Source organism: Lepidochelys olivacea (genome assembly GCF_965140295.1).
Source record: "Lepidochelys olivacea isolate rLepOli2 genome assembly, chromosome: 27".
Lineage (NCBI taxonomy): Eukaryota > Metazoa > Chordata > Testudines > Cheloniidae > Lepidochelys > Lepidochelys olivacea.
Window position 1 is genome coordinate 15,755,185 of NC_140437.1, and position 60,948 is coordinate 15,816,132.

General features: G+C 54.2%; 1 protein-coding gene across 1 annotated transcript; it reads left to right on the plus strand.

The window, feature by feature from the left end:
* Window positions 1-35,342: 35,342 nt before the first annotated feature.
* PPP1R1B (protein phosphatase 1 regulatory inhibitor subunit 1B) lies at window positions 35,343-60,382 on the plus strand. Its single transcript, XM_084615943.1, has 9 exons — window positions 35,343-35,724; window positions 39,396-39,456; window positions 40,267-40,289; window positions 42,853-42,928; window positions 50,176-50,352; window positions 53,544-53,627; window positions 56,217-56,288; window positions 57,151-57,300; window positions 58,583-60,382. Exons 1-9 carry the CDS (start codon window positions 35,644-35,646, stop codon window positions 58,684-58,686), a joined length of 828 nt encoding a protein of 275 aa, XP_084472069.1. The 5' UTR covers window positions 35,343-35,643; the 3' UTR covers window positions 58,687-60,382.
* Window positions 60,383-60,948: the final 566 nt, after the last annotated feature.

Below are 60,948 nucleotides of genomic sequence, written 5' to 3' on the forward strand. Positions count from 1 at the left end.
GGGTAGACACATCCCCCGCTTCGCCCCCACATTGCTTCCCCTTGGAGCTGATTTCAAGGGCGTTTCCCAGCCAGCCCCAGGGCTTCCCCCCCCCGCAGCCGCAAAGCCAGTACGCTCCTCCCGGAGTCGGCCGCCAGCCGGACGGGATGGAAACGATCCAGGTTGAAGCCCAAATGCGCCGTTGGCTCCCGCACACCCACAGTATGTCATGGATTAACGAGAGCGCTTCTGGCACCAGGCACAGCTGGTCTGCGGGGAGCCGGAAGAAGTGCGAAGGCCCACTCCCCTCCCCGCTCTGTCCCGCAGATGGTGCCAGCTTAGTCCCATTTCCGAGAATGGCGTGTGAGCGATCATGGGCCCAGCGCTGCCAGGGTGGCAGAACCACGGGGCAGGAGTTGGGACCCGCTCTCCATGCCCGCATGCGGGACCCCGGCCGGCGCCTCGTCCCTGGGAAAGTGCCCCCCACCTGCCTTTCCCCTCCCCACGTGCCGCTTCATAGTGGGACACACAAATTCTATCCCTCGCCTCCCGGTCGCTGCCGGGGTCGCTCCGAACCCATGGGGCGGCGCATGGAATATTACAGAACTGGCCGGCTGCCATGGCATTTGGAGCAGACAGGAAACGCTCCTGCTATCTCTGAAGCCTATGGAAATGTACTGCATCACAGCACGCCTTAATTCAGACTTTGGGGTGGGGGGCAGAATGCCAACCCCCCCTTCGGCCCCCAGGGGATCCCAATTCAGAGGCCAGGGAGAAGGGAGGAGCCGGGATGTGGCACGCATGCTACAGACCGTTGTTTGTGGATCCAGACCAGGACCAGCACTCCCAAATTTCAGGGGCAGCGGAATGAGGGGGTCTGGCCCCAATTTTGCCAGTATTTATACCCTGCCGCAGGCATGCTGCGCAGAAGGGCCCCCACCATCACCCCCCTTCCCACCCTGTGTGACAAATGCATGGGGAAGATGTTGCTTTATCCCCTATATGGTCTCATGCACTAAATTTCTAGGCCCGGCCCTCCATCCATCCCCCTGGCAGCCTGTGTTTCCCCCCCGAGCCTGAGTCCACCACCCCATATACACCCCGCACACCAGCAGCACAGCTGGAAGGAGTTTGGGGGATCACCATGGCTGCTTTGTTGCTGGGACCCCAGGCACCCCTGGGCCATTGCCCCATAGGACGGTGCGTGTACTGTGCAATCCCAGCAGCCGAAAGGCTGGTGCCCAACAGCGAGACGCCCAGGCCACCAGCTTCTGATCTGGCTTTTCAAAACCCCACCGTTTGAGGGGGGCGTGGCGAGAACCGTCACCATGGCGACAGTGCTGGTGAGGACAGTTGCCATGGCAAGGGTGTGTGGCACGGCCAGTTACCATGGTGATGGTGCATGGTGAGGGGAGTTGCCGTGGAGATGGCCCATGGTTAGAACAGTCACCACGGTGAGGTTGCCTGGCAAGAGCCTGGGGATGTGGCTCGGGCCATGGCAAAGACAAGGGGACATTTGCAAAGGGGGAGGTGGGAGCTTGGCTTTGGGAATCCGCCCAATAGGGCGATGGGGGGGGTGGCATCCAGAGCGGGGGCTAGGGCTGCTGGTGAAAGGGAGGGAATGGAAACCAGTGAGAAACCAGCACCCCACGGCTTCTCGAGGTCCCTTCCAGTGCTACCATTCTCCAAGTCTTATCTCGCGCTCCCCTCCCCACGAAGGCCCCCGGCGTCCCGGTCACCCCTGCCGCCGGCAAGACAGGCGGGTTAAAAACTGGCAGCGCTGGTAACGCCAAGACGGGCGAGTCTGGCTCGAAATTAACCCCCCCCCCCCCGGCTTCACAGGCTTTCATCGGGAATGGCTGCAGAACGGTGCGGGGGTGTTGGGGGTTCAGCCCCCCTCCCGATCCCGGCAGTGCAAGGAAAAGGGTTGCTACACCTTTAAGGTGGCCCTGCTCTTAATGCAAGGCCTTGGTTAGGAAGCAGCTTGTACCATCCCATTACACACAGCTTAGCTACAAAAGGGAAACATAATGCATAACAATAAGCTTTGATTCCAGCAAACTTGGACGGGTGCCATCGGAAGAAATAGATGAATAAAAGGGATGTTTGGGGGGGGAGCGGTGAGGGAAGGGGGGGGCTCTGTTACACAGGAGGCTTTGATCTCGTGCACGCGGCATGAGTGTGCAGCAAGTTGTGTTTGCACCCCAAGCCTGGTGTAAACCCCCCAGCACCCCCCCCAGTGATTGTGCGCTCGCACACCCACCCGCCTGGCTTCCTAGCCGGGATTGTAATGCTGCTAAAGTTCATCGGCATGAGGCTTTCCAGTCCAGTTCACACTAACATCTGACAAGCCCAACTTCTCATTTTCAGAGTAATCACTCCACTGCACTAATTGCACATGCAAATATGCAAATTCGTATTAATTAATTACTATACTAATTAGTTCTGTGGTATTTGCGAGTAATAAATCATTCGATGGGAGCGAGGAAGCTGGAGACCTGGCCCATTTACACTTCGCATAAAATTTTAATAGGCGCTCCGGCTGATCCGGGACAGCCGCGCTCTTTGGTAGCATCTTAAAGGGACAGCAACGCCGTTTGGGGTTTTTTTGTTTGTTTATTTGTTTGGCGCTGGGTTTCAAGGGGGGAGGGATAGGTGAAAAGTCCAGGGTGCTGGGATGGAACAATCCCGCCTTCCTCTCAGCTAACTCCAGGCCTGTTTCATGTCCCCTCCGCCCCAGACAATCGAGTGTGGGCCCAACTTTGTCTAAAGAGAAACTTACTGGGGCAGGTCTTATACCAACCCAGGCGGGGGGGTGGGAAGAGAGTGGGATGGAGGTTAAGAGAGCAGAGGTGTCTGGGCTGGGGAGAAAGAGTCAAGGAGATGGGTCGATATGGCGCAAGAGAGCCGGTGGAAAGGAAGGAAAAGGCAAAGGGACAGAGATGGAGGGACAGAGGCGGGAGGGTAGGTGACCTATCCCTGTAAAAGGGGGGGCTTTGAGGGCCTCCATGGCTGTGAGAAGCCCAGATCTCAAGGCTGGTGGGAGCTGGCAGCTCTCCCTTGGCTGGGGGGAGGGGGCGGGGGGGGGGGCTGCTCCAGTTCCCTGGCCCTTCCCCTGCGCAATCCCAACCCGGCGTAGCTTGGCTGGCCGAGTTCGGTGGTGTGGCAGGGAGGGAGAGGCCACAGCGGCACTGGCATTCCTGCCCTTTGCCCTCATGTGCTGGCAAAGCGCCGGGCGTCGCTGGTGTGGGCAGAGACCCAGTAACCAAGGGGGCAACGTGGCAGAGAGTCTGGCGCTTTTGGCTCCTGACCCCCACTGCTTGCGCTAACAGCTGGTTTTTAAGCAGGCCTCTCGCAAATTCATCCCAGGGTCTTGATGAGATTTTCAGGTGTTAATTAATGGAGCCTTTCAGACCCGTCGGGGGAGTTGGGGGGGGGGGGGGCTTGGTATCATCACCCCCCATTCTGTAGATGGGGAAACTGAGGCACAGAGCTGCAGTCACACAGGGAGGCTGTGGCAGAGCGCGGAAGGACCCAGGAGCCCTGTTTTCTCTGACCACTAGATACCACTGCTTCACAGAGCCAAGAATAGGACCCAGGAGCCCTGACACCCAGGTCCTTGCTCTAACCGATAGATCACACTTCCTCAGGAGGTAGAAAGAGAAGAAGAATGTGGCCCAGTGGAGGGAGTCCTGGACTGAGCCATGGGATATCTGGTTTCCATTCCTTGCTATGTGACCTTGGGCAAATCTCAGGGCCTCTGGCTCCCCTCTCTATTTAGACTGCAAGCTCTCCAGGGCAGGGCTGTCTCTGAGTGTGTGTTTATACAGCACCAAGCACAGTGGGGCTCAAGGAGCTATTAATATAAGAGCAGGGCAACCTGCTGAACTGTGGCCATGGGCAAACCCCTCCCTCCCAAGCAGCTGACTCCACTGAGCCAATCCTCTCAGAGGCTGCTGGGAGTGGGAGGAGCCTGAGGTCTATATAAGTCAGACCCCGTAGGGAAGTTGAACTGAGGGGTGGGAGGCAGGGTGATTGTGGTGGGAAAGACATGCTGAGTTTGGAGATAGTTTGGCACTGCTGGGGGCTCCTTCCCTTTGGACTGGCCTGAGAGGTAAGTGAGCTTATGGTGAAATGGGGCTAATGATGCTGGGTGTAGATGATGAACTAAATACAAATACACCCTAAATTCTCTCTGGCTTCCTGCCCCCTCCCCTTCTTTCCAGCATGATCCACTCTTTCTGGTCCACTTGGTAACTGCTGTGCTTACCTACAAAGGCCACAAGATCTACCCCCTCCTGCAGCTAAGCAGACTTTACTTCTCTGGGCACTTCCCTCTTTCCCTGTTGGGTGTTTCTTGATTCATCAGCTTTGCTTTCCTAGGGGATGATTTCAGGGGCCTAAAACTGCCCTTTGGCTCTGTTCAGTCTGAGACTGATTCCAGGATTGTGTCCGACTGTGATCATCACTGTGGTCTCTGAGCTGCCTCACAGTTCTGATCAATTCTTGCCTCTTAGAGGGGATGTATCCACATCCCTGCTTTGTGGCTGGAGGAACTGAGGCACACAGCAAACATGTGAGTCGGTCAGTAGCACAGCTGGGGATTGAACCCAGGTCTTTGCAGTCCGCTAGGCCACCCAGCGACCTCCATAACCTGTTGACACCCAGGGTGGGCTGCTAGTCTCTGTATATGACCCCAACATCCTGTTTGGTTTTGTACCTCAGTGATGGGTCACACTCAACTGGGACTGTATGTTGCTCCTGACCTGAGGGTTTCAGTCTCCTTAAGTTCTCTCTGGCCTGCGGATGGCTCTGTTTCTGTTTCACTTGGACGTCTGGTTCTATTTCATAGGTCACATGTTGTCCATTACTATCCTTTATATTCCTGCAGTTGCTAGAGACCCCTGCTACTCTAGGCTGGGTGCTGTGCAAAAACCCAGCAAGAGATGGTCCCTTCAAGATCTTACCGTCAAAGGAAGGATTATTTGCTGCTTGACAGGTGTGATGCTGACCCTGAGAGCTGTACGCAGATCTCCTGGACATGTAGCACAGGAAAGGGACCTCACGAAGTCCTCAAGTCCAGCCCCCAGTCTCCTGACTCCCAGCCCAGTGCTTTAATAGTATGACCATTTCCCCCTCCCATTGTGCAACTCCCTGAGCTGTTCTGTAGCAGTTTCTTTCTTTGGTGCGTTTACAAACCGTTTGTTCCCTTGGGGGATCCTCACAGTCTAGGTTGAGTCCAGGTGGTTTGGCTTGTCTTGTTTTCCTGCTTTGGCTGGAAGGTCTGGCGAAGAGCTTGGATTCATGGCAGCGCTCTCCAGAGTGGGACTTGCCCTGTACGCGTGAGCTACCCCTTCACTGTCAGCCCCCTTGTTTGGTGTGTGTGACGCCCTCATCTCTTTATCGCCTACAAGCAAGTAGGGAAGAGTTTAGCTCTGGGCCTGGCAGCCCTGGGCTTTTGGCCTCTGCCGAGGGCCTCTTACTAGCTCGTCCTGCTGCTTGGCCTTGCAATGGCTTGTTCATGTTGCGGGTCTCTGGGTCAGCTTTGAAGCACTGTTTTCATGTTGATCCACCTGGACAAGGTGGAGCTGACTGAAAAATTGGGGGGAGGGGAGGGGTTGTGAATGTCTTCCCCAGATTTGCAATTTCATCAGAATTTTGAAATCCAGAATATTGCAGCTGGCTCTAGTTGGTCCAAAATAGGGACCCTCCCCTCCCTTTTTAATCAAAATGTTCTGGAACTTGAAACCCCTTCAGGTGTGTCTATGCTGCCATGGCAGAGATCAGCCTAGGGAAGTTCTGATCTGACGTTCTGGAGTGGTTCGGCTTGTCTCGCTGTAAAGTTAGCCAGCCTCCGGAGTTCCCAAAGTTCCAGGTCTGGGGATCTCTGCACTTTGGTGCAGAGATGATCAAAATCTTTAGATTCTCCTGCTACCACCTCCTCCTTGAGCTGGGAGGTGCTCAGATACTACAGTTGTGGGCATCCCTCTATGAACCTGCAGGCAGATTGTCCCTCCTTTGCCAGGCTTGCCCATTGTCCTTCCCTGCCCCACACTACAGTCTCTAGCAGTAGACACTGCAGAGTTTCCCCTACAGCCACCTTCGGGGATTTTGCAAGCCTTTAATTGTCGTAAGCGCGGATTAATTAAGCAGCGATAAACACAAACCCATGCATTATTGATGAAATAAGGGTGAGTTCAGGTTGGTGCAAACGTTGTAATTAAATATAAACCTCAATCTGCCCATTGTTAACTTACAAATTACATTACTAGTGTGACATGTGGTGTTGTACCCAGCTGTTGGGAAGGGGTTCACCAGGCAAAGAATTTAACCCTTCTAGACAGATTGAACCAGGGCCTGGGACTTCCTAAACCCCGGGCACAAAAGTCCCATTTGAGACTATGGGTGAGGCAGCCGGTAGCCTTAAACGTGACCCCCCTTTACCTCCAGTTCTGCATCTCCATCCAGAATCTCCAACTGAATCCTTTTTGGAGGTTCAGGGCTGGGGAGGGGGAAGAACTTGGTTATTTCCACTCCCTGTTCTCTGTGAAGATGGGTCCAAACTGTGTTTCTCACATTAAAGCCAAGAGCCCCTTGCTTTAATGGTTAGATCGGATGCCCCAGTAAGCAGACCGTGTCTCTCTTCTGCTGGGCTGTTCAAAGCCCTGCCTTCCAATAAGGAGGGGGGTTGGGTTTTTTGGTCTTAATCTGCAGCCCTCTCCCAAGCACCCATCAGTAACAGCAGCTCTGTGCAACCTGGTTCTGAAACCTTTGAAAATTGAGTCAAAGCCCCTCCCCGAATTGTGAGATTGACTTAAAAATCATGATTTAAAAAAAAATCTTTAAAAATAGAGGTTGAGTTCTTGTTTGTGTGGTTTTTTTCTTTTGCCTTTTTCAAAGCCTCTGGGAGCTCTTGGGTCATGCTTTGAAGCTTTCTCTGCAACCATGAGTGCAGCTTTTATTTCATTTTTTTAAATGAAAGCTGAGATTCTCTCATGATCACATGACTCCAGGAGCTTGGGGCTTTAAAGTAAACAGCATGTGTTGGCAGTACTGCCTATCCTCCCTCTAGCCCCAACTCTCTGGGAAAGTTTGGACACCGTGCAGGTCTCCAGTGTTACATCTAATCCAGCCCCTCCCCCTGAACTCTGAGCTTTCTGCAGCTCGGGCTTAAAAGGAAACAACAATGAAGCCTTGGTCCTGATTTTTGCAGAGCTGGGGTCTGTTCTCTTGGTTTCAAGCCTCCTCTATGGCCCACTGATTTCAATGGGTTTTGGATCAGGCCATGTTAGAGCAACCTTCACCTGGGTATGGTAATAACATAGGTGCTTCTGGGAAGGCTGGGTAATGCCAGGGAGGCTGGAGTTAATGTCTTTACTGGTGATATTGAATATCTCCAAGAAGGGTTTGGTTCTGATCCAGGATGTTAGACGGCAATGGGAGCCAGCTCCTAGTTACAGCTGCAGCTGAACTGTCCGAGTGTTTGCTCTTAAATTACTTGCTGCTTGTCCGAACACCTCTCCCTGTGCAATGAGTTGGCGGGTCTTAGCCCAGTCGCTCGCTCTGGGGTGGGGGGGGATGTCCACAGCACAAAGCCACCCATAGAATCATAGAATATCAGGGTTGGAAGGGACCCCAGAAGGTCATCTAGTCCAACCCCCTGCTCAAAGCAGGACCAATTCCCAGTTAAATCATCCCACCCAGTGCCTGGCCGTCTGACTCTGCAGAGCAGCCAAACGCTTGAACTCCACCCAAGCAGGGGTGAGAGCCTCTAGGTCAGGGGCAGGGCTGTTGGTGTTGCACCCAGTCTGGGGGTAGATAGGAAGTCTGTTTCCAGGCACCTTCCTCCTCCCTCCCCTCCTCGCCCCCAATGCAACAAAGCAATTATCTGTATTCCAATAGCCACTAGAGGCTGCAGCCAAGATCAGGGGCTTGTGCTGGGCGCTGCGCAGCCAGTCCCTGCCCCAAGGAGCCGGGAAGGGAATCCAGGGTCATAGCTACAAGGCAGGCGGCTAGCAATGAAGGCTGTGCCCATCTGCCCTATGGGGATGCCGCAGGCGGTTGGGGCCAAGACTGGCTGGCCTGGTTAATGCTGCGATACCACTGTTTCCCTCTGAGAGCCCAAGGAGAGGAGATCTGTATGGCTGTTTCCAAGGCACACTAGCTGCTAAGTGTGTCCCCTCCCATCCAGCTGGGAAGGGGCTGTGGCAGTCAATTACTTCCAGAGCGCTTGGAAGAAATTCAAGACTCTGCGTACCCATGGTTGAGGGCGGGGGTGTGTGTGTCTCTCTCTCTCTCTCATATACACATAGAGTTGATCATATGTACATATACACACAAACTCCATGTCACACACAGGCTCAGTCTGTCTCTGTATGAACACCCCGGTCACAAAATACCTAAGCTGCACAATTATGCTTCCGCATGCACTAAACACCCAGTCATAGACACACATTTGATCATACATGCGCAAACTCTCCGCCTCCCAGAGTTGTGTATAGCCACATGCGGGCGCTCTCCGTCCCCCAGGGCCGTGCTCAGCCTGTGCCCTATTGCCAAGCAGGGATAAGATCCTCTCTTGCTCGGAGAGGCCTATGGGATTCTTTGGGTTGATCCTCACTCCTGCTAAATGGACCCAGCTTCTATGCTGCACTTCATAGGAGATAAAAGAAAAGGAGGACTTGTGGCACCTTAGAGACTAACCAATTTATTTGAGCATGAGCTTTCGTGAGCTGATGCATCCGATGAAGTGAGCTGTAGCTCACAAAAGCTCATGCTCAAATAAATTGGTTCGTCTCTAAGGTGCCACAAATACTCCTTTTCTTTTTGCGAATACAGACTAACACGGCTGCTACTCTGAAACCTTTCATAGGAGATGCAGCCCAGGCTGGGGGATGCATGGGGGAGTGGGGGGGAGAAGAGAGAGAGAAAATAATTTCTGGGGTTCTAGAATCCCAGGCTGCTCCAAGGGCTGTCGGGGTCCCAGAGTACTCTGGCTGCTCTAACTCCTACAGTCACCCCGTGTCTCCCCAGCCCAAGTGAGCCCAGGTACAAAGTGCTCCTTCCCCTAGCCATGCCCCTATGGGAGGAGGGGCTTGGGGAGCAGGTCTAGGAGTTCGCACTGTCTGTCTTAGCCTTGACACCCCTGCAGCAGGGAACTCTACACTCAGCTGAGCTGTTCCACCCCTCAGCCACATCGAGGGACTGAAGTGGGGGCAGAATCCCCCCGCAATGTCCCTACCCTGAAGCACCTCTGGTTCAACAGGGCTGAATGCCGCACATCGGGCAGCAGCTCAAATACCAGAGAGGTGCACGCACAGAGCCGTGTGACATGAGCTCGGCCAGGTGTGTACCATGGACAGAGGCTGTGCGTTGCTCTAGAACAGGGATACTCTGACTTCAGGGGTTCAGGAGCCATATTCGCAATCTACGTTAACCAGAAGAGCCCCAGGAGTGTGAATTCATTGTTTCATTTACTATAGTGCTTTGTAGTCCTATTTAACCAGTGGCACTGGAGATATTTTGTTTTTAAATATAGATTGGTTTTGCTGTGAGAATAATCAAGTATTTTATCAACTACATTTGGTTAATAACTTAGTGAAAACCCGCTCCCTGGGTAATAATTAAATCACCCAGGGTTTGAATATCGCACGTTGCAGCATGCTGCAAGAGAGATGTTAGAGCCCCATCTGGCTGGCGAGCCTCAGTCCGAGTGTCACTGCTCTATAGCAGAAGCCCTCCTAATACTTTGCACGTCTGTTTCACTTTTCATCCATAATCCCCAAGTGCTTTACAAGGGAGGGTCGCTGTCACTACCCCATTTTGCAGAAGGGGGCGCTGAGGCTGTGGGCCAGCAAAGCAGCAGTGATGGAGTTGGGAAGAGAGCCTAGCCCCGTGCTCACCCTAAGCACACTAGACATGCTGGGTGTCTGTTAATGGTTAATACACTATACGGGCACACGTATACACACCCAGACTTGGTTACAGAACTGCTGTAATAGTTGGTCACAAATGAACTGCAGCTCTCTGCACACAACTCCTTTCCCTGGCAAACACACCTGTGCATGCCACGATTCACCCGTTCTCCCTGCTCTCCATGGATGCTGCTAACCCCAAAATAATCCCATTCGTTCACTCGTTGAGCCAGATACCTTGCTGGTGGAAATGGGTCCAGCCCCAGTGGACTCAATGGCCAGTTTGTATCTGGTCTGTGGGGTTTAAATTTGGGAGTTTCCTTTGGGGTGGGAGGAGAGTTTGATTTTTATTTTCCAAGTCTGCCAATAATTATGCAGCCCCCCCCTCCTGTATTGCCACCATGACAATCTCTCCTAACAAAGGCATAATGCCTTAACAGGGCCCTATCCCTTTGGGAGCCCAACTATACAAGCTGGGTTCCCCTCACCCCATTCCTTCACATGTGCAGAAAAACAAACGCCCTACAAATAATTTCATTCTGAAAAGTGCGTGCTTTGCTTTGCCCATATGTTCCGTCCCTTTTAAGAGATTTGCATTTGAAAGTCTCCTTAGCTGAGATTCCTCTGTGTGGAACCAATTTAAAAGTGCAATTTCTTCATGAAAAGACAAGATTCTTTTCCATCAAACTCATTCTCTGATTTTTTTCTTTTTCTTTCTCATCCCTTTCCCCTACTTTTCTGCCTTTGTCTTTCCCTTTTTCCACAGCATCGAACCTTTCATATGAGATTTTTGCCATCTAATCTAAACCACACTCTACAGACCAGGACTCCCCCCAGTGTGCAGTTCTGCAGGTTTATTTGGTTAACAGTTTTTCAATTTTTGGAGCTCATGTGAATTACAGGAGTGGAGGGGCTGAGCTACATGTGTGTATTGATATACACCAGGGACATGATCTGAAGTCAGTGGGTGTCTTCTGTTGGCTCCAACAAGCTTTGGAGCAGGGCTTAGCAGAGCTGTGTAGGAATCAAAGGGTCAGGTCCCAGCCAGCATCAATCCAGCGTAGCTCTGATTTCAGTGGAGCACCACAGACTCTCACCAGCTGAGGATCTGGACCAAAGATTTTTTTTTTTGAGCTGCAGTGATCAGGTGTATGCTTCCCCCCCCCACCACACTCCACTCCCAGCCCCCCCCCCCCCCATATCTTATTTCATGCAGGCTTCAAATAAACCCAGAGAACTTGCCCCAAACTCTTCTCATTTTGCCCAGAATTAGAGACAGGCCCCAAAACTGATCTCTGGACCCAAACTTACTTAGGCTTTAGGATTGTTTGGATCTAGATCTTGGCTTCATTGCTGTATCTACCCTACACCCCAACTTCGTCATGGGCTCAGCGGGGCTCACCCCCTGCCCCCCAAACTTCAGATTCCCAACTGGATCCCAACACACCAGGACATGCCCTCTGCTCCCAAGGAAGCTGGTTCTACTTGGATCCAGTTCAAACGCCCACTCATAGCTTACAAGATGTGGAAGATTGGACAAATGACCAGGGAAGAGTATAAAAATGTTGCTCAGGCATGTAGGAATGAAATCAGGAGGGCCAAATCGCACCTGGAGCTGCAGCTAGCAAGAGATGTTAAGAGTAACAAGAAGGGTTTCTCAGGTATGTTGGCAACAAGAAGAAAGCCAAGGAAAGTGTGGGCCCCTTACTGAATGAGGGAGGCAACCTAGTGACAGAGGATGTGGAAAAAGCTAATGTACTCTATGCTTTTTTTGCCTCTGTCTTCACGAACAAGGTCAGCTCCCAGACTGCTGTGCTGGGCAACACAGCATGGGGAGTAGGTGGGCAGCCCTCTGTGGAGAAAGAAGTGGTTAGGGACTATTTAGAAAAGCTGGACGTGCACAAGTCCATGGGGCCGGATGCGTTGCATCCGAGAGTGCTAAAGGAGTTAGTGGCTGTGATTGCAGAGCTATTGTCCATTATCTTTGAAAACTCATGTAGTGCCCATCTTTAAAAAAGGGAAGAAGGAGGATCCTGGGAACTACAGGCCAGTCAGCCTCACCTCAGTCCCCAGAAAAATCACGGAGCAGGTCCTCAAGGAATCAATCCTGAAGCACTTACACAAGAGGAAAGTGATCAGGAACAGTCAGCATGGATTCACCAAGGGAAGGTCATGCCTGACTAATCTAATTGCCTTCTGTGATGAGATTACTGGTTCTGTGGATGAAGGGAAAGCAGTGGATGTATTGTTTCTTGACTTTAGCAAAGCTTTTGACATGGTCTCCCACAGTATTCTTGTCAGCAAGTTAAAGAAGTATGGGCTAGATGAATGCACTATAAGGTGGGTAGAATGTTGGCTAGATTGTCAGGCTCAACGGGTAGTGATCAATGGTTCCATGTCTGGATGGCAGCCGGTATCAAGTGGAGTGCCCCAAGGGTCGGTTCTGGGGCCAGTGTTGTTCAATATCTTCATAAATGATCTGGAGGATGGTGTGGATTGCACCCTCAGCAAACTTGCGGATGATCCTAAACTAGGAGGAGTGGTAGATATGGTGGCAGGTAGGGATAGGATACAGAGGGACCTACACAAATTGGAGGATTGGGCCAAAAGAAATCTGATAAGGTTCAACAAGGATAAGTGCAGGGTCCTGCACTTAGGACGGAAGAATCCAATGCACCGCTACAGACTAGGGACCAAATGGCTAGGCAGCAGTTCTGCAGAAAAGGACCTAGGGGTGACAGTGGACAAGAAGCTGGATATGAGTCAACAGTGTGCCCTTCTTGCCAAGAAGGCCAATGGCATTTTGGGGTGTATAAGTAAGGGGCATTGCCAGCAGATCGAGGGACGTGATCGTTCCCCTCTATTCGACATTGGTGAGGCCTCATCTGGAGTACTGTGTCCAGTTTTGGGCCCCACGCTACAAGAAGGATGTGGATACATTGGAGAGAGTCCAGTGAAGGGCAATAAAAATGATTAGGGATCTGGAACACATGCCTTATGAGGAGAGGCTGAGGGAACTGGGATTGTTTCTTCTGCAGAAGAGAAGAATGAGGGGGGATTTGATAGCTGCTTTCAACTACCTGAGAGGTGGTTCCAAAGAGGATGGTTCTAGACTATTCTCAGTGGTAGAAGAGGACAGGACAAGGAGTAATGGTCTCAAGTTGCAGTGGGGGAGGTTTAGGTTGGATATTAGGAAAAACTTTTTCACTAGGAGGGTGGTGAAACACTGGAATGCGTTACCTAGGGAGGTGGTAGAATCTCCTTCCTTAGAAGTTTTTAAGGTCAGGCTTGACAAAGCCCTGGCTGGGATGATTTAATTGGGGATTGGCCCTGCTTTGAGCAGGGGGTTGGACTAGATGACCTCCTGAGGTCCCTTCCAACCCTGATATTCTATGATTCATATCTCAGCCCTGCTTCATGCGAAGACTCATGGCAGCCCTGAGCTTTGAGTCTGTAGTGGATCATTAAAAGCCTGGATACTTTCCACCTGCATTTGGATTTTTATTAGGGCTCCCTTACCTGGGCCCTGACTACAGCGTTGGGTTCCCATTGAGTCCTGTGAGGATCACAAATAGGAGGGCAAGATCTGGGCCGTAAGTCAGAAGACCTCAAAACACCAGGAAGTGTCACGCAGGCCTAAAGTCGAGACACCTTCCCAGCAGAGTTTGCGCCTGAGCGATGGAGTCCGTAGCTGAGCTTTCCCAGCAAGCAGGTGGGTGGTAGGATTTCAGGCTTCTGTCTGGCCTAGTATGGAATTAGGCCTGTTTTCAAGGAAGCCTCTGATTTTGGGGGATTCCCTGTTGGGACACCATGGACTCCCATAAGTTGACTTCACCCTCACTCCCATAAGTTGACTTCAACCACAATGTTCTATCTTGGGTACTTATATAGCCCTCATCACCAGAGGATGAGCACCTCACAATCTGTTGTGTTTATGCTCCCGATGCCCCTCTAAGGTAGGGCAGTGCTGTTAGCCACACTGTCTCCGTTGCCCCATTTGTAGAATGGGGATAAGTGACTTGCCCCAGGGCAGGCAAGGAGTCTGTGGCAGAGCAGATAATTGATCCCAGGTCTCCCCAAGGTCCAGGCTAGTGCCCACCCCTTTTGCTGTCCTTTCTTATAGCTACATGTGCTTGGTTTGAACAACTGCTTTTGTTTGTTCCTTGGTCCCGGCTGATCTCAGAAGGAGATTCAAAAATGGAGGCTGCCAGGATCAATGGCCAACCCTGAAAAAACTCGCCTTAAGAACTGGGGTGAATGGAAACCTATGTTAAAATTACAAGCTATCACTTTCTTTTGGAATGGGTTTCCTGGCCCTGCTTGCAGGCTAGGAGCCTCTGCAGGGCAACCTGTGATCCAAGTCAGTTCTGCAGCCAGCCAGCCTAGAATGAGGAGGGGGTGAATTGTGCCTCTCTGCTTTATGGAGCAACCTGTTTTGTCTGTCTCTGCTCTGGGGTTCCTGTATGTGATTGTTCTGAATTGTAAGGTATCAAGTTGCGTTAGGGTGCAGCTTTCCAGAAAGTCTCTTGTTTTTATCTAACTTCTGAGTGCTGCCACAAACATAACAGGAACCAGCTGTAAAACTGCCTCCTGCCCAGGGCCTTTGGAGCTGAGCTCCTGGACCAGGCCTACTGCCTCTTGGTGTGGCTTTGAACCAACAACTATCTCCATCTCCCAGTTACTTGATAGACCGACTTGAACGTGTCAACCGACCCCACAACTACAAATTAAAATCTAGCAGGAAAATAGCAAAGAGGAGGAATGCAGCCTGTATGCTTGTTTACACACACCCCTTCTTATGGATCTAGAAACCTCCTCCTCCTAATGAGTGCAATTTGATTTTTTTTTGGGGGGGAGGAGAATCTACAATAATAAATACACAGGGAAGAGTGAGTGAGAGGGAGAGATGGAAAAACTACCTAGATTGATCTGTTCATCTCTGCCATCCCAGAGTGCCCCTCTCCTGAGCTGAGGGGTAGTGAATTTGGCAGCTGTTAGCTATTTATTAACCAGTCATGGTTAAATTGGTTTATAAATTAACAGATGTTTTAACTTTATTCTTTCTTCTGGGAATGCAGGCAGCAAACTGATCTGTGATTGCAGCTCAGGCCAGGTGCTGCTGGAGGAGAGGGAAAGGGGTGAGGCACATTCCTGCTTCTTTGCTGGCCACCAGCCCTTTCTCCCTGGTGAAGTCAGAGGATTCCTCTGTGGCAGAAGTCTAGCCATTGTCCGTATGTAACAAGCCCCTTAGCTGTAGGATCTGAGCCCCTCACAACTTTTGGTGCATTTCACCTCCCCAGCCCCATGTAGCAGTTCCACTGTCCCCACCTTGAGTGATGAACAGAGAAACTGACCAGCATACCTGTAGTGATGCCTAGCTCCTTTCATCAGTAGATCTCAAAGCGCTTTACAAAGGAGAGCAGGATCATTATCCCCATTTTACAGATGGGGAAACTGAGGCATGGAGCAGGACATGACCTGCCCAAGGTCATGCAGCAGGCCAGTGGCAGAGCTGGGAATAGAGCCCAGGTTTACTGAGGTACAGGCTGGTATCCCCTAGGCTAACCTGCCTATAGGGGGATGATCTCAGAAATCCCCTGTGGGAACACTCCATCCTGGAAGTTGAGTAATTACTCCCAATTTCTCCCTGTAGATGAGCCCACCGAGATTTGTACAAGCTCATCTGTCTTTCCTTTTCTTTTTGACCTAGAGCAAAGATGTGGATCTCCCTACTTGATATTCTGAACCCTTTCCCCTCTTGTGTTCGCTAAGAGCCCAGGGAAGCTATGACAGTCTGAGCAGGGATTTGAAGCCAGTTCAGCAAGGTTAGCACCCCGGCCACTGCATCAGCCTTCCTCAGGTGGGCCTGGATCCCCATTGGCCTGCCCCACATCGTCACAGACACCAGTGAGAGCAGAGCGGTGGCATTTCGTGGCTGCATTGCACTGGAGTGGACCTTTATTTTTCAGTATAAGCTGAGGTCTGAATGTAAACCAATCTGGTTACACCGGTATAACCCCAGTGGGGATGCTGATTCAGTAGAAGAGGGGCTTTTCTTAATTTGAAGCTTATGTTCCTGGGGAAGGGGTTTGAGCTAGGCCAAAAAGAGCCACATGGCTACTAGTGCAGCAGCCTGGCATTCAGTGCTTGTACGACTGCTACTTTATTGTGCATGGCCCGATGGAATTGGGCACAGAACAGGCAGGGTTTCCAGTGCCTCTGACTGGGTGGCTCAGCCCTGAACCACAATGTGTCCACATCTCTGTACTTCTGTAGCTGTAGAATGCTATTGGTATAACTGGAAATGCATGCCCATGGAGAGAAACCTGGATTCCCATTTGGGATAAAGTCGCAACTCCAGAAAGAGGTTCTGATGGGATCAGACCTTCATGAGAAGGTCTCTCTCCTTGCACAGGGCTCTGGGATTCCTCCTTGCATGGAAATGACAGGTGGGGAAAGCCTGTTGGGTCCTAGCTAAACTCCTCTCCTCTGGCCAAGACAGGCTTGTTCCTACAGAAGGTAGATTCATAAATATGAAAGCCAGAGGGAACCTCCAAGATCCCCCAGCCAGAGCTATTGTCAAACGCAGGCCAGAGAATTCTTCACGGAGTCCACTCTGAAAGGTTGCGAGTGGCACGGGATGAAATGGCTTGATGAGAAACAGACAGTTCTTTAACAAAAAAAATTCACCAAAAATGTCTGTCTGGGTGGCCGGGGGGTTTTCTACTTTTTTTTTTTTTCTTCAACTAAATGGCAAATGTTCTTTTCTCTCTTCCTCCCCCCCGCCCTGCCTTTTCCATGGCAAAATGGAAAAGGAGGAAAGAGGGGAATAAGGAACCCCAAACCTGAAAAATGACACCAACACTCTTGCAAAGCTGAGTTTAAAAAACCAGGGAAAAACTGAAAAAAGTCTTTAAAGCAAATAATTCCAAATATTTCAGAACTACCTCTCCCATTAGACGCATACTTCAACCACCACTGTGTGTGTATAGCACCTCACAGCCGCAGTCATGGCCCAGGACGTCATGGTGCTGGGCACTATACAAACAACCAAAAGATGGTCCTCCAACTGGATGGAGCCCCCACCAGCCAACCTGGGAGACTGTTTCTGAGTCCCTTCAAAACTCGCTGAACCGGAACCTCGGCGCCAACATCCCCTGAATTGGTAGGTTCTTCAAAGTCCAAATCCAGGTACGATCCCCTGACCTCACCTGCGGCTGGGCGGGGTGGCTCTGTCTCACCAGGCTGATGGGTCTAACTGGGCTGCATCCTGAACCCATGATACATTGACTTCAAGGTGGCTTTGCTGGAGTGAGGGCTCCACGCTGGATGCTGAGGCAACTGTGTGTGTGATGTGTGGAAATATGGCCCTGTTATGCTCAGCGAGGCTTTTCCCACATCGTTTTCCCCATCACAGACGGTTGTTTGTAACCAATCCAGATTCTCTCAGAGCCCCTGCCGCCTGCCTTCCCCTGCAGCCTGATCTTGCACATCCCACAATGCTTTGCATCGCAGTCATTTCCATGGCAACTATTTGTGAAGTCAGGGATGAGCTATGACATCAGGGCGAGATTGCCTGGGGAAAGAATTCAGAGGTAGAAGAACCCGCAACTGAAGTCCTTGGTTGTCAATGGAGAACAATGGGCGGGTTCGCTTGGATACAGGATTTTTCTTCACTTGTCCGATGCTGAGCTGTGCCGCGTGGCTGTTAAGCAGCTGCTGTGCACCGCCCCAGAGATGGCTGCGTTTCAATAGTAGAGGAAGTGAAAACCGTGTGAAAGCACCTAATTAGTTTTGGTCATGAACCTTCAGGCCGTTCCATAACCCAGAAATGTCATTTTCAGCAAAATCGGTGTCTTTAATCTCACACAGGCAAAATGCTAAATGTGTGTGATGCAAAATGATTTTCCTCCAAAAAAATTAATTGAATGTTGAAACTTTTTTGCTTAAAAAGGGGTCTTAATTCCAAGGGGGGAAATAGAAGGTTTTCCACAAAATTGAGCCATTTGGGGAAAACTCAAAGCAAAACAAATACATATAAATATTATTGTGGACTTTGCATTCCATGGAGGACTTCCCCCTCAACCCTAAGAGCTGGGAAAGTGGGGTGGAGATCATTCACAATTAAGGTACCATGGACCTGGAATTTCCTCTTTTATTTTGCATTAACGATGCCCATCTCCATATGAAGCCCAAGTCTGTATTTCAAGCCGCTTCCAAAGGGTGCAGCCGTTAGGACAAAAGTTTGGTTCAGTTCAAAATAAGGAACTGGGCCATTTGTTCAAATTTGAATTGGACACCCCCCCCCCAGAGTTTAGCGGTGTTGGGATTTGATTTGAGCTTCTAATGTAAGCCCGAACCCCTGAGTAGATCATGTGCTGCAGGGGTAGAACCTGGTTCTTAATGAACAATCCTCTACAGCTCAATCGTGAGCTGGCCTAGCCAGCTCTGTGGGGGACAGTGTCACACCAAGCCACTGTAGCTTGCACTAATTATAGGCAGTACATGGAGTTAAGGTTCCCCAACACTTTCCATTATAAGAACCTGTTTTCAGTTGTTTGTTACCATTGAGGCTGAAATTTACCATGCTGGATGTCTGCCTCCGGAGGAGAAATTTTCTGGGGAGAAGTTTAAGGCTCATTACCCTGACTTCGCAGATGGAGAAACTGAAGCACAGGCCATGGACGGGATGAGCAGCAGCTTGGAAGTGAACCTAGGAGTCCTGACTCCTGCTGTAACTACTGACCACGCTGCCTCCCACTAGTGGGAATAAAGCTGGGGAATCCTACTTCCCTGCTCTTCTCTCTCCCTCTCCGCCCTGTTCTAACAACAAACCCCCACTCCTCTCTCAGTAATGTGAAGAGAACCCAGGAGTCCTGACTTCACCTCTCACTCTCGTTAAGAGCCACGAGTAGACCCTGGACCTCCTGACTCCCAGCGGCGGCTGCCCCGTTTCCTGGGGGAGCCGACTAGATTTATTATTCCCGGGGGCTTGGGTCTCACCAAGGGTCAGCTGTTCGGGCATGGCAGTGCCGCCTCCCCATCACAGCCCAGCCCCTCAGCATGTTGTGCATGGTGCTGTCCCAGGGATACCCACGGGGTGCTCGGGCCCTGTCCAGATCGCAGCCGCCCCGCCCCGCCGGCATTGGGATGCTGTGACCCCCCTTTGTCCGTAGCCATGCTCGTTCCACCCGCCCCATTCATGCCCTCATCAGGCTCCCTTCCCCCTCTCGGAGGGGCTGTTTGCTCTGAGCCCTGCTGCGAGGGGACAACGATGGGGGTCTCAGCTGAAGTTGACGCCCCACTGGGATCTTGGCTTCCATACAAGCTCCTTGTGCCGCTGCCACCTCTGTGCTGGGCTGCCCCCGAGCCTTGCACGTGGCGTGCGAGAGTGGGTTCCTGACCCCAGGCTGACCACAGGCCTGGCTCCAGCTGGGGAGGCCTCCGGGAGCCCCCAGTGGGGTCTCTGCCAGGAGGAGGAGCACCAGAGCGCAGGGTTTTCAAAGCACAGGGGCTTCGGGCCTTAAGTGATCTCCAGGCCCAGGTCTGGAGCCTGGGCGCTCCCTGTGGCCGCAGGTTCAAATCCCAGCGGGGGTTGCTCCGCCCATGGCCCTGCTGCGGTTCACTGGGTGCGGGTGCCTATGTGGGCTCTGAGTACTGGGGAATGTGCAGAACTGTCCACCTGTAGCATCTGCCAGGTGAAGATCTCAAAGCAACATCTCTGGCTTGGTCCTCAACAATAGTTGTCCCTCTTTGCTCCCCTTGTGAGGGAGTTTAGGGCAGGGTTATCCCCATTATATAGACAGGTAAACTGAGGGGCAATAGACAAGGTTGCATGCTAACTTGGTGGTGGAGCTGGGAAAAGAACCCAGAAATCCTGACTGCTGGTCTCCCCTGCTCAAAAACCACTAGACCCTCACTTTCCTCCCAGTATCAGGAAGAGAACCCAGGAGTCCTGCTTTCTAGCCCCTGCCTACTCTGCTCTCACCACTAGACCCTATGACCTTTCCAAGTCAAGCCCCTCCTGATGAGTTTTTCCAAGCCAGCTCAGCGCCCACAAGCCCGACTTGCTGCTCTCCTGACACTGAGCCAAAGCACTTGAAGGTTTGGTCGCCCTCGTGGGCAGCCTGGTGCCCAGCTCTTTGTGTGTAGAGATGGGGCGTTTGCCAGGAACCCCCCCCGGGGTGAGTGCTGAAATCTGCCGTGTGTTTGTCACAGGTGTTCAAAGCGAATCAGCTGGCAGAGCCTGCATCCCCAGGCGGCAGGTAGAGGGCCCCCTTGGTCTGTTAATTCGCTGGCAAACCCTCAGTAAATGCCATCCGCCAGGGAGGGGAGAGGGTTCCCCCCCCACTGTTACGCCCTACTTTCTACTCTGACGGTGGCTCCAACGGCACCCCTGGCAAAGGGGGGGCACTGAGGGGTGGCATCTCGTCCCCGGAACAAGCTTCACAGGCTCACTGGGCACAGGCTGGCATTCTCCCCTGGATCATAGGCAGGGTGCTGCCCATGTCAGGCTCCAGGAAAGCGGTAGAGAGAGAAGAAAGAGACACAGGCCACTGTTAGCGGACAGGCTGGGAAAGGACCTTGATTGCCCAGGGAGGCTTGGCAGAGCTGGCCAGCGACAATTTGCCAAATTTGCTCTGATCCAGCCTGTCTCCAAGCCGGATCCCCTGCGCCAAGGTCATTGAGCTAATGCCCAGTTCTTAATGTGTGAGGCACCAGCCATGCCAGCCTGCTGCAGGGTTCTGCCTGCCAAGCGCCCGGCCTGCCTGCAAATGATGGCTGAGGGCTGACACCTGCTGGCTGTCGGTGGCTCTGCAGCACTTGGACCCTTTGCTTGGGCAACACACGGGTATGAAAAGAAACAGCAGCGCCGAGTGATCGGTCCCATCCCCGCCTGCTGCTTAGGGAGGCGGTGGGGCTTGATTAATTTTCCTGTTGCAGCAGAATCTAGAGGTGTCAAGCAAGATCAAGGTCCTGTTGGGCTGGGCACATAGTCCCTGCCCTGGCAAGCTTACAGGCCAGATAGGTTCTACAGAAAAAAGGTGGGAGGGGAAACTGAGGCACAGAGTGGCACAATGACTGGCCCAGACTCCTCCAGCAGGTCAGCAGCAGAGCTGGGTACACGACCCATGTTCTTAAATCCGAGCCTACAGCCTGAGCCATTGCCCTAGCCCTGCACAGGAGAAGGAGGTTAATGGACAGGACTCCTGGGTTGTGTTCCCAGTTCTAAGACCTTCTCAAAGTTATTTTCCCCCCTCTGTGCCTCAGTCTCCCTACCTGAGTGAAGGGGGATAGGATGACAACAGGATGCTAGCTCCTGGGCAAGGGGCGGGTCGTAACACTGCCTTTGTGACTAAGGGAAGTGGGGGAGATTCTCTGCCCTGGGATTTGTGGGGGGTCAGACTCGATGATCTGATGCTCCCTTCTGGCCCTAAACTCTGTGAGGCCTTATAATTCTCCTGCAGGTGCAAGAACACCCCGGCTGGGTCAGCAGCAGGGCTTGTCCCTGGGGCCTCTGGCTCTAGGCACCTGAGGCCGCTCTGGCTTGAGCTAACAGGGCAGCCCGGTTCGCTGGGAGGAAGGTCTCTCCACAATCTGCCCATTAGAGGGGGCGAGAGAGCTACACGAGGCCCACGTGGGGAGCCCGGACAAGAATGAGTTAAACTCACCCCACCTCACCCCCCCCCACACGCTGCACCCACGCGCCACTTCTTCAATGCGCTCCCCACCCACCCCTGTTCTAATGCAGCTCTGCCGCCTCCGCAGCGCTGGGAATATTCCCCCTTTCCAGGGCTGCTGGGCCCGTCACGTACTCTCTGATCCACTCCTCCAGAGGAACTGAAGGTTTGCTAAGAGGGAGCCCAGTTACTGAGCCAAGGGGCAGCGTGGCTCAAGCTGCGGAGACCCGTGTGTCCAGCAATCCCTGGTGTTGGTTGCCCTCTGAGTGTCCGTCCCTCAGGCAGTGGGGTGGCCCTGGTGCTTCAGAGGAAGGTGGAATTCACCCTGAGAACAGTGTGATGTTGCAAAGCGGGTAGGGAGAAAAATCCCCTTCCTGACCCCTGGAAGCAGTGGGCTGCTCGACCCTGAAGCATGAGACTTTCCTCATTAACTCCCTTCCCAGTGCAGTGAGCAGCGGCCAGCGGAGGATCCAAGCAGCCACAAGTGTAGGGAGAGTCTGGTAAGGGGTCTTGGTCTCCGGAATTCTGTGGCAGAGGGGAAACTTCAGGTTGCCTCTCATGTCAGTGGTTGAGCCAGGAATGAAACCCAGGAGTCCTGCCCTTCCAGCACTTTCCCCTGGCTCTAACCACTAGACCCCCACTGCCTGTTCTAATACCAGTTATGCAGCTGTGGGCTGGGATCCCTGTGTCTGAGGCTGGGGGCTAAGTGAGGTGCAGTGGGTAGGGTGGTTTGGGTCACCAGCCATGTGAGATTTTCCTCCCCAGTCTCTTGTTTGCTGAAGCCTCCAGTGCCAACTTCCTCATCCAGGAGCACTCTCATTCCAGCCAAACCTCCCAGCTGCCCGGCTTAAAGGGAGAGAGGTGGGGCAGAGGCTGGCAAATCAAACTGCCACCTCCCTTCCCAAGGTCACGGAACAATTCCCTGCCAGAGCTGGTGAGCTGTCTGGAACCGGATGCACAGGGACCATGGGAGAGACGCTGAGCCTGGAAGGAGCTGCTGAAGTCCCTTTGGCGTGTGCAGCAGCGTAGATGGAGTGCAGTCTGGGCACCAGGCACCACTGGCCTGGTGGGGAGGTGGTTGGGGAGCTGGGGGGTGGGGAGGGTTCCCGTTGATTCTTAGATCAGGCTTGTGGCCTGATTCTCAGTTGTCCCATTCCTGCCGGTGTCAGCTAGAGCACCCTCAGGACTGCTCTAACTTGCACTCCGTTCCCCATGCCCCCAGGATGCAGAGACAAGCTCTAAAGCCATGCGACACCCTTAACACACAACCTAATGCTGGTGGGGAGGGGGGGTGTGAGCCAAGAACCTTTTGCCAGCGCTACACCAGTCAGGTGGGATTTCCAGGGGATGGGGAGCATTTATACCCACTTTGAAGCCCCTTTATGCTGCTGGAGCTGCTTAAAAGGCCCTTAGCATAAGAGTCAGACCCCCAAGGTTCAGGTGCCTATAACACCTGGCATTTTGATGAATCCTCCATACCAGAGCTGGGGTTTAATAAGTGAAGTTTCGCTCCGGTCCCTGGAAACTGGTGTCGCCCCGATTCGTACAGCCAGGAGGGCCTGGGCCGGATTAAGAATTCATTAAGGCCAGAAGGGTCCAGTGTGATCATCTAACCAGATCTCCTGCATAAGCACAGGCCAGACGGCCTCCCCCAACAGTTCCTTCTTCCCACCCATACCTTGAGGTTGAGCTATGCAGTGTATCCCTTAAAAAGACACCCAGTCTTAAAGACTTCAAGCGACAGAGAATCCACCACAACTCTAGGTAAGTCATTCCAGTGGTTACTTCCCCTCACTGGCAAAAATGTGAACCTTATTGCTAGTCTGAATTTGTCTAGCTTCATCTTCCAGCCATTGGTTCTCCTTCTGCCGTTGCCTGCTAGATTACGGAGCCCTCCACTTTCAGAGATTTCTTCCCCATGTAGGTACCTGTACGTCATGATCAAGCCACCTCTTAACCTTTGCTTGGATAAACTAGCTGAGCTTCTCTGGTGTCTCACTTTCAAGCAGCTTTTCCAGCTCAAATAGTTCTTGTGGCTCATTTCAAAACCTTGTCCACGCTATCAACATCCTTCTTGAAATGTGGTCACCAGAACTGGAGAGAGTATCCGCTAGTGGTCTGGTTAATGCTTCCCACCAGCGCATCCGAGTCCGGAACTCCTGGGAGCATCTTGACATCCTGAGGCTCAGCCCCAAACCCGGAATGGTTCTGGGCTCCCCCCATCCCCAGCTGTAACGTCAATGCTGTATCATGGCGTCTCAAGGTGGCACAATGGCCAGGGGAAGTCTGGGTGTCTTTCACCGTCCTCCTTGCTGGTGGTACAAGAGACCAGTACTGTCCCGCCGAGACCGGGGCTCTCCAGGTGGTCCAAAAAAAAAGAGGGAAATGATTTTGAGATAAATTTCAGAATTGTTTCCTTTTCGCGGGGGTCAAAATGGAGCCATTTTCTGGGTTGGGGGATTCCCCACTTCTCTGAGATACTTTTCATTGCATTTTTGTATCAACGTCATTTTTGAAAGTTGTTCTTTACCAAAAGGCCGGTTTTCAGCAAGAAAACGCCTTTTCCGGCAGATGAAAACGCTGGATTAAAAGCAGTGGGTGAGAATGGGAAATGTTGAGAATGCCTACGGCTTTTCACAGGAAGTGTTGGTTTGGGGGGAGGAGTGGGTGGGGGGGAGACCATTTCTAGACCCCAAAGAAGTTCAGTTTTTTCAGCTGGTTCTAACCAGGGTGGTGTCAGCTTCGGGGTGGGGGGGTCGCCTTGTCTTAGAGACTTTAAGGTCAGAAGGGACCTCGTCTGACCTCCTGCACATTGCAGGCCACAGAACTCCCGTACAAGCCCCTGATCTCGACCTGAGACACAGATGTCCTCAAATCGTGAGTTAAAGCCTTCAAGTGACAGGGATGCCACCATTTACACGAGTTTGAACCTGCAAGTGACTCATGCTGCCTGTTCTGTGGGCGTCCCTGGTTCAGCAGGTGTCTCAAGAGCGGGCAGAAGCCCCCTAAAAGTGGCGGGGGGCCACCGGCACATGAACCGTGGCCCCAGCCCATGCACCACCCGTCCCCCCTCGGCCCTGCCTCTGCACCGTCTCTTCTCCGCCCCTCCCTGCTATCGCTCGCCCTTGCAACTGGTAAAAAGTGGTGGGGCCGTGGCCTCTGGTCCCTCTCCGCTTCCGATACCCCTGCACTGGGTCCTTCATCTCCCCTGCCTTCGGACAGGATGCAGTCAGATGTCCAAGGGGTTTGGCCCAGCGAGGCTGCCTCTTGCAGGGTGACTGGCCCTTTAAGGGGAGATGGGCCTCAGCCCCACCTGTGACATGCCTCCTCTCTTCCCCAGGTGGGGGAAATGAAGGTCATGTGACCCAATTCGGCTGGGGTAGGTGATAAGGGAGGGTCCTGGGGAGACAGCTGTGGGTGAAGGATGGCGTCAGGCTTCTGCCCTGGATGGCTGGCAGACTGCGCCCCAGCCCAGTGGCTGGGGCGGGAGAGGGTCTCGCCCTGGAGGTTTTGTGCTCAGCTCTGCTTCCTGACCGCCTGCCTGGGAACCGGAAAAGGCAGTTGAAAAGCAGCAGGGAGGGGTACAGCCTACACCCCAGAAGGAGGGCCGTGCGATCCCTTCTCTACGGGGGACGGGTTGGAACCTCGAGCCACCGGAACCTGGAAAGACCTGGTAAATGAGACCCCAGAAGGGGACCTGTGTTTTAAAGGCATTGGGAGGGAGCGGAGGGTGGGGACCCTACGGGGGCCATGAAGGGGTGCTCTGGAGGTGGTACCACCCCTCATGCTGCTGCTGCCCAGCTCCCTTTGGCAACAGTCTCTGCAGAAGGGCCAAGGAGCATATGGGCCTTGGAGATAGACCCAGGACCAGGGAGAGGAATTTGGGGCCCCACTGTATCAGTCTGCTCCCATTTCAGCCCTGTTACAGATGTTTTGGGGGGCCCTGGTTCAGTTGTCCCCCCTAACCGTCTCACTTGCCAGCCCTGGATAGAACTGATCTCATCCCCAGAGGGGATCCCTCTGAGGCAGGAAAAATTCTGCCCTCCAGCTACCCATGGACCTCGGGAGAGGGTATGTGTAACCCCTGGGAACACTGTATGTGCTCTTTGTCCCCCCCAAATCACCCGTGCAGCCTTTCCCCAGGGTGCTGGAGGGATGGGGGCTAGATCTGTGCATCCAGAGGTCCCTGGTGGGGGGGGGGGTGTCACTGTCTTTTCACCACATGCCCTGACCCAGAGACCTTCCTTGCTCTGTCAGGGGAGGGAACAAACCCACTGAACCTACAGCGTGGGGCTTGTGGGGGTCTCCCAGGCCACTCGCCCTGGGGCGGAGCTGAGCATAGGCAGGCATGTAATTAACACGACACTAGGCGTAGATCATTAGTGCGCTGGCCACTGACAGCAGTGCAGAGTGGGCGAGGAGCACCTCCCCTGCTGATCTGGGGGGGTGGAGGGGGGCTGGGGTCCAAGAGTTGCCCAGAAAAGCCCGGGGCAAGGGACTGGGGACAATGGAAGATGCCCCAGCACTCCGACTCCCCTGTCTCCTCCTCCGCTTTGCCCTCCCTGTGGCAACAGGCCTCTTCTCTTCCACTCCCCAGATCTCCCCTTCTCCATGAGCCCCACCCCCAAGGATCTCGCCTTCCAAGCCCCGCCCCCAAACACCTTCCTTTGCAAGCCCCCCACCTCAGCTTCCGAGCCCCCCCCTTTCTTCCTTCTTTTCGCGCCCCATCCCACCCCAAGCTGAAGGCTTCTCTCCGCTGAAAGCAGCCCCATAATGCTCCATCAAAGCAAATCAAAGTAATAAAATGTAATTTAATTCCTAGAGAAGGGTGAGCCTGTAAGTGGCAATTACCCGAAATGTTCTGCTATTTTTACTCGCTCTTTGCAAGAGAAATTGCTGCTGAGACAATGCGCAGCCCTTTGCAGCAGCTCCAAAGCAGACCCGGGTCTTGCCCTCCTGCCGCTCCACGCTCGCTGGGCTGGGGTCAGTGGCTCTTCTGCGGGGTGAAACTGGTGGGAGTGGGAGCAGGATCGGCCCCAGTGCATGTGGGTGATGAGTATTTGGTGGAGGGGGACAGGGGGGGTGTTAGCAATGGGGGTGTGTGTGTGTGTGAGCGCACACGTGCATTGGTGTGACCAGGCCTGTGTGCACTTGTATGTGTGCGCCTGTGTTGGGAGGGGTGTGTGTGCGTGGGTGTTTGTGATGTGTGTGTTAGGGTTGGGGGGTGAGGGGGTGTCCATGAATGCGTGTGTTTGGGGTGTTTGGGGTGTGTGTGTTAGGGTGAGGGGGTGTCCATGAATGCATGTGTTTGGGGTGTTTGTGATGTGTGTGTTAGGGTTGGGGGGTGAGGGGGTGTCCATGAATGCGTGTGCGTGGGTGTTCGGGGTGTTTGCAGGAGGCCATCCTGAGATTTTCCCAGTTCTCTCCCCAGGTTTCTTGCCTAGGATCAGCCATCAGAGACGGGTCCTTATTGCCGCACCAGGGACGCCTACCCCCCGAGCTGCCGGCTAAGGGCCTGCAGGGTGGCTACTGCAGTGCTTGGGTTCGACAGGTGCTGTCTCAGCGACTAGTCCCTGGTGAGGAGGGGAGCCATGCAGAGTAGACATTCGGCTGGCATCTAAACCCTCTGGTTTCTGGCTTCTGGATGGACCCTGCTAGTCACCGCACCCTCCTGCCTTCCCTCAGACCCAGCAGGAATAGTGCTGAGCAAGTGTCCAGCTCTGCGGATGCCCCTCAATCCCGACCCTCTGCTATCCCAGCCCTGTGCTCTCTTCCCCCACAGCTCTGAGGATGCCCCTCAGTCTCGACCCTCTGCTATCCCAGCCCTGTGCTCTCTCCCCCCACAGCTCTGCTGATGCCCCTCAATCCTAAGAACATAAGAACGGTCAGACTGGGTCTGACCAAAGGTCCATCCAGCCCAGTGTCCTGTCTGCTGACAGTGGCCAGTGCCAGTTACCCCAGAGGGAATGAACCAAACAGGGAAACATCCAGTGATCCATCCCCTGTCGCCCATTCCCAGCTTCTGGCAAACAGAGGCTAGGGATACCATCCCTGCTCATCCTGGCTAATAGTCGTTGTTGGACCTATCCCCCATGAGCTTATCTAGTTCTTTTTTGAACCCTGTTGTAGTCTTGGCCTTCACAGCATCCTCTGGCAAGGAGTTCCACAGGTTGACTGTGCGTTCTGTGAAGAAATACTTCCTTTTTTTTGTTTTACACCTGGTGCCTATTAATTTCATTTGGTGATCCCTAGTTCTTGTGTTATGAGAAGGAGTGAATAACACTTCCTTATTCACTTTCTCCACCCTGGTCATGATTTTACAGACCTCGATCAGATCCCCCCTCAGTCGCCCCTTTTCCAAGCTGAACAGTTGCAGTCTTCTTAACCTCTCCTCACAGGGAAGCCATTCCAGACTCCTCATCATTTTTGTTGTCCCTTCCTGAATCTTTTCCAATTCAATAGATCTTTTTTGAGACGGGCGACCACATCTGCTCACAGTATTCAAGGTGTGGACGTCCCATGAATTTATACAGAGGCAACAGGATATTCTCTGTCTTAGTATCTGTCCCTTTCTTAATGATTCCCATCGTTCTGTTCACTTCTTTGACTGTCGCTGCACAGTGAGGGGATGATTTCTAAGAAAGATCCACACTGACTCCAAGATCTTTCTTGAGTAGTAACCGCTAATTTAGACCCCATCATTGTGTATGTATAGTTGGGATTATGTTTTCCAATGTGCATCCTGACCCCTTGATGTCCCAGCCCTGCTCCCAGACACATACAGCTCTGCCGATGCCCCTCCCTCCCGACCCATAGCTCCCTGCTGTCCCAGCCCTGGCCCCCAACACACAGCTCTGCCGATGCCCCTCCCTCCCGACCCATAGCTCCCTGCTGTCCCAGCCCTGGCCCCCAACACACAGCTCTGCCGATGCCCCTCCCTCCTGACCCATAGCTCCCAGCTGTCCCAGCCCTGGCCCCCAACACACAGCTCTGCGTTGCCCCTCCCTCCCGACCCATAGCTCCCTGCTGTCCCAGCCCTGGCCCCCAACACACAGCTCTGCGTTGCCCCTCCCTCCCGACCCATAGCTCCCAGCTGTCCCAGCCCTGGCCCCCAACACACAGCTCTGCGTTGCCCCTCCCTCCCGACCCATAGCTCCCTGCTGTCCCAGCCCTGGCCCCCAACACACAGCTCTGCGTTGCCCCTCCCTCCCGACCCATAGCTCCCTGCTGTCCCAGCCCTGGCCCCCAACACACAGCTCTGCCGATGCCCCTCCCTCCCGACCCATAGCTCCCTGCTGTCCCAGCCCTGCCCCCAGACACATACAGCTCTGCCGATGCCCCTCCCTCCTGACCCATAGCTCCCTGCTGTCCCAGCCCTGGCCCCCAACACACAGCTCTGCGTTGCCCCTCCCTCCCAACCCATAGCTCCCTGCTATCCCAGCCCTGCCCTCCAACACACAGCTCTGCCGATGCCCCTCCCTCCCGACCCATAGCTCCCTGCTGTCCCAGCCCTGGCCCCCAACACACAGCTCTGCCGATGCCCCTCCCTCCCGACCCATAGCTCCCTGCTATCCCAGCCCTGGCCTGCAACCGGCGGGTGCCAACCCCTGCGAGATCCCACCCTGCTGCCTGCCGGGAAATGCCCCCGGGCCCCTTTCGCAGGCTGTGGGCCTGGTAACCCTCCGGCTCCCTGACCCTGGCTGCAGCGTAACTAGCCGGCTTGCCGAGGCTCTCGTGGGCCCGAAAGGCGCAGAGGGGCCCGGACCCTAAACCCTAACCCTGTGCTGCCCGCCGGGAGGGTGCCAAGTGACGAGCTGGCAAGCCCCACCTTGAAGTCACCCGCATGGGGGGGTGGGGGTGGCGGGAGGCCCTCAGCTGGGCTCTGTCAATATCCTGGGTGATCTCTGGGTGATTCCTTTCATGCCAGGGAGGTTTCAACCTTCTTTGAATCATGCCCCACCTTAGCTCTTTTTCTTTCACTTGGAGCCCCCCCCTTACAATGCAGGGGCACCAGAAGGACTGCAGAAGTGTGCGTGTCTGGGGGGCCAGTGGTCACAAAGCCAGTTCTGTGGATCCAGCCAGAGAACGGGCTCAGCCTCCCCTGGGCTAGACCCACCCCAGGCCAGTCACTGTGCTTCTTCCTCGGCTGGGAATGAGGAAGGAGCCGTGTGAATAAGGGGCTAGATTGGGACTGACCCTGGAGACTCCAGCAGACCTCTGCTTGCTCTCCAGGGCATTTCTTTGGTGGGGCCCCCAGCCAGCCCCCCCTTACTCACCAGGACCCCGCCAGGCACCACCCTTTGCTCTCCAGAGCGTAGCCCAAGGGACCCCCAGCTATCCCCACTCTCTGCAGTGGGGTTGCCCACATTTCCCAGCTTGGAGCCATCCTGTTGGCAACGGCCCGGGAACAGACTCCACCTGCCTCTCGTTTCTGCCTCCTGAGGGCTGGTGACATGCTCCCGCTCTCCCTGTAGCAGTGGGGTGCCCCCCCACCAGGCTGCGATGGTGGGAGTCGGAGTGTAGACAGCAGCTGGCCTTCCCTAAGCCTGCTTGGAGCCAGAGAGAGAATCGCAACCTCCAGGCATCCCAAGTGAACCGCTCCGTCCCCACCCTGTGAGCTTGCGTTTCCAGACCCCGGCTGGACCAGAGCCATGCCCAGCTCGCTGTTGGCAGCTGCCTCCATCCCTCCCGAGCATGCCTCAGCGCCAGCAGCCACCACACGGGTCTCCGGAGGACCCCGGGTGACTCACAGCTCTTTGTGTCACGAGCCTCGAAGCTGCTCCTCCCACCTGCCTCAGGCGCAGAGCCCCAGCTGGCAAGGAGCTGCGCAGAGCGGAGTCCACTGGGGAGCACGAGCTGGGGGCGGGCTGCGAGGGAGGCCGCAAAGCGGCGGGGCGGGGAAGGGGAGAGGTTCGGCGCTCGTTTCTTTTGCGGAGCAGAGCGGACTTGGTGCTGGGGCCAGCCTGCCGCCTCCCCAGGAGGCTTTGAGAGCCAGGCACAGCGGAGACGGCAGCATGATCAGTCTCCCCTACCATGCCCGAGCGCCGGGCCCTGCGGAGCATTCTCGTGCCATTCGGCCCCGGGCAGCTCGGTGGGAGGTAGCGTGGCCCAGTGGTGAGCGCACAGGCATGCCGGGAGGAGGGCTCTCTGAGTACCTGCTGGGAGCCTTTCAGACCTTAATTGCAGGGGCGGTGGTGCTAAATATTTAACAAAGGAAATCTTTCTCCCAACTGTTCATTAGCCAGGGGTGATAGATTTATGTTAACCAAACTGAAGAAAGACCCCGAAATTATTTGGGAGGAAAACTTTTCCACTGTCTTTCTCCACTGTAAAGATGCAACACCCAGCAAAGCTCAGATTTGCTTTTCATTTGCATGTCCTTTAACTGAGCCCCGAGACCGAGTTTCAGGCTCTTGGTGGTATTTTCCAAAGCCCCCCTCCATGTTGATCTAACTTTGCTCCCCATTGCAGTCAGTAGGAATTTTAGCCTTTGAGATTACTGCAAGCCACTAGACAGGCTCAGGTGCTGGGATTTTGAGGTGATCCAGTTGCTTTAAGTGGCCAAGTTCCAGGAAAATATTTACCCAGGCAGGGCATCTAGTAACCACAAACCCTGTTCACCCGGATCCTCTACAGAACACAAACCGAAAGGTCTGGTGCAGGGTGTGGGGGCATAGTTACAACAGGGCCACAAACTCTAATTGAGGCAAAAAGCTCCTCTGGTGACATGCTCACGTGTTAAAACCACAGATCCCTTGTCCACGCTAGAAGGATGCCACATGTTAATTAGCCGCTAACGTGTGGCAAAAACGCACCTTATGTCCCAGCAAAGACCAGGCCAAAGCTGAAAACATGTGGAGCAGAGATGGGGCTCTGAGTTGAATGAGCTGAGACAGGATTGTGCAGTGGTCTGGGCAGTGAAGACTTCCTGGGTGACGTCAGTCAAGTCACTTACGTCCTCTGTGCCTCAGTTTCCCACCTGCTCTATCTCAGCGGAGTGTCGTGGGGATAAATGCAATAAAGGCTCAGAAGTGCTTTGAGATCACCTGCTGAAAAGCATGACACGAGAGCGAGGTATTAAAACAAGCGTCAGGAGTTCACATTCCAAACCTTGGCTTTTAGAAGAGATGCGTAGCTGCTGAATCTTGTTCTCAAGAGCTGGCTGGAAAATGGATTTTATTTCCCATCAGAATAAAAAAATTGAGACTGTTTTCACTGAATTTTTCAGCTTTTGGTTGAAAAACCAAAAAATGATTTTTTTTTTCATATTCCAACAACCCAAAATGGACCATTTTTGCCAAGCGAGAAATTGAAAATTACACTGTTTGCCAATGAAAACTTGAAAAATGTAAACGAAAACAAGAATTTTCGTAAGATTTTCAGGGAGGGTTTTTTTCCAAAAAAGTCATTTTTGTATTGAAAAGTAAAACGCTGGAGCTCAATTCCCCTGGGCTCTGCTGTTGTCCGAGCACCCCGCAGGCAGTGCCATTCTTGTTGGATGCGTTATCAGGCAAACTGGTTCTCTCATTGTTTCTTATTTCATCACTGTTGCCCGCAGTGGCAGGCTAGGACCATGGGGCGCTAGGTGCTGTGTAAACCCCGAACAAGGAAGACAGTCGTTGCCCCCAGGAGCTTAGAATCTAAGTACAAGGCAAGAGACACCTGATGGAGGCAAACAGACCTATGGGGGAGTACAAGAAAACAGTGCGACAGCCTTGGTCAGTGTGGCAGGCAGCATTTCAGCTCAGCAGCAGCCTAGCCGGCGTCAAATTTGGGGGAAGTTTGAAGGAGGATGATGTAGCTTTGTGGCTCTCTACAGGCAGCCCCTCCCAAGCGGGTGGGGTTGTACCCCGGCGTGCGACCAGCTCTGGGGTTTGCCTTCTCTCCCCAAGGGCCCACAAGCTGCAGGCTAAACAAGCAGGACAGTGGGAAGCTGGCAGGGCTCGGGTTAGAAGAGAGATTGAGGGTGAGCGGCTTGCTTGGGCAATGCCTGGCAGAGTCAACGCATTCCAGAATGAGCTGGGCATGTCCCCTTCGGTGTTGCTGATCCTGGCAGTCAGGTCCGCAGCCCATACGCCCCTGTGTGTGGAACTGGCTGGCTGCACACACGCTCCCCGCTTCCCCTCTGCAACTGGCAGCTCCTGAAATCACAGGTTAGCCTCCAAGGCCCTTCCCTTCCTCCTACATCCCCTGGGGCCAGAGCCGTCCCGTTCTCAGTTGTACCATGCGACAGCAGGAACAGCCTGTTCTTTGCAGCTAATGCACAGTCCTAGGCTCATTGGGTAAGATCCTCAGCTGGTGGCAATCCACAAATTCAATGGAGTCGCGCTGATTTACACCGACTGGGGGCCCCTAGGTTTTAAGACCGGCATTCTGGAGAGAGCAAAGACACTGCTGGCAAAGCAATGTTGAGAGCTAAGGAAGACTGAGCCAATGGCTTTAGATACAGACTGGAAGCATTTTGGGGCAAAGATAGTCTTTTTGTTCTGTGTTTGTACAGCCCCTGGCACATCGGGCTCCTGGTCCATGACTGGGGCTGTGACGTGCTAATACAATACACATAATAATGTACATTGTGTGTCTAGAGCTTTGTAAGGTTTTTTTAATGCCAGAAGGGACCACTGTGACCATCTACTCTGACCTGCTGCGTAACACCAACCAGAGATTCCCACTCAGCAATTGCTGCGACGAGGAGAATTATTCTCCCCTGCCATATAAGTGACACTAACAAGCCCACAGTGGAATGAGAGCAAATCTTTTTAGAAAAGACATCCAGCTTCGATGTTAAAGACTTCAGATGAAAGGATCTTAAATAACTCCAAGTCCCCCGGGTGGGTTTGATGTGTAGCTATGGAAAGTTTTAATCAAAGTTTTAATGGGGAAGTTGGAGCTGCATCTGTTCCACGTGCAGCTAGAATTCACTGGTATCATCTGTCCACATGATACCAGTGGATTCTAGCTATCAGCATTCTAGGGCCGGTGGAAAAATGTCAAGTGAAATATTTTTCCCATCAGAAAATGGGGGTTTTGTCCAAAAATCTAGGTTTTTTTTTTTTTTTCTGAGGGGCAAGATCAATTTCGGGAGAATTTTCTGCGGGAAAATCAACACAAAATGGTTAGTCTGGGGATGGGGTCTCCATTAATCTTTGCATCTGCCCACTGCAGTGTCTCACGGGAGTTGTAGTCGCAGGTCCCTCATGCGTCCATTTTCCCTGTAGGTCATGCTCCCTAGCTAGACTGCATCTCCCAGGATGCACCGTGGTCTTGCCTCTGAGTGGCCTCCGTGCATCATGGGGAAACAGAAACATGTCGACGTTTGTGACTCAAGGGTTTTTGGAACATTTCGTTCCAAAGTAAGTTCCAGTCTTTTGACCTTTTGTTCTGAAAACCAGTCCTATTAGATGTTTAGCTGATCTGCATACTCATTTATGGATTTTTTTCCCTCCCAATATCCTTGTGAGACAGATGTTATCCCTATTTTGCAGATAGGGCATTGAGGCTTGGGGAGATATAAGTGACTTTGCTAAGGTCACACAAAGCGTCAGTGACCGAGCCAGGTCTCCTCTGCCCCTGCCCAGTGTTGTATCCATTACACCTACTAACCTTGCCCTTTGAAATGCAGCAGCTTCCAAATGAGCAGGCTCTTGCTGGAGGAGATTGTTGGAATGAGGTGTGTGTTACTCCACAAACACAAAACCGACACAAACACACCTGCAGCCAGAAGAAAAAATGCCTGCTTTCATGTGTACACATTGCGTGCGCTCACCCACACCTGCACACAACATAACGCACCATGCCCACACATTCAGCTGATGCACATGGGTGTGTGCACACACAAAACCAATGCGCACACATGCAAAGAGCATACGCCATACATACGCACGACCAAAGCAGCCTTAGGTACCCATGCGCATCCAGTGTAGCTCCCCATAGCAAATTACAATAGCAGCATGTGGCGGGCTCGGGGGGCAGTGGCGAATGAGTTTGAGAGGTTGACATTCTTTTCCCATCTCAAATGGGGCTGAAACGTTGAAACCTCAAAAGAATTCACAAACTGAAAAAACGATTTGATGTTTTTCCTCTTGTTTCAGGTCAATCGAAAACTTTCACTCTGATCACGTTGAAGTGCTTGATTTAGATTTCAGCCTTTCTTCTTTAAACTTCTTTTCAGTAACAGCAGCTTAGAGTTGGGACTGAAAAGTTGTTCTGTGCCGGAAAAAATGGAATTTTTCCTTTGGAAAATGTCAGCGTTCTGAAACACTGACCGTTTGGTTGGTTTGTTTTTCCTCGGCATTATTTTCAAGCTGGGAAATTCGTTGCACCTGACCCTGTCTCACTAACTGGCATTTTTTGGATGCCAAAACAATTCACTGAACAAGTCCCAACCAGCGCTAATCACTGCCCCTGCTGTCCAGCTGGGGAAACTGAGGCATGGGGCAGCTAAATGCCTTGCCTAAACTCAGGGGCAGAACCAGAATAAAACCCAGGTCTTCTGACTCCCAGCCTGCTGCTTTATCTCCTGGACAACATCCAGAGCCTGGTTGCCCCACTGGGCAATGCTGCCCATCAGAATCCATTTGTTTCTGGGGGGCATCTCCGCAGCTGGGTGGTGAAAGGGTTAAGACTGGATGTGGGTGGCTTTGTTTGAACCGCCCCCCTGCCAGTTGGCTCCCCACAAGGGCTCATTAAGCTAGCCCTCTGCCCCCCCTGCCCAGGAAGATTAATAATTCAGGCAGACTCCTGAGAGCCAGTAGTCGCTCAGCTCTCCCCTCCCTCCCTCTCTCCTCCTCTTCTCTCTCTCTCTGCCTCTCCCCTCCTGTCTCCACCACTCACTGTGCAGCGGGGATGGAGCAGGGCTCAGGAGCTGTCTAACTCGGCTGGGGGACGGGGCGCAGGCTCACTTGCTGGGGAGCAGAGGGAGAGACCCTGCTGGCCTAAGCCAGTATCTGCCTGGGCTGGAAGAGGGGGGGGACCACGCTGCACGGTTCTCCCTGCGTTCAGTTCAGGGGGCAGAGAGAGAGACGTGGACTTGGAGACTCTCCTGGGAAGTGGGAGAGAGCGACGGTGCGATGGACCCCAAGGACCGCAAGAAGATCCAGTTCTCCGTCCCGGCGCCCCCCAGCCAGCTGGACCCCAGGGCAGTGGACATGGTAAGGGTAGCGTGTCGGCGGGTTCGTTTGGGATTGGGGGCCGCCGGGGCAGGGGGAGTTTACACAGCGGAGCAATGCTGGGTCCTAGGGCTGGCGCCTGTTTGCTCGGGTCACGTACGCGCCCGCACCCCCGACCAAACAGGCTCAGAGACATTCACTCACAGGTCCAGTCACACACACACCCAGACACACGTGAGGATACACAATTCACTCAGGTGGTCAGCCAGCCACTCGGGTACACTCGCACCTGCACACACTCGCCTAGCCATTTGCACACTCCCAGCCCTCCTGCACACCCACCCACAAAACCAGTGCAAACAAACTCACGCCCTAGGCCACTTGTGTGCACCCCAGGTTCGTACACACAGCCGTGCATTCACTAAAATGCCAGGGTGTGTGCACGCTGCATCCCTCACACACCCAATCATCCAGGACACCGGCATACTGAACGGCATACTCCGTCTAAAAATAATAAAAAAATCAAAGCCCACTCAGGTACGCACCCCGCACACCCAAGCTCAGCGCACACTCACATACACACGCATCCTTCACGCTCACACGCCAACGAGCAGCGGGCGGGATCCAATGCTGGTGTGAATCAGTGCGGCTATACTGACATCAATGGGGCTGATTTACACCAGTTGAGCATCAGACCCTATCTACAGAATGACCCCGAACCTGATCTCTGGTTAGCCAAGGGCTGAGCACATCGCCTTGAAAGCACCATGCCCCCATCAATTCCTTCCCGGCTCAGCTCTAACTCCATTTATGGAGAATGCGCCGAGCCAGGACTGTCCTCGAGCCGGTCAGCGGTCTAAGGCATCTGGGCATTAAATGGATGGAATTTCATAAAAGGCACCTTAGTCCCTTAGCAGCCAGGAGGGCAGAACCTGAGCTGTTTGCCTAACCATGCCCCTGGAGTGAGAACAGCCATTTGGGGGCTTGTCCGTCACCGCGTGGGGTTAAATCCGGCTGCAAAAACCTGCCCCAGCTGCACAGGTGAGCACAAGTTGTGTTTGTCAAGCCCCGGTGCCTCCAGACAGGCAGCACTGAGGACTGGATTTGCTGAATCCAGATGCGACTTGGATCCGGGTCCCCCCCACCAAGATCAGAAGGGTGGGGAGGGTGTCAGCTCAAAGTTTCCCCCCTGTCTTGGGGGGCCTGCTTACTGACTGACGGAGCTAGGTGGCTTTAGAGTGCCAAGCCAGGTCAGGAGAGATTACAGGCAGTGCATGCCAGGTAGGGTGCTGGAACAACTTGTAGAGTGGGGGGTGCTGAGAACCACTGAACCAAACGGTAAAGCCTGGATATAATGGAATCCGCTTCAAGCCAGGGGGTGCGGCGGCCCCCCGCCCCACTCCCCACACCCCTCGTTCCAGCACCTATGATGCCAGGTGCAATTTCACAAGTGAACCCGGTTCCCCTAGCACTGGTCAGCCTCGTGAATTGCACGTCTAGCCAATATACTCCTCCCTCCAGCCACATAACTGTACCTGCGCCAGCCGGCGTGTTACTCAAGAGGAGTGTGACCTCAGCGTTATCGGTCAAAAATGAAACCTGGTTTCCATTCTAGGCATGGGAGTAGTTTGACTCCTATATTTGGTGGGGGGGAGCTCCAGTCAGGCCAATGGGGCAGCACGTGAATGGGGGAAATTCTGCACCTGCCCAAGGCTTGCAGTTTGGTGCAGGGGGCAATGCCCCCCCCAGACTACGCCCAGAGTTCTAGGAGAAATTACATTCCCAGTGGCCTGTCACGTTATCATCTCATGGACTTCGGATGCCCCATGTGACCTGAGTTTAGGGGCCTCCATCTGGCAGACCTGTGTCCATGTGACAAATCGCACCCTTAGCACCAGTTGGCCCCCTTGTTAGCAGCCTCAACAGGGAGGCCAAAGGGCTAGAGAGACTGATTTCCCCTCCCTTCAAGTGGGGGCGCCAGCCAGGCCAGGGATGGGTCTACCATGGTGCTGCCAGCAGCTTGCCCTGATGCTGCCCCACCTGTGCCCCCCAGAATGGCCCCTGTAAGATGCACGCAGCTTTGATCTCACTTCCTCCAGGTGCTCGGCGCCACCAGCCTGGCCCCTGCGAGAGCCGGTCTCTCTCCCTTCATCCCGCTGGGCTGCCCGTCCGATCCTCTCCTACCAACTCCTCTCAAGGGTGTCCCTATGCTTAGACGCGTCCCTGCTTAGTAAACTGGGGATGCGGAGACCTTGGTACATCCCCAGGTCCGAGCCCCTTACATCTCCTGTCTCACACTCACATACACACCGATACACCACACACACACAGCACCCCTCTCACACACGATCGCTTACACCCTGATACATACCAAGGCGCACACCCCTCAGCCACTCCCCCACAAAGCCAATGCACACGCACGCACAAGGTCACTTACACACAGATACTAACACCCAAACTTACACACCAGACACTCATGTAAAATCAATGCACACTTGTGCAAAGGAACACACTAGATCACTGTCAGACTCTCTCTCTCTCTCTCTCTCTCGCACTTCCCCCCCCCCCCCCAACAAGGGTGGTAGGATTGTCAGCCAGCCTGGCCCGCTCCAGGCATCCCAAAACCACAAGTCAAAGTCCCCCAAAAGATCACAAGATAGGCTAAAAAATCATGGTTTGTTTTTTTAACTAAACAAACTGGGGGTTCTTTTTATTTGCCTGCCGGTTTCTGAGACTTCCCCTGCGTCACGTTCCCCTGCTTTCCCCAGCAGCCACAGGGGCTGCAAACGTCCTTATTTTTAAAAAATGAAATCGGAGATGTTCGTGAGTCCAAGGGCCGGGGCTGTCCAATGTCGAGAGAGAAAATCGTGAGAGCTGGCTGCCCTGTGATCTTCAAAGGGCTCCCAGAGGACATGCAATGTCCAGGGCAGTGTGGCAGGGCTGGAAACCTGCTCCTCACCCTTGGGGAATCCCCAGTGGCTGTAGCTGTTGCATGGCTTATAACCTGTAGAGGGTATATATGTGCAAGTCCAATGCTGCCCAATAGAGGGCGGTGATGATTCATACATTGTAAGGGTTTGGCTGCAGCTTTTTGGTACAGCTAGGTGGTGGACTAGAAGTTGTCTGGCTTAGGGTGATGGGTTAGAGGGCCAGTGGAGGGCTGGAGAGGGCACGTGATGGTGATGGGTTACTTGAGGGGCGCAGGATTTTATTATTTGTAGTACCGTAGCACCCAGGAAGCCTAGTCCTGGTCCAGGACCCTGTTGCGTTGGGTGCTGTGCAAACACACAATAAACAGATCGTCTCTGTCCCCAAGGAGCTGGCAAGTGAAGCATAACACAAGAGATTGGTTCAGACAGGGGAGCGCCAGGAAACAACGAGACAGCATTGGTCAGCATGGTCGGCTGCGATATCCGGGCCCCAGCGACCTAACCATTACCGTGTTCATGGGTGTCAGCACCAAGGATGTCAGAGGGAGCTTCCTGGCTGAGCATCCCACTGCCATGCCTTGCGTGGCCCCCGGTGCCATGTCCTGGGGGCCATAGCAATGGGTCTGAGGGGCGAGGGGGGTAGTGGAGGAAGGGGAAACCTCTTCCCTGTGGGCCAGAACGAAGCGAGGTTGTGGGGGAAGGGAGCAAGGCTCCATCGCCTCTCTTCACCCCCACCCCCCATGGGGCAAGAGAGAGATGCTCAAACCGTTCTCCCCGGGTTAGATCCGCCGCCGGAGGCCCACGCCCGCCATGCTCTTCCAGATGTCGGAGCACTCGTCCCCAGGTGAGTCCGCTCTGGAAGGGGGTCGTGGCCTCCATCCCAACTGAGGGGGACACGGCAGAGGGAGGTTTCCACAAAGGCAGGGGCTCAGCCACCATCAGGGCCCTCATCGGCCTTTCTGGAGGGGAGGAGAGGGCTGCGGGGCGGGGGAAAACAGACCCATTGCCAGGTCACAGCTGGTGGTGGCTGGGTCTGAGGGCAGATCTCGTGGCCATCGCCAACTAGCTGAGGGGCAGCGGGGCAGGTGACCCCTTCCTGGTGAGAAGAGGGTTTGGGATTAAAGCCTGAGGATGCCCCACCCCAATGCCCCCTCCTGGTCCCAGGGGATCCCCCTTCCCTCCCAGCCTGGAGGGCAAATCCCAGATTAAGAGGCCTCGAGGGATGCCCGAGGTAGCTCTCGGTGCCCAGCAGAGTGGGTCTGGCTCTGGGCTGCTATGGCCTGGTGCCGCAGCCTTTGGGAAGCTCCATGGTGGTGCTGGCAGATGACTCTTCCCATTTTGGCACCTCCCTGCCTGGCGATCTCGCTGCAGCCTTGCCTGAGGCTGGCATGGGGCAATTCCCACCGGGCAGGGGAGTTCCCTGCCCAGAGGAAGCAGGGCAAAGGGTGGGGGGCAGCTCTGGCCTGGCCTTTGGGCCCCGAACCAAAGTGGCATTTGCCTTCCATTCTTAGCAGCTCTGGCCCCAAGCACCCAGGGACCTGGGCCCCTCTCTGATCAGGAGCGGGTGCCCCCTGCTGTCGTCCTGCTGCCCTGGCTTGTGCCCTGATTGTCTTTTTCTTCTTCCCTCCTCTCTCCCGCCCTCTCCCTCCTGCAGAAGAGGATTATTCCCCATACCAGGTCAGTGATGGGGCCCTGCCCGGAGGGAGCAGGGAGGATGGGCTGGCTGAATGGAGACGCAGTAAAACGATCAGCCCAGGCTCTGACCGGTGTCGGCAGCCCCAGTCAGTTGGGAGGGTGGAGGTGGTGGCAACACGGATGCTGCAAAGACCCCTTCCTTCTGAGTGGTGCAACTGGCTGAGAATAGGCACAAACACGGCCTTGGGGGCATGGCCTGTCTCCAGAGAGACTCCTCCCAGTTCACCCTCTGGTGGAAAAACCTGCTACCCTGGCACTGCCCTCTTCCCCAAAGCAGCTGGCAAGCTTGGGCGTGCGGGTCGGGGCATGGGAGACGTAGAGGGCACAGTCAGACCTGTGGGGCATTGGCAGAGCTGTGGACTGGAACCGGGGGGGACCATGGGTCAGGGTGGAGGGGCATTGGCAGGGGAAGCTTGCGCTGGTCGCGCGTAGCTGCTGCTGTCGGTGGCGACCTTTCAGGAGCGCTGCAAGTCACCGCAGTTACTCAGCATTGATGAAGGGAGAAAACATCAGGGCGCCCCCGGCGCACGGCCTTGGGCCTTTTCCTCGCTCTTGTGAGGCCAGCATGACAGTGATAGACTGCGTGGTGCAAAGTTACCTTGGAAGTTCCCAAACAACTTGAGCTGCCGCAAAGCCCGGCTCAATCCCCACGCTCCAGGAGCTCACAGCGAGGGATTATCTCTGCCCACATTTTCCATGACTTCTCCTTGATCTCGAGTGAAATTAAATTCCTTAACGCACGCAAAGTGCTAAGCTGTAATGGAGGATGAAGTGAACAGGAGCCAGGAATCTGAAGCTTAGGAACTGGTTAAGGGTTTGGCCGCTCTTCAAGCCCCCTCCCGCCCCTCACGATGCAGAGAACTCGCAGTTCGTTACTGTAGCGGATTTGCGACTTATCTCGTAATTGCCGTGGACTTTCACCACCTTGCAGTGTACTAACAAAACCAGCCCCTTGCTGGTGGCCATGGACAGTGCCATATGGAACCTTTCACCTCCGTGTGGCCAGTTCAAATCCTGCCCCAGCTCGGTGACAGTGAATGAAATTTGTAACCATCCGATGGCTGTTTGACAACTTATGTGACATGAATGCTCTTGGCCTCAGCCCAGCTCCACCTAGCAAGGGGCACAAAGTGGCCTGTCTGAGGAGGGCATCCCACAACCTGCTCTCAGACACAGTCCACTCACATGAGTTAAGGAGTACTTGTGGCACCTTAGAGACTAACAAATTTATTTGAGCATAAGCTTTAGTGAGCTGTAGCTCACGACAGCTTATGTTCAAATAAATTTGTTAGTCTCTAAGGTGCCACAAGTCCTCCTTTCCTTTTTGCGAATACAGACTAACACGGCTACTACTCTGAAACCTGTCACATGAGTTAGAATCCAAACTCCCCCGGCCTCCCCCCAACCCCCTGACCACCGTCCCCACTCCTTGGAGTTTGGGGAATTGACAGTGAAGCAAAGTTCAGTTCAAACCCCTTTTCCTCAGGGCTGGCCGCTCCTAGGGCTCCTCCTCCAGGAATTCTCAGCCCACCCTCTAGATCCTCTCTCTCCAGAAAGCCCCACTTCTCTCCCACGCAGGTGGAGTAAGGAGCCAGTTGCTTCCGGGAGCGAGCAGAGCTCTGCTCCGGACTGACGCACATTGGCAGTGTAGTGGGTGGTGGAGCTTGTGCTTCCTCTGACCGCACTGTCCCTGTTCTCTGCAGAGAGGCACTCAGCTCCTCAGAGACATTTAGGTGCCAAACTCCCAGTGCTTTAAGGGATAGTTAAATACCTGGGCAGTGTTGTCGCTGTATCAGTCCCAGGATATGAGAGACGAGGTGGGGGAGGGAATATCTTTTGTTGGACCAGCTTCTGTTGGTGAGAGAGGAGCTTTCAAGCCACCCTGAGCTCTCCTTCAGGCCCGGGGAAGGTACTCACAGAGTGTCACAGCTAGATACAAGCTGGAACAGGCTGTTAAGCACAAGGAGTTAATACATGTTGCAAGAAGCCATTCAGCATGAAGTGGGCAACTAACACCTCTGCAGTCTTTAAAGACCTGGACCTCAGTGTCTAGGCTGGTGGAGCCAGTGTTTTTCACCAGCCTCGAATCTGGGCCCAGGGCTTTGTTTTTAACGTGAGGCCCAGGGCCAAGGGATGAGTGAGCCATTCGCAAAGTGGTGTGGAAATCCTCACTCCACATTGTTCAAAAGTTTGTTTGCTCTGCTCAGTGCCCAAGGTTTGCTTTGGATTCCCTGAACTTTGCCCCTGCTCCCCACCACGCCACCCCACCTGGGGCCTCTGTGCTTAACAACCATCATCCAAGGTCTCCCAGGCAGCCTTTGTCCCTGCCAAGAGAGGGGCACCAGGCAGCGCATGTGGGTTCTCCCCATGATGAGTGGGGGAAGGCGGCAGAGCTGGGGCCTCTTTGGCTGGGTCACCTGGGGGGCTGCTCGACTTGCTGTCCCAGCCCTGAGGTTGGCCCTTGATTCATAGACCCATGTTAACTGGAGACTCTCTTGATTGCTCTGCTCTGGTGCTGTTGACAATCCATTCTCCTCCCTTCCAGAGAACGCTGGGAGAGGGCCACCTGCTTAAAACAAAGAGGACCAACCCGTGTGTCTACACGCCTCCCTCTCTTAAAGGTACGTGTACTTTCATGTCATCCCTTGCAAAAAGAAAGCTTGGGAGCAGCAGTGAAATTCACCCCGCGCCGAGGGAGAGTGCAAAGTCCATGCATCACGTATGTCTCACTTCACCCACAATGTCACTGTATCACTCAAGTCCTGCTTCATCCCCTAGGGATGCGTGGCCGCCTTATTGTCCTCTACACAGCTGCGTGTTTCATCCTCATTCACGCACCTCCTTGTTGATGGACACCTTATTGGTCTTCCATCAGCTTGGCACAGCGCATCTTGGTCAGTTTCACTTCCTGCTTCTAGCCAGTTTCACATTTCCCTGCAGTGAGGTTAGGTTTCCAAAAGCTACAAGGGAAAAATTAAAATCCTTAAAGGCCACAAAATCCTTTGGATAATAACTTTGGGGCTTCAACTGCTGCTGCAGAGCCGGGCTAGCAGGGGGAGCCGGCACACTGTTTGGGGTTTTTTTCCCCTCCTCTATATCCCATTAAAAATAGCCAGTCAGTTTTATTTTAAATGCCTCAGAGCTGAGGGGTGGTAATTGTGCAGCACTTTAAAAATGCTAAAAGCTCTACAGAGATCAAATAAGCCCAGCAGCAGCCTGAAGAGGGAGCAAAATAATTCCATCCCTGTTCTACAGGTAGGGAAACTGAGGCACAGAGAGGCGCAGTGACTTGCACGAGGGCCACACAGCAAGTCTGTGGCTCAGCTGGGCTTAGAATAGGAAGATCCTGGCGGCCAGACTCTTGTTCGCTCCACTAGTCCTGGCTCCCTCTTTATGGAGGCGTTGTGTTAAAAAAAAGACAGAGATTTAAACCCAGAATGTGTTCCCTCTACGATTCTGACAATTATATGGTCTGATCTTGCGGGTTAAAGAGCTGTGGTTTTCTCATAGGTTTGCCTATGGCCAAGCTGTCCTCATCAGCGAAAGAATGACCTTTATTGCCTTTTTTGAGGAATGGGCCAGCATATATTTTGTGCATTGCTGATGTCCCACTTAAGCCTTATTTTGAGATCTTTAAATGGGACTTTGATGGTACGTGAGGTTTGGGAAGGACCCTCTCTGCCGAGGTGAAGGTCTCTTGCTCCCTCCCAGGTTCTTTCCCATTATTATATTACAGGAGCTTGTAGAGGCCAACCAGATTGAGCCCCGTCGCGCTAGGCTCTGTACGAACACAGAGCAAATTACTTCTTCTGTCTGATTTAGTGGAGTTAACGGGCATGGCCCTGCTTTTTTCAGCAAGTGTCTTTATCTGAGCTGTCAGATGTTGCCAGGTGGAAGGGTGTAATGAACCAACCCCACACCAAACTCAAATCTCTCATTAGCACCTTTTGATCTTAACGAGCCTCAATGGCAAAATCAAAGGGCCCGGTTCTCCACTCTCTCCCCCTCCCAGTGTAAATCAGGAGCGACCTGCCTGGAGCGGGTGGAGTTATACCAGTGTCAAAGCGACATGAATCAGGCCCAGCGTGTTCACTGACATGATCTATTTAAAGCCCTAATTTGACGCCGTGTGTGCGTTCGACAATCTGTCTGCGCTGCAGACGCTGCCAGGTATTTAAGAGTTCACTGCCACGCAGGGACCTCATGGCAGGGTGAGTGGCGAAGGGGCTGCCACAGCAGGGGGTGAGCTGCAGAGAGAGGGTCATCACTCTGCCTAGCTCGCCCCTTCTGACTGCCGTCCCTGTGATCTCAGTGCACAGGGCAGACCTCCTGGAGTTCAGGCCCCCCCCCCCCCCCGCAGGGTGGGCAAATGCAGCCACTCCCATGTTACAGATGGGGAAACTGAGGCCCGGAGCGGGGATATGAATGGTGAATAGTGGGGATGAGGAGTGGATTTAGGCAACATGCTTCTTGCTCTGCTACTTCTCCCGCTCCCTCTCTCACACTTACACAATCACACTGTTTCACTCCTGCACATACATACGCGCACACCCGCTGTCTCGCTCTCACACACACACATGCACTGCATCGAACTCGCACATATGTGAGCACACGCTCTGTACTGTACATAGCAATTTCCCATCAGCCGCTTGCTCCCACTTCATCTGCATGCACCTATTGTTCTCACCTGTCTCTATCACATCTCGGGTTCTGTGAAATCTGCCAGGACTCAGGCTCTGCTCTTCCTCCCCCGTGTTCCCTCCCAGCCCCCTGCTTTGTTCCCTCGCTGCCTCTGAAGGCACGTTGCCTCCCGCATGGCAGCGAGAGAGGGAAGGACCCAGATGGTGCTGGGGGGGCTGCGTTACCTGCTCCCTCAGCTGGAGCCGAGGCCCATGGGGCTATAGAGGGGGCTGTGATTAGGGGGAAGCGAGGGGGAAATCAGGCCCTGGGTCAATATCGCTCCCAAAACGGGCATCCCAGAGGGAGCACTGGGTAGAGAAAGGCCCAGCCTGGATGATCCTGGGCCAGCAAAGGCCACACAACTTAGAAAAACCCCAAAGTGCCTTGGGCTTGGACCCTCAGCTGGTGTGAACCAGTACGGCTCCGGCGCAGGGGTGCCCATTTACACCAGCGGAGGATCTAGCCCTGGATCTTGCTTTGTTTCAGCTCCACATGGTGAAATCCACTGAGGCCGGGACCAAGTCTCTCACACCCAAGATTTCTCTGGGACTTAAATGCCCCATGCTGTATGTGCCATGGGGCACGTCTACACTGCAGTCTGAGTCCCGGTCAGCTGACTCACAGAGGTCAGGCTGCAGGGCTGAAAATAGCAATGTGGACTTGCAGGCTTGGGCCGAAGCCCAGACTCTGGGACCCTCCCCGCATGGCAGTTTTATAGCCCTGCAGCCCAAGCCTGTGTCAGCTGACCTGGGCCAGCCATGGCCGTGCCATGGGTCTTTTACTGCTGTGCAGATGGACTCAAAGAGTCATAGGATTCATCAGAGTTGAAGGCGAGAAGGGACAATTGGCTCGTGTAGTCTGACCCCTTGTAAATTTCACCCAGTTACCCCTGTGCTGAGCCCAGGGACTTGTACACCTCCCCCCTAGAAGATTTACACCCTTGTGCCTTTAAAATGACCCACCCAAGGGCCAATTCTTCAGCTTCCTATGGCCCCTTTGATCTGTAAGCCCCGTGCCCCATGAATCATCCCCTTTCCACAGCCAGTTCTGGGAGCAGGACGGGGTGGCCAGGGGCAGGAGGAGGGATGGCCAGGGTGTTCCCATGCCCTGCTCCCCTGGGCGGCTCCAATGCCCATTGTACATGGGGGCTCAAAGCCCCTCTAACTCTGTCCAGGGCCAGAGCAGGCCCCAGGACTAGAGAGGCACATCACTCTCTCCCTTCGGTCCCCAGGCCACACTCCATGCCAGCGCTGGGGTGAATCAGGGCCCAGGGGTCAGTGGAATGAAGAGAGGGTCAATACGGCCCAGCCCTTAGTACAGCAGGTGCTGTGATGGTCTGTCCCCGACTGGCCTTGGGGCATCCCAGCCAGCGTCGGGGAGCCCCGAGCAGCTGCCATGCTGATCGCTGGCCCTCCGGCCACCGATCCTCCTGCGCTGGCTTTGCTCCTGCCTCTCTGCTCCCATGCCGGCACTGGCTGGTTCCAAGGCCAGCCGGAGGGGGAGCTCCCGGCAGGCTCCTTTGTGCTGCCATCAAGGCTGGAGGAGGGTGCTCTCCCCCCACCTCCCTTTGCCATCACTCTTATCTCTCCCACTGAGCTTATCACTAAGTTCTCTGGCTCCTCTCCCAACCTCCCCCACTCCCCTTCAGTGCATTGGCGGCAGCTCAGGCCGCTGGGCTGGCCTGCCGAGTTCGCTGCCTCGGAGCCAGTGGAGGCCGAAGTGTGGCCTGTGGGGCTCTCTGGCACAGCCTCCCACTCCTCTAATCTGGGGCGGGAGGGCAGCTGGGCCCAGCCCCCTATTCCCCCTGCGATCAGTCCTGCTTTACTGTTGGAACAAGCTAACCCATGTGTTAAAGGGACAATGGCTTCAGGTCGCACCCTGCCCAGGTCCAGCTGGGATTTGGCCTCCTGGTTCCCCTGCCTCAGTTCCTAGGATCAAGTTTCCAAATAAATCAGCCCTAAATTGAGCAGTAGAGTCAGGGGGTTGAGACGCCTACACTGACCAGCCAAGGATAGAACCCAGGCCCCTGCTCTAACCACTGAACCATATTCCCTCTCAGAAATAGAAGCCAGTTGGGGCCCCCAACCCTGTGATCCAACCACTAGACTGTATTCCCTCTCCCTGCCAGGAACAGAACTCAGCAGTCCTGACTGCCAGGAGGGCCCTGCTTTAACCAATGTACCCCACTTCCTCCTGCAGTTACAAACCAAGAAACCTGACTCCCTTGCCTCCTGCTGTAATCAACAGCCAGGAAGAGACCCCAGGAGTCCTGCCTCCCTGTCCCCCACTTTATCCCCAAATCCATATTTCCCCTCGGCTCAAAGCTGCCACAGCACTTGCATTTCAGACTGCTGTTTCTGAGTGCCCGTAACCAACTCTTTCCAGTCCTTTGTACCCAGCTCTTAGCTCACACAAAGCAAATGTTTCCTTGTTCTTCAGCCTTGGCAGGGATGTAGTCCTCAGCAAGGAATGTGACCAGCCTTGTTCGGGGAAACAAAACCAATCCGAGAGACAGAGACAATGGTTCACTGTTGACAGTGGCTTATTCCGTGGTGGTGTTTATAGCCACCTCCACTTCCTGCCAGTGACCCAGCACGCCCACTCTGCTGCATCTAGCCCTAATCCATTTATTTTTCATCCCTGAAATATACATTTAAACTGCCTTTTTTTTTTTTTTAAACAAAAGGCCTCATATCTGAGCTGAGCCCTGGGTTGTGTGGCAAGTTCTGCCCCCACCCCAGCTTCCCCAAAAAATTGGGTCAGCTTTCCCCACCTGCTGGGTTCTCAGCTGCCCCAACCGGGACCAGATTTTCAGCTTAGCTCAGCTTGCACTGAAGCATCTCAGTAAGGACTCGGCCCCACACTGTGACCCCGTAGCCAGATTGTCAAGTCAGTGGCGATCTCCGGCCCGAGAGAGCAGGTGCTGGCTCGGAGGGGGTGGAAATGCCATGCTGTTCGGACCGTCTCAAGGTCGCTGCTAAAGCAGCAGGGTTTCTTGGGAGGGTGTGATGAGGAGCAGGCCGCAGAGGGTTTGTCTTCGCTGCAGCTGGGAGCGAATCGCCCAGGGCACGTAAGCAGACCCCTGCTAGCAGCGTGGCCGTTCCGGCTCGGGTTCTCACGCCGAGGGGGTGGGCTCAGAAGCCCAGGCACCTGCCTGAGCCGGAAGAGCCGCGCAGCTGAGGCCGCTGAGCTAGAGCGAGGCTGTCTGCCCGGGCCAGGAGGCTGGTTCCCAGCTGCCGTGTGAACATTACCCAGCGCAGTACGGCGCTCTCTAGCCTAGGGTCACCCAGCCGCAAACTCCCCGGGCTGGGAAGCTCGTGGACAGCGGCACTAGATCCCACGAGAAGCCAGATTTCCTGAAGGCTGCCACGCGGCTTGGAACCCTTCTGCGCCGCCTCCGTTATCGCACCAAGGGCAGGCGGGTAGGATGGTCCCCACTTCATCCCGCGGTGGTGAAGGGGAGGAGGCGGAGGAAGACCCGGACCCGGTCAGCGTGTCCAGTGATCAAAGCGCTGAGGCAGCGCCGGATTCATTTGAAGGAGGGAGGGCTTTGCCCCATGTGCCTTGTCTGTGTCACTGGCCCGGACGCTAATTCCTCTTGCAAACCAGGGTGTGAGAGGCAGCGTGATCTGCTGACAGGACAATCATCCTGGTGGGAGCGGGGGCCCTATTAAGTTCCTTGGGGCTTCCCCACTTCACTTCCTGGCCAGGTTTCCCACTCTGGCTCCTTTGATGCTTCATGAGATACTGTGGAGCTCTTCAAGGGGGGCACTTGGGGTATGTCTCCACCGGGGGTCTCATCGCCCAGGCTCCAGACGGAAACCAAAGGTCTCCACTGCAGTTGGACAGGCTTGGAGCCCGAGCCCTGCAAGCCCAGATCAGCTGACCCAGGCTGAGACTGGGTGCTGCTGCGGGTTTTTTAAACGCAGTAAACGCACTGTAGCCATCCGACCTCTGAGCTTTCATACGATCCCCAGGCAGGCTGGGGGAAGGTCGCAGGAAGCTGGGGCTGCAGCGTTGCAGGCTGCATTGTTATTCTGAAGCTGCGTGTCTCCACTCCACTGGTCGGTCCGTTAGCATGCTAGACGCGTCCGTCCGGAGCAAATGCACATGGGGGGGGGGGGGCGCTGAGTGTACCCAGGCACTGACATTTGTTGTTGTAGGGCTGCCCTGTGTTCTGCTCTGAGCCTGCGTACCCCGAGCTTTGCCATGGCCAGGTTGACAGGCAGACGTGCAGATTGTTTTAGCAGAGGGCTGATTTGTGCAGGGCTGGTGGGTCTCTACCATGCAACCAGGCCTCTCTGCTCCCAGGAGGAGTCTGCCGACTCCCCTGGGTCCGCTAGTCGGAGGAGAAACCGGGGCGTCCAGAAAGCAGCTCCGCAAACATACCCAGAGCGCAGGGAGGTCAGGCACTGATTCGTCTCTGAAGGTGCTGTCAGCACCTGTTAAGCCTACGACTCGGGGAACTGCCCTGCAATGACAAGCCAGTGCACGTGGTCCTGCGCTTCGTAGCCACCCACAACAGCCAAGCAGTGGTCACATGGCGCAGCCCTTACAAGCAACCCTATAACAAGCCAGCCAGCGTGCACGGGTGATGGAGGGGGCAAAGCTGGTCGGGGAACAAACTTTAGGTTCACAGGTGATGTTACTGTACCAGGATACACTGGTAATGTCCTTTATAGATACCGGACTTGGTAACATTCTCTCAGCAAGTGAAATCAGGATTAACTCCTCTGAAATCAGTGTGTAAACTTGGGCATAAAACTGATGTGAGTGAAAGAAGAATTAGGTCTGTATGGAGTACCGAGAGAAAGGTGAAGTAGTTAGAAGACAGGACTGGGAGCCAGGACTCCTAGGTTCTGTTCCAGCTCTAGCCACTGACTGGGTTTGAGCTCAGGTAAGTGACTGCCTCGCTCTGTGCCTCAGTTTCCCCCATCTGTGCAGCAGGGATAGCACTGATCTGCTGTGAGGGAGGCTGTGAATGTGATCTGGTGTTTGTGAAGAGCTTTGAGATCCTACAGTACAATACACACAGAGAGATCGCTAGTGGGGTGTGGCTCCCGTCTCTCGGATCCCTCTGCTCTCTGATGCTGGAGACAACAGGGGCTGGGTCGCCTGGAACCTGCACTGGCTGGACCCGGCTCCCACTGGCACGACTTGGCTCTTCTTCCCTCCTTGTGCATTCCAGCCATGCAGCGCATAGTGCAGTCGCACCTGGAGGCCAGCAGCGGCCTGGAGGACGAGGATGCTGCCGAGCAGGAGGACAGCTCCGAAGGGGAGGCCGAGGACGACAAGTCATGTGACCCAGACGACATCGACTCCGAGATCCCCGGCCCGTGTGAACTAGAGAGCAGCGTCGTTCCTGGTAAGAGAAATGCGGCATAACCAGCCACTTTGGGGGAGGCGGGGGGCAGGAGCAGCTGGTGCCCAGAGCAAGTGCAGTAGGGCTGCAGGGGCGTGTGCAGGCAGCCAGGCGTCCCTCGAGTCGGCCCCACCAGGCTCCCCTTAGGGGCAGCTAGGTGTCCTGCAGCCTCCCAGGCCGGGAGAAGCTTGATGCCCCCAGTGGCAGCAGTCGGTACTGCACCTTGCCACACAGCAGTGTAACACAGCGGTGCCATTCTCCGGGAAGAGGGGTAATGGAAAGCCAGAGAGGGACGCTCAGGTTGTTAGATCTTCCCGAAGGAGGGGAGCCCAGAGCGTGCGAAGCAGCGTGATCATGTCCTACGAGGACAGGCCTGGGAGCCAGGGAGACGGGCGTCTAGTCCTGGATCCCGTAAGGTTGGTGCTGTGTTTCAAACAGCCCCGGGTGAATGGTCCTTTGCAAATAATGCAGCCAACAGACATAGCCAATGGCTGGCGGCTGCTGCTGCACTCCTGTCACTGCTAGGCTTGGACTCAGGAGAGATGCTTTCCGGCTGACCCTGGGGAGCCGGTCGGTGCCTCAGTTTCTCCATGTGGGGACAGTGATAGATGCCAGCACAAATCACAGCTCTCTAGCTAGAAGGGTCATCCCATTCGGTATCACAGTGATGGGAATCGCTGCTTTCCTCCCTGTGCTGAGTCCATCCCTGAGGTGCCTCGTGAAGGCTGAGGAGCCGTCCCTGAACCAGAGAGCGGGATGAATCATCGGGGGTAATTACCTGCAGGTTTAGACTCAGCGGGAGCTCCGGGATGACTCGTCCCACTCCTGGCTGCCATTGTTTGCTGGCCCCTCCAGGAGAGTTTGCATCTATTCTCCAGCTCAAAGGATGGCTGGGCATTTCCCAGGGCATCTTGCTGGCCTTGCTGTGCTGAGATTCCTGTTTGAGAGAAGGAGGTTTCCAAGCACAGTGCCCTGGTGCACTGGATCCCTGTGCAGGGCTCAGCTGTTTGGGTTCCCTAGGTTCTGAGATATCCCGGGGACGAGCACCACACAGACTCCAGCTGCGGTGGCAAGATGGGTGGGAACCCTGCGCCGTGCCCCCCGGTGCAGTCAGTGACACCAGTGCAAAGTGGCTCAGTGATGCTACCCAATCAGAACTGGGGGAAGAAGCTCAGAATAAGCTGGTCAAAGGCCCTGGGGTGGAACTCAGGAGCGCAGAGGGCAGATGGGGCTTTCTTGGCCATTTGTGGGAAGCAGGGGGTGGGCTGGGGGTTCTAACCTCTCTGAGCCCTGGAAGGAAGCGACCTGGGGGAAGGGGATTTGCTTTAGTCCAGGGCAGTTTTCCCTGGATCCGAGTCTGGAGGTCAAGGAGTTTGGAAGCAGGTGGGAGGCCTGCCAGCGTAGCAGGATTCTATTTAAAGGCCTCGCTATTCTCCCCTGTCCCCCCCGCCTTCCTCAGATCCCACTCGCTGGGGACCCGCTGCGCATACTAAAATATCCCTTCATTTAGCGCCTTTGCTGCTAGGGAGAAACCTGTAAATATTCCCCACTGCCTCCACGCATTCGCTCCCTCCCTGGTACAATGAGCCGTCAGTCACCTAGGAAACCATCGCTGTTGCTTGGCACGAAGGAGCGGTGAGCCTGGTGCCTTGGCATTCAATCAGACACACACACACACCCCAACCCACCCACCTGCTTTCCCTGCACCGTCCGGGGATGGCGAGATTCTCCCCCCCTCCCAGTTAAATTCGGTGGGGGGTGGGAATCATTGAGCTTCCTCATCCAGAATGGACCCGGGTCACGGTGGGGACGTTTATCTTGGCACTTTGGCATCTCAGCTCCCTTCCGCTCTGGGCAGCGAGAGCTGGGAAAGGCTGGTTCGGGTTAGAGTCAAGTTCTTTGTTTCTTTTATAGTCCTGGGCTCCCACCCCACGCCACAGATCCATTGATGCTGCTCAGTTCTGACACACATCCCCCTCTATCCCAGCCTTGGGCTCCCCCCGCCACAGCTCTGCCAATGCCCCCTCAGTCCTGCCCTGCAGCACCCTTCCCTTCCAGTCCTGGGTTCCCCATACGCACAGAGTGCTGGCAACACAAGGGTAGTGAAATCTGTGTAGGAATCTGTCATGTGCCCCTCCCCGAGCATCTGAGTGTCCATTTCAGATTTGTGTCCCAGTAGCAGTTAAAAGCCCTGGTCAGGATCGGGGCCCCAGGCGGCGAGGCCCTGCACAAACACTTGGGAAGACTTGGCACCTGTCCTAACTCCCAGCAAACTTACAGTCTAAGTAGACAAGTCAGGTATGAAGTCGGGGGGGAAGGGGGAGAGAAGGATATAATCAGACAGATACAATCTTATAGACATCGATACCTTTGCAATTAGCAACAGCCAGAGCACCAGCTGTCCCAATTTGCCCCTCCAGCCGTCGCCAATTGGCTGGTTTCTGATAGGCCGCATGGTTGCGGAGGCATCTGAAGGAAGGGAGGGTAGCAGCTGCAGAGGGTCCTCCCTGCGTTCTGTGATTTCCATCTATTACAGAGGTACCTAGAGGCCTCAGAGTGATCAGGGGCCCATGATGCAGGGAATTATATGTACCTATAGCGAGAAGCAGCCTCTGCCCCCCCATTACTTACTGTCTAAATAGAGGAGGTAAAGGATGGGAGGGGAAACTGAGACACAGAGTTGCCCTGATGGCCCTGCCAGAACTCGGACCAGAGCACAGTTCTCCTGAGTCCCAACCCCCCAGGCCTAGCTACTAGACCGCCGTGGCAGCATGAGGGAATGAGGAATCTGGCCCAATGGGGCTGTATCCTGACCTGGTGGCATCGGTCTAGGGCTGAGAGAGGCAGCCGATCTCCAGGCCCCGTTCAGTCCTTGGCTGCTCTGCTGTGGCTGAAGACAAAGGGGGATTAGCAGAGCCAGCTGCGGCAGGAGGAGATTTTTCCCCGGCGGGGACACCTGTCTTATTTGCAACAGGACCAAGAGCTGCCAACCTCACCCCACCAAAGGGCCATCAGAGGGCAGCAAGAGCTATCGGGCGTTGGGGTAGCAGACAGGGGCTGAACTGGGCTGAAATGGCCGGGGCCGGCAGGGCTGGGGAGGGACAGGATTTGTGCTCTGCAGACGGCGCGCCAGCCGCCCTGACCTTCGCTGGTTGCTCCCCAGATGGCTTATCTTGCTACTGTATTCGTTCCAGGAGCCCAGGCGATGAAGGAGCTGCCTCTGACACCTGAGGTACCAGCAGCCCGTCCCAAGCCAGTTCTGCCAAAACAGCACTCCGGTAAGGGAATGGCTCCCTCTTGTGAAAGGACAGGGAAGAGGGATTGTAAAAGAAGTACCATGGAAAGAAAGAAAACGGTTCCAGCCAAAACTGGGGAAACAGCTGATGCTGCTTTTCACAGGCTCTCACCCCTTCCCGAGTTTGCACGCACACTCCCCGCCCTGCTGCTAAGCTCCAGAGGCGCTGGGAAGCTGGTGATTGCAGCAGAGAGAAATGTTTTCGGGAAGGAGGCACATGTCATCGCGGCGGGCGGCGTCTCTCACCTCGGGGAGACGGGCCTGGGGTTTCACGCCTGCGCTGGTGTCCAGGCTTCTTGCAAACACAACATCCAGAGGTTCTGGAGGGGGGCGGCAAGGCTGGTGGGGGGGGGCAGGTGGAGCGTAGAAAGGTTGACACTGCGGAACGCAGGCTGTGGAGCAGGTCTTGGAGTGAGAGAGAATCGCGGTGTCTGTCTGCATCCAGCCGCCGTAATAAAGGAAACCCCTTTGCATTCGCTGCCCCAGAGTCCTTGCTCTCCCCTGCCACAACAGGTCATTGGTTTGGTTAGCGCTGTTCTATTTGAAAGGGAGGTTGCCAAGAAAAAATTGGGGACCAGAATCTGCTGTCAGTTCCTCTGGGGTAAAACCAGAGAGACACTGATGGAGTTGCTCTGGATTTACACTGGGGTAATTCACAACAGCCTCTGGCCCCTGCGTATGGTAACAAAATCAGATTCTGATCTCATTTCCATCCATGTAAATCTGGAGTAACTCCACTGAAGTCAATGGAATTACTCCAGATTTATGCTGGTTTAACTGAGATCAGCATCTGGCCTGATGTTTCCTTCTCTGGGTCATGACAAACCCCTTTGAGGATTAAAATGGAAAGCATCAAAAACGAAACCCCCAACCTTCATTTTAGTTTTTGTGGCTGGTGCCATTTTGACTTTTGTTGCCTTTTCTGGCGTGTGCTGGCTCAGGCTGGTGAGGGCTAACAGCCCTGTCACAGGGGCAGGGAGCAGCCCGCCCGGATTCCAGGAGTCACAGTTACACACACACACAAGGAAACTAAGCTGATCAGTTTCACTTTCTGCTACTTTGGTTTCGCTTGGCAGCAGCAAGAGACAAAACCCAGCTGTGCTGTTGGGGTCTGGCTGCACTGCAGAGTTGCTAATCTAGCCCTGGTGTGAGCAGCAGCCAAGCCCCCGTTAATGGGTCCTCACTGGTGGTGCTGCACTCCTGTGTGTGTTGCTAGGACTTCTCGGGGAGGAAGATCCCTTGGTTCTTTGTGTGCAGTAAGCTGGGCTGCTCTAGGATTCTTTGCCAGCCAGCCGTGGAAAGAATTTGTCTGTCCTTCTGGGCACCTGGGGGGAATTGTGGGAAAACACTGGAGGACAATCAGCACTCAAGTGGTGTGGCCGGAGTTAACCCCTGGGTTAAACTAGAGCCCGGAGCTAACTCAGCCCCATCCTGGTCAGCTAGCCTGGGCTTAGAGCGTCTCCAAACCCAGGTCAGAGGGGGTTGGTGGGGAGAGGTTTGAGCTAAAACTTGGATAAGAGCCTGGGTTAACAGCAGTGAAGATAGACCCACTTGGGCGACAGGATTTTGTGTGGATAGGAGAGGGCTTGGGGATAACATCAGAGTTAACTCTGCAGTGACGACACCCTGGGTTTGCAAAACCTCCTTCAGCAGGAGTTTGCTTTGTGATTCTCAAACTGAAGGCGGTTCCCTTCTGGGTCCCATTTTCCCTTCCCCTTCAGCCCCCAAAGCTCTGTGTGTGGAGGGGCGAGTGTACCCATTGTTTTGGAGGTTAGCCCCTCTCAGCTTTCTGGCTCTCACAAACTAGCTAGTTCCCCTTGGATTTGGGTTCTTCACGCTCCAGGGAAGCGTGTTAACCCTATAAAGGGTGAGGGTGGTGTTTTCATTGATAGGGAAACAACAGAAGTCTGATCTCTCTCCATTCAAGGTGCTGCAACACCTCCAGTTTTAGGGAAACCTGAACACTGAGGGCATAACCAACCTAGGGGGTGGTCTCACGCTGTGTGACACCATCGGCAGAGAGCCACAACCCACTTCCCCTGGGTGGGGGATCACTCAGATGGCACCAGTGTCCCATAGCTCTCAGACATGATTGTCCTAGCACTGGGTTCCTCCCAGCCTAGGGGACCTGATTCTCCAGGTGCTAATGCAGGGGCTAATCCAGTGCAGCTCCGTTGACTATAAAGGAGTCACTTCAGATTGATACCCGTGTAAATCGGAGAATCACTCAGATATCTATCTGTGCTCTCCCCCAACCCCTGCCCCCTGAGTCAGGGCTCTCACTGGGCATTTGATCGCCCCTAATACTGTGCTGCTCAGGATCTAGCTGCTTAAGTGGTTGAGCCGTCCTGATTTGTGCCTGGACACGGTAAGCATGTCCCACCGTTCAGCTTAGCTATGAGAGGGGAGCCCTTCCGTACCCCTGCAGGGCCATCGCTCAGAGCACATGGAGTTGCGACAGGCATGTGGCCCCCTTGCCGCCTTGTTTATCCCCTTTGTTAATATTTCCAATGGAGAATTCTGTGCAACGCGTCTTGTTCCTTTTTCTCCTTTGTTGCTGCCTCCCGAAAAGCCCCGGGAAATGAGACCAAGGCATTTGAACCCCGTATCTCTCCAGCTGTCATCAAATCACACAAAAGGAAAGGTAATCTGCCGGTGCGATAGACAACGGAGGATCAGTGGGGATTTGTTGCAGTGGGTGGGAGACCCAGCAATGCCTCCAAGGTTAAGGGTCAGTCAGCATCTCCATTATGTTTTCAGAGGAGGCACCTACCTGGCCTGGCACTAACCTGGGGCCGAGACTTTATCAGCCCTGGTTTTGGTCTCCCTTTGCATTTTTCTTGTTTGGGTTTTGCAGCATCAAGGCTAAAATTAGCACCATTTTCCAGCCCCCAACCCGAAGGCCAGGTGCCTACTACTAAGTCTTGTCAGAATAGCTAATGTTGTTCAGGGAGGTGGTCTTGCTATGCCCACAGAGAAACGCCATCTGCTGGCACAAGCTGCGTCTACACCGGGGGCGTTGCCAGGATGGCATTTGTAGCGTAGACAAGGCCTAAGGCAGGAGGGGCCTGATTTTCAGAGGGCATTGATCACCCGCAGCTCCGGTCGATTTGTCCATCTGACCTCTTCTTCCTCAGTAAGCTGGCCCCCAGGTGTCTCAGAAATCGAGATACCCCAAATCAGCGGCTTTTTGTGGCTGCAAATTAATCCGGCTTCCCAAGGTCTTTCATTAGCCTTCCCTGACTGAGTGTGTAGATTGGTGGGCTGACTGAGAGGAACTTTGGAGCCTTTGGTAGAGGAAACAAGGGGAAGGGTCTTTCCAGAGGATCCCAGTGTTAATTTTGGGGGAAGAAGGGCTTGGATCTGGATCAATAATCAGGATTTCACTGATTCATGGTGACATTTTAAAGCACTTGTCTGATTGTTGCATGAAGTCTGGAACCCTCCGTGCTGGGGGATGGACACTCCTAGAATTTGATTAACATGCTGGTGTTTACTCCTGGAAGGTGGCCAGAAAGTGTCCTTCGCTGGCGGGATAGCGGAACTCGGGGATGAGCTCAACTCACTTGCTGAATGGGAGAAACCTGAAGCTATTGAAGGAGACGGGCCCAAGGCCCAGGATCCGGATCCAGGGCAGGACAGTCCTTCCCCGAGCGGTAACGTCATGAGCCTGAGGAGCAAGAACAGGGGTGGGGTGTATATTGTGTAGCAGGAGCAACCACAGAATTAATCAGGGCTGGATGCAGAGTCCATAAATAGAGCCAGTTAATGCAGAGCACATTGACGCTTCAGGGAGACCCGCTCCTTGGGCGGCTCTCAGAGAGCTTCACAGACATTCATTAAAGAAGCCTCATCTAACCCACAAACGTGGGGTAAGTAAAGGAAAATACAAGAGCCACATCCCCAGTGCTGAAATGCAGCCACCTCTGGGGTGGAACGTGGCTACTGTTTTAACAGCACATGGCAACTAACAGTTGGGAACACAAAGCGAAGGGGGAACCTGCATCCTGTTGAAACCGCATGGAGAAGCTTGGCTCAGCGGAAAGGTTTCCCCTGAGCTAGAGTTTGGCCACAACACTCTGGTTAACACCCAGACACTCACAAAAAGAGCCATGTGGCTTTTTAACAGCTACAAGCTGGGATCCCTGCCCCAGAGGTTCACTTGATGGGATCCATGGAATGGATTTTCCCCCTCTAATCATGCATTTGGATTGCAAATGGTAACTGTTTTGCAAATGACAGTGAGTGTTGGGGGAAGCAAGGTCCTCCCATTAGAGAAAGGGATCTCAGCCTGGGGCAGTTTGGAGAGCTGCATTCAGGATTATTGTCACCCCAGTAGGACAGTCACCCCAGTGTTAGGAAGCGGGGCACAGGCTGTCTGGCCCAATGGGAAGGACTTAGATCAGTGGTTGCGGGGTCAAGTTAGAGTCAGTAGGCAGCCAACGAGCCAGGGTCAGGGCCAGGTCTGCTAGCCAGCAGTCAGGGCTGTAGCCAGAGACGAGGCAAGGGCAGGAGTGAAGTGGGAATGGGCAGGAGGCAGATTGCGGGAGATAGGCAAGAGCTGAATCTGATGCAGCCACAATGGGGAGCATGCACGGTTACTCAGACACCCCCTCGGGTCGCTTCCTGGCTGAAGCAGTGGGTGCGAGCCAATCAGGCGGCTGTACACCTTGGCCTTTCCGATAGGACTTCCTGCGGGGCCTGACCTTCTAGGACTGGTGAGGTGCTGCTTTGTCCATCTCCCTTGGTGGTGACAAGGGAGTGTCACAGACCCGGGGCCCCAGCAGTCCCAGGCTCTAAGGACCTGCACCTCAGAGCCATAAACGAAGCACTCCTGTCAATGCAGGATCCGTGCAAACAAATAACCGCTGATCCCTGCCCTGGGGAGCTCACAATCTACAGCTTCTGCATTTTATTTTTTCCTTTTCCCCTCCCAAGAACACATCAAGGAGCGGAGACATGTTGGCTTTGCAGAGAGACCTCCACGCTCTGTGAACGTAGAGAACTGCTCCACCACCTCCCCACTGGGAGGCACAAGTTAGCCTGGGTGGCGGAAGGAAGATGGAGGACGCCGTCCCACAGGTGGAACGCACTCATCTTCCCGCTCCACGTTATGGATTCTCTTTCCTTAACAGCCTCATTTACTTTATTCCCCCCTCCCCCTTTCCTTTCTCATCTTTCTGATTTTCCCATCACCTGCCAATGGTTGGCTTGTTTCTGTTAAGTGAATGTAGTGCTGGCAAAAGGTGGCAGCTGGACAGATGTTTGAAAGTCTCTGCATGTCCAACTAGATGATAGAGATGGGCAAGTCCTCTTGCCGTGGGGCATCTAATCCATCCCAGGCCCGGAGGCTACTGCAAGATTTCCCCTATTCTCCATTTACTAGTACTCTGTCCTATCCGTCTAACTGTGCCAAACAATGGGGCTTCCACCCCTTCGCTTAGGAGACAATCGCACGTCCCAGTGCAGTACAGGTGGCAGCAAAGCCAGCTTCCCCCGTGTCTTCAACCCTAAAGAAAGGCCCTTCCTTTGGACCGTTCAGTCTTTTTGGTCCATTCAGTCCTTGCCCTTTTTGCTTGGGCATGCTAAAAGTGTGTGTGGGGGGGCAATTAGTGTCAGTGATGGTGGTGCAGGGGAGGTGGAGACCCTGCCCACCAGGAACAGACCTGAGACTCACAAGCCTTGGAGTTGTTCTAGCAAGAGCTGCCCTAGGGTGTGAAATCCTGGCTTGTGTGGAAGGGTTTGTGGGTGCATACACGTGCAAAGCTGGGCAAGAATTCCTTCCTTCCAGCAGGGAGACTATCTGGTCTTTATCTCCACTGGTTTGTATATTTCATTAAAGCAAACCAGCTCTTAGCTTCTCTGAAAGACCACAGAGCAAGAGAGGAACACAGGAGCAAACTTCAGCTCCATGTGGCAGGGGGAAGCCCAGTGGTACTAGGGGAGTGCTGAGCAGAGGAGAAAGCTTGAAGATGATTCCACCCACTAGCGCATCTCCATGACTTTCAGCGGAGCGGAGTCTGGGCGCAGGGGCACCAAACACAGGGGAGATAGGTCAGGTGGGATTACTTTAAAATTAAAATGTGAAATGGCACCAGAGGGTTGAACAGAGGTGGAGCCAAACCATAGTGTTGGTTCACCAGCCCTGGAGACTGAAGTCCTCTAGTTTATATCCTAGGGCAGACAGGGTCAAACTTCCCGCACCAACATGCCTCAAGCTCAATCTGTAGCAAGGACCCTGGCTCGGATCCTCAAAGTTTTGGACGTACCTAATTCCCCTAGAGCCCCTATCTCTAGTGAGGATGAAGGCCTCCCACTCAATCCTTGGCTTCCAGGCTGATGCTGCCTAACAAAAGAGGCCAGTCTGTACCAGTGAGGGTGATTTTTGTCATGTGGCCACTTATCTCCTGGGACCTGAGCCAAGAACCCACTAACTTGTTTCACAGGAGCCACCACACAGCTTACAATGGCTAGTGGCTTGAGCTGGATTTGAACCAGCCCCTTCGGTGGGAACATTAACATGGAACATGCAAGTTCCTGTTTGCCAAATCCAAAATGCTGTTTTCCATGGTTATATCATCCCTAATGGGGACTGCGAGCAAGAGGCAGCTTCTTAGTCTAGTTTAGGTCACTCTCTCTCCTCTCTCTCTCTCTCTCTGTACCCTTTGATCCTGTATTGAGCAACGCCCCTTGCCCCTTCCGTGCACCTCACTGCGGTAATAAAGCTTTGTAAATAAATCTTTGCAGTGTGTTTTAATGGGAGAGGGTAAAGGAGGAGACGCTCTGATACAATAGGCCTGGCTAGTCCTCCTTCTGTCACCAAGGGCCCAAGGCCTCCCAGCAGGGTACAGTAAGTGTGTGGGGCTGATGTAGAGGTTAATGCCTCCCTGCTGGTAAGCAGAAGACTTGGCCGCAACTCGCAATCCCTTGTGCTCCATAGGGTGCTAGGGCCTTGGAGAGCCACAGAGATGGTGATAGAGGGAGCGTGGGCTGGAGTCACTGCAGCGCCAGATGGTGAAAGAGCAGGTTCTTGTCTGAGACTCAGAACAATGGCTGTTAGGCTCTCTGTACAAGGATGGGAAAGGCAGGGGAAATAGGGCTAGGTACAGGATGGGCAGCACCTGTGCAAGCTTCATCATACTGACCTGCCAGGCTCCCCTCTCAGAGTCAGATGGGCAGTCAGGATCCAGTCAGTCTTTGGCTTCTCTGCTGAGGCTTTCAACAAGGAGGTGAAGTGGTGGTGGGTTTTTGTGATACGGAACCACACCTGCTAGGATCAGTCAGTAACAACTTCCCACCCAAGC

Bases quoted from the DNA above. Each gene is read 5' to 3' on its own strand.
- PPP1R1B (XM_084615943.1), top strand. From the start codon at position 35,644: ATGGACCCCAAGGACCGCAAGAAGATCCAGTTCTCCGTCCCGGCGCCC. The intron at 35,725-39,395 runs GTAAGGGTAGCG...TCCCCGGGTTAG, and splicing joins ACCCCAGGGCAGTGGACATG to ATCCGCCGCCGGAGGCCCAC. The intron at 53,628-56,216 runs GTAAGGGAATGG...CCTCCCGAAAAG, and splicing joins TCTGCCAAAACAGCACTCCG to CCCCGGGAAATGAGACCAAG.